This window comes from Lonchura striata, chromosome 19 (genome assembly GCF_046129695.1).
Source record: "Lonchura striata isolate bLonStr1 chromosome 19, bLonStr1.mat, whole genome shotgun sequence".
Taxonomy (NCBI): Eukaryota; Metazoa; Chordata; class Aves; order Passeriformes; family Estrildidae; genus Lonchura; species Lonchura striata.
In genome coordinates, this window is record NC_134621.1 from 5,966,705 (window position 1) to 6,024,972 (window position 58,268).

The 58,268-nt window shown below is 43.1% G+C and overlaps 1 protein-coding gene across 1 annotated transcript; it reads left to right on the forward strand.

Annotated features, from left to right (window-relative positions):
* Positions 1-9,585: 9,585 nt before the first annotated feature.
* ABCC3 (ATP binding cassette subfamily C member 3) lies at positions 9,586-56,969 on the forward strand (the record flags this gene model as incomplete). The annotated part of the gene is made up of 31 exons (XM_021555012.2): positions 9,586-9,663; positions 22,618-22,794; positions 23,662-23,787; positions 24,559-24,696; positions 26,342-26,467; positions 27,285-27,346; positions 28,493-28,624; positions 32,638-32,856; positions 35,150-35,327; positions 36,077-36,238; positions 37,225-37,317; positions 38,631-38,834; positions 40,054-40,200; positions 40,600-40,687; positions 41,488-41,554; positions 42,691-42,817; positions 43,134-43,310; positions 44,162-44,329; positions 45,051-45,234; positions 46,117-46,222; positions 46,897-47,050; positions 48,474-48,681; positions 49,455-49,765; positions 50,498-50,697; positions 50,797-50,923; positions 51,872-51,973; positions 52,918-53,064; positions 53,994-54,152; positions 54,521-54,687; positions 55,714-55,908; positions 56,548-56,969. Coding segments are annotated over 31 exons (4,638 nt in total), but the record flags the coding sequence as incomplete, so codon positions are not given.
* Positions 56,970-58,268: the final 1,299 nt, after the last annotated feature.

Consider the following 58,268-nt stretch of genomic DNA (forward strand, 5'->3'; position numbering starts at 1 on the left):
CTAGGTGTGTTCAAGGAGAAAATAAAAAAACAAAAGCATTACCACTGTAAATTAGGCTATGCCCCAGTCTCCCCTTTTCTGCCCCTTTGGCTATAATAACCCATGTACACTATTATGCAAGGTGAGTAGAGTAGGTGCAGTACCATAGCAATGTCCATAACAACCTAGTATATATGACAGAACTTTGTATTTAATAGTTAATATATTGTTATACTGTATCAGGTATATAGGCCAAAATGAGGTCTTTTAGTCGGGGCAACAAAAGGTGGTACTCATGGGGAAAATTGGATTTGGATTTGAAAGTTGGAAAAAGGATTGGATCCTTTTTTTTAAAGAAAAAAAAAGAAAAAAAAACAAGTGTAAATCTTTACAACTGACAAAAAAAAAAATGTGTCCTATTAAAAGCTTTTGAAAAGAAAAACAATGGTGCATTTCCCTTTTTTTTTTTGTCGTTGCTGATGATAATCTGTATCACTCCAGGCAGTCAAGTCTTTGGTCATGTTTTAATTGTGAACAGTTTGGAGAAGGTATCAGATAGCAGCGGCAGCCAGGAGGCTGGAAGGGAGATTGGGAAATGATGGCCCTTTTTGGAGCAGTTTAATCTGGCTGCAAGCAAATCTGGCCCTGGGTGTGCAGAGTGACCAGCAAGAGGATGGGCTGTGCCCTTGTGGATCCCTCTGCCCTGGCAGGAGCAGCTCTGTGCAAGGCTTGAGGAGGTCAGGACTGCAGCAGAGAGAGCTGCAGTCAGTGGGGAGAAAGGACTGAGGAGAAGGGGCAGATCTGATTTGTCTGGACTTTTTCACTCATTCACATCTTTGGGATTACCAGCCTGCAATCCAGCAGTGTCTCCTGCTGTCATTTCACTCCTTGCAAAGCAGGAGTTGGCAGGCATGGCACTGCCTGGGGCTGAAGGGCAGCTGGGGCTCAGAGCTCAGGGACTGCTTAGGTACTACCAGAAACATTTCATAGAATGGTTTGAGTTGGGAGGAACTGTGGGGAACACTGGGCTCCAGGACAGCTTTGATGAATGGAGACGAGAGATCTCTGAAGGCTGCTCTCAGAATATTATTAATTAATTAATTAATTAATTAATAATAATAATAATAATAATAATAATAATAATAATAATAATAATAATAATAATAATTATTATTATTATTATTATTATTATTATTATTATTATTATTATTATTATATTGAGATGGAGCAGTCCATTTGACTTTTGGACTTACCTGTACATAAGGGTATTATCCAGCCAGTAGGGGAGATTGTTTTCATCCTGGCTGTACTATTGTGAATAATTATATTTATCCATCCTTCCCAACAAGGAACCTTAAAGCTCATCCAGCCCCACTCCCTGCCATGGGCAATGACACCTTCCACTGTCCTGGGCTGCTGCAAGCCCTGTCCAGCCTGGCTTTGGACACTTCTAGGGATGGGGCACCACAGCTTCTCTGGGCAACCTTTGCCAGGGCTTCCCCACCCTCACAAGGAAGAATTTCTCCCTACTGTCTAACCTAAACCTGCCATCCTTCTGTTTGGAGCCATTCCCCCTTTTGTCCTGTCATTACAGGACCTTGTTAAAAGGCTCTTCAGGTGTTTGTAGTGAATGACAGGTGTAGCTCCTAACATGAGCTCTCCTCTCTCCTGGGGAGCAGCCACTGGAGGGAGGAACCAGACACTGGGCACTGCTCCTCACTGTCTGGAATTATCTGATTGCCCTGCAGCAGGAGAGACCCTAAACTGACATCCAGACCAGTTTTGCTGTCTAGAGGATGTTTTGATAAAGTAATCTCTCCGTAGAAAAGAGCAGGAAGAATACTAGACCTCAAACAGAGGGGAAATGTGGATCTGTTCAAAATCCCGTGCAAATCCACTCCAGGTGAGCTCTGTGATATGTCTGTGTTGTCCAGGCTGTGGAGCCAACCTCATCAGGCTGGAACCTCTTAAATGTCTTCCCAGCCCTCTGATCCTGGAGGATCCACAGGGCATGAAGGTAAGCTGGGCTGAGCCAAGGAAGCAGAGCCTCAAGCTCCTCACACCTCTCTGCTCTCAGGTCAATTCAGTTCCTTATGGGCAACAACAAATCACTCCCTGTCCAACATCAGGGTTCAGAGGAGCTTGTGAGAGGGCTTGTTTCTCTTCTCTGGTTTGTGAGTGTTCCTGTATGAAGCTCTCCTGCTGAGTTTTGCTGTGGTTTTTCAAAGGCTCCAATCCAGGCTAGCTGCTTATGGGCGTGCTCTCAATTTCCTGAGCTTGGGCATGGCACTTTTCATTCCATTTCTTGAGTAATTGGGATGCCACATGGAACCAGGTTGCTTTCTATGTAATGGTAACCATGCCTAGGGAAGCAGCACTTTGAACTTAATTTATTTCTTGGTTCAGACAGGTGACCATGTCCTGCTTCAGCAGAGCAGTGTCCCACTGTGTGCACACCCATCCCTCAGCCAGAGCCCTGCTAAGCCCTTCAAGACGAAAAATAGGAAAGGCTTGTTTGTACCTTCTGTATTTCAGGTGTTCCAGCGATACAAACTGAGACACAGAAACACGTCTAAAATGTGACCTGCACTAGAATCCCCCCAAAATAAAGCAGGAAACACCAATTTAAAGAAATGGCTCCCTTTATCACCACCAACACGCTGTAAGGGACCCGCTGTGACCAGCGGACAGAAGCGAGGATCCTGCAGATCAGAGGGTTAAGGCCAGGGGAGTTTTTTGGGTACCAAGCCGCCGTGCCCGGAGCGGTGTCCGGTGATGCCGGCGATGCGGCGCCGGGCGCGGCGTTCTGCTCCCATCTAGCGGGCAGCGGGCGAGGGTCGGGCGAGCTGCCCCTCACCACGGGGGGGTAGCACCGCCTGCGACCCCGGAGGAGGCTCAGCAGGACCTCCTGCCTCCCGTCAGCTGCTGCGTGCCGGCTCGATGCTGCAGAACAGCGCAGGATGGGTATGTCTGTGCTCGGCATCGCAGAGCCCTGCAGCTTGGAAAAGCCCTCTAGCATCACCGACTTAACCCGACACTGTCAATGCCACCACTAAAGGATGTCCCCAAGTGCCACATCTACTTGTCCTTCAGGTGCCTCCATGGATGGTGACTCCACCACTTCTCCTGTTCCAGTGCCTTAGCACCCTTTTAGTGATGATACCTTACCTAAATCTAATAAAACCTCCCTGGCACAAGTTGAGGCCATTTTCTCTCATTCTTTTGCTTGTTACCAGGAGGAGGCATTGACCCCCACCTGGCTGCGCCCTCCTGTCAGGGAGTTGTAGAGAGTGAAAATGTTCCTCCTGAACCTCCTTTCCTCCAGGCTGAGCCCCCCCAACTCTCTTAGTTGCTCATCAGACTCGTACTTTCCCAGCTCTGTTCCCTTCTCTGGACACCCTCCAGCCCCAGAGTGCCTTTCATGTAGTGAGAGCCCAAAACTGACCCCCAGAATTTGAGGTGTGGCTTCACCAGCACTCAGTATAGGGGTATGGTCACTGCCGTGATTCTGCTGGCCACTCTAATGCTCACACAATAGATAGGCTCAGATTTGACCCTCTTGGCCAAAGAGTTTCTAATTCTGAGGAGATTTTCAGTCACTGGATTTATAAAAATCCCAACTGTGGGAGGAGAGGAAGGATTTGTCTCACTGTGGCAGAGCCCTGTGTGCTTGGCACTGTGCAAGCTGCTCAAAGCCACCATGCCCCTCACATCCACCAGCACTGCTGCTCCCTGGCTGCCTGTGCAAGACCCAGGGAGACCAGGACCCATCAGAGGCTGTGGCAGCACCTGAGAGCCGTGCCTGTCCCTTCACATCCTTTTGAACCCATGCACAACACAGTGCAGGCTCCCCTGCGGGTCCCTCCACAGCCTGTGAGCTCTGGAGAGATGTTTGACCTCTGCTCCTTTAACCTCTGCTCTGCCCAGGGTGGAGGAGCGGGAGGATCAATCTAGCCCGGTGCCATGGCACAGGGTTGGGGTTTGGCCGGGCTCGGGCTCAGTGCCTGTCACTAGATGGCAACGCCACGAAGTTTGGGAGCAGAGCTCAAGCTGAGCATGAGATCGCTGAAACCTGCAGCTCCTGTTTGCTTTGGTGTGGTCAGCAGCGAAAGCCTCGCTGGCGTTTTCACGTTGAGGGTGATTGGACTTTAAGTTGGTTTTTACATGTTGTACTCAATGCTTTATTTACATTTAAAACACGCTGTTCTGATCCTGCGGCATCCTCTGGCGTTTTCCATTATTGCCATAATTGGCAAGTTTTCAGAGGTCATGAATAGATTATCTTTCCATATCTATTAAATACTTTAAATAGTGCAGCCAGAGACCCTGACAGCTCCAGGTGGGAACTGGAAAGGATGGTTAAACCACTTCATTGCTTAGCGTGCTAACAGTTATTTTGTAGAAACAGAAAGCAGAATACAGCTGTTTTGGGGAAAACCAGGAAGAAGTGAGCATAGGAGTCATTCTACAAAGAATATACGCTGAAGTGGACAGCCTGTGCCAAAGGTAGCAAGAATTGCACTCTCACATGCCACCAGCTCAGTGTGGCTAATGGCTGGTGACAACTCCATGTTTGTTCAAACATTTATTGCAACCACCGTGTGCCCATTTTTTGGTGAAGTCCTGAACAACTTCAGCCATTAAAAGTAGGAGTTTTGGGGGTGGCCAAGTTGGAAGGGGAAAGGATAAGCTGTGACAATTCTGTCAAGGGCTAAAGTAGGATAGTTTGGGCCTTAGCTCCAGAAGGCCCAAGAGCCATGTGCTGTTTGTCTGTGGCTGTTTGTCTGTCACGCTGAGCTGCACCTGCAGCCAAGCCACTCACAAGCCAGGGTGTGTTACACCTGCCATGGCTTCTGCCAACCTCTACAGGCACCTAAAGTCATGTCTGTGGGATTATCTAGCAGGATTATCTAGAGAGAGATGCCCAGTGCATTTAGAGTTCAGCTACTCACAGCTGGAGCAGCTCCAGGATCACTTTGGGGTGATCTCAGCAGTACTCAGCATGTCTAAATTCTTCTCCTGCTCACTGCTCTCAGTATGAAGTGTAGGAGCACTCATGGAATGGGGCAGGTTGGTATTACACACAGTGTCCTGGAGGAGTCATACAAACACCATTTTCTCCTTTCACAAAGACTTGATGAGTTATGTGGACCCCCACCTCACCCTGCAGTATGAGTGGCCTTACAGTGCAGCTCCAGGCCAAATGGAGTGTGGATCTAGAGTTCCCTGTGCTGGCTTCCCAGGGAACTGCCACCTCTGTACTTCCAGTCAGGGAACTTTGCCTTCCTCTCCTACAAAGCCATGCAGCTGATATGTGCCCAAAAGCAGTGGAGTGAGTAAAAACTGGGGCTGCAAATTCCCAGCCCACTCCCTCATCTGTTTTATCATGGGACTTCTAAACTATTCACTGCATGTTCCAGAAAAGAGGAAATTAAATCCTTTCGTGCAAGAAGGGAGATGCACACATTTGCAACAGCATTGAGAAGAAGAAAGCCCAAATCTGCTGCTATTCATTCAATGTTAACTTTTAAGCATAGTTTGTTACAAGTTCCCACTTTATGTGTGTTAAAACAAGGTGTGTCCCCCCTTTTTAGTAATTAAATGTATAGGGCCTTGCTGTAAATGCACCCTCTTTGGCAGGCATTTTTTTCTTACCATCTGTAAAATGTCACACCTCTGTGGGTCTTGGAAAGGAAGCTGAGCCTTTGCTGTTCCAAGCAAAGAAAGAAGGTGATATTTATAATCAACTAACCCTAAAACTGTGATTTTCAGAGCTGCACATGCTCAAGACATCCCCAGCCCTCAGCTCTGAATGTACTTCTTTATACAAATCTCTTCAGGAGTTGACCACACTTCGTCCTGTTAATGCTGTTAATGCTTTGAGAATTGGCAGGAGGTGTGACCTGGAAAGCAGCCTGCCTCATAGCTGGCACTGTGCTTGCACAAACAGCTTCTCCCTCACGTTACCTCCTGTCCTGCCCCACTCAATCACTCTGGTTGATATCCAGGCACTCCTGCATGGCCTGGGTGTGCCTGGAGGCACTTCCTGATTGCTCTGGCTTGACCTGCTCACGGTGTTAGCAGGTGAAAAGTCCCTTACTGTACAGCTGGCACGAAAAAAAACGATTCAAATGCATTATTACTGAATGGATGCAGATCAGATCTTGCCACTCCCTGGAACAGAGATTAAATGTCCGGTGAGAGGAGGTGAGTTCATGACACCCTGACATTTGTGCCAAAGGTGCCATTTCATTTTCCTGCAGAGCCAGCCTGCATTTGAGGGACCATCACAGGAGTAATGACATGTTCTAGGTACCTCCATCTCCGTTCCCATCATTAAAAGGAAGCAGGACCAAAGTGAGCTGCCCATGATAGTGCTTCAGGCTCTGCTTTGTACCATCAGCAGAATCCTTTACCATGGCCCTTCCCAGGAGCTTTTAAGCTTCCCCCTCTATCTTGTCTGTCTGAGAAGTTAATACTTCCTTAATTCCTGCCTTTAACTTTCCCTCTCTGCTTGTCTGCCTTGCCAGACAGCCATGGGAGTCAGTGCAAAGCCAGTGCAAGTCACAGTGTCTGCTGTGAGGTCCAGGCTGCCCAGTGGCTCCCCTCGAGCTCAGGAGGGATGCTGGGGGAGCCAGCACCCCAGCTGGCACCCACTCATCATTTTCATCCCTCTTTAATGGCATTAACTGCTACTGACAGCAGAAGCTGCCCACCATTAATTAGGAACATGAATCAAGTGGCAGAATTACTTAAGGCTCCTTATTTAGAGTCTTGTGAGACCAAGGGAAATACCCTAATTCACGACCCTCTTCTATGGATACAGTAGAAAGTATGAGGTTCTACAGGACCACCAAAGTCAATAATTTAATCAGGAATTAATTCACATGTCAATTGGATTGTGCAGCTCACTGATAGAGTAAACCTCTCCCTTTCTGTACACACAGCCTACAGCAGCTGTTTGTGAGGTGCCTCTGTACCTGTGACATCTCATAAAATCAGAGATGGCCTTAATTTTGAGCACATTCTCAAACTGCACCCAATCCTGCTCCTTAGTGCAAGAAACCCAGTGGAGCATGTCCATGTGTCAGGAGATATTAAATTCTCAGCACTTCTCTCAGAGCAGCTTCTCTCAGAGATTGTTGCAGGAGAGGAGATTTAAAGAACCATAAAGGAGTAACTCCCAGCTATTTCTGAATTTTCTTACAACTTTTATTGCAGTGCAATTCCACTGAACAAAAGTTTTGCAGTAAGACTTGCAAGGCCAACCCACTGTGTTCTCAGATGTCATTCACCCAGCTGGCAAGGGCTTCTCTAGAGTTACCTCCAGAGGGGTGCAGTGTGACTGTGTTGATTAGCCTGGCTCAGTCTGACATTTCAGATCTTGTAGGCAATCACCTGAGAACCTTATCTTGGGCAAGAGCTTATCTGCCCCCACTAATGAGAACAGCACACCTTTAGCCAGGCTATAGTAGATGTCTAAAGCAAATTCTTAGCAGTGCTCATGGCTTTCTCTGATAGTACTTTGGGTGGGAAACAGTCCCAGTATCTCCACAAAAGATTAGCAGAATATTTTTTTCTTCAGGGATGATAGGTTTTTGGGACACAGCAGCACTGTCCTTCTTTGAGGTACTGGAACAGGTTGCCCAGAGAAGCAGAAGATGGATGTCCCATCCCTGGAAGTGTTCAGGACCAGGGGCCCTGAGCAGCCTGATCAAGTGGGTGGTATCCCTGCCCATGGCAGGATGTTGGAACTAGGTGAGCTTTAAACTCCCTTCCAACTCACACCATTCTCTGGTTCTCCAATTCTCTGATTTATGATTCTCTGATTTATGATTCTATTCTACTCCTTTTTGTTCTGGTGAACATTTTTGACCACATCCTTCTACCTGAGAGCTCCACATGTTACAGAAATGAAAGAAACTCAGACTCTTAAAATATTGAAGTAGATTTGTGGCAGCAGGGTTACTTTGTGGGAGATGATGTTAATTGAACCAGAAGCTGCAGCAAGCGGGTTAACAAACAGCAAGTGTTGGAAGGTAAATAATACTGTAGAAGCCCCAATAAAGAGGAAAGCAAACAGTGCTTCTGCATCACAGGGAGGTGAAATCCAGATTGTGTCCAAGGTGCTACACTACAAAACCTATTAGTTACATATAATCATGAAAATATATTGACTGAAGGCTTTTGAAAATGGATCCATGCCACGGGTTTAATCACATGTCCACAGCAGAAGCAATCAGCATCAAGAAAGAGGCTGTAGATGGATGGAGAAGTGATGTGATGCTCACTTAAGTCCTGCTGGGGAAATCACACTCCACAGCACTCTGAAAGGTAGACAAGAAGCCTCTCCATGATGTTAACATTAGCCTGAGTGGTCTGGATGGATGTACATAGTCAGCCCAAAGCCAGCAAGTGGCCCAGCTTTGTGCACTCCTCAGCACACACTTCATTTGAATCATAGAATGATGTGGGTTGGAAAGGACCTTAGAATCATATTGTTCCAACCCTCTGCCACGAGTGGAGATGCCACCCACTAGACCACATTGCTCAGGGCCCTGTCCAGCATACTTCCAGGCACAGGAGTTTCCACTGCTTCTCCTTGACACGTGGGTACCACCAAAGTCCCCCTCCATCATCAGGGACGTGGCTGTCTCAGTAGATTACACTGAGATGGGGCGCTGGGACAGCACCTGTTATATGTGATGATTGTAATTTGTGTCAATATAAGATTGTTATATTTATTCAGGAAAGTATGGTATGATATGTGTAATATTTTATATTGTTGCAAGCACACACGTCAGCACTGAGAGCTGCCCCCACATATCCGAAACCGGTTTCTAACAAAAGGTAATTTGCAATCATGGGTTGTTCCTCAAGGTGATACTGGAATGCCTGGGCGTTGATCATCCCAGCAATGACCCGAGATTGGGATCGCTGGAATCCTCCGGGCTGATACATCTTAAAGCCACGGTTCCCATAACTCCATCAAGGAAAATCGTTCACACCTGGACCCGGATTGTTCAACCACCGCACAGAGAAAAGAAACTTTATGAATATGTGGGACTTTGAATGGGAAGCAAAGGCGGATTGCCGAAATCCCGGCCTCTGGCAGAAAATTTCCTATAAGAACTGCTTGGTCCAAGAGGGTGGTGTGTGCATAGGGGGAACCTCTGTCGAGGGGCATCCACTCTGGGACACACCCAGCGCCGATCCCGGGCTCGGCACTGTCCTTTTCCTTGCGGCTGTCTCAGAGATAATTCGATACACAACAAAAATTTTTTTTTTCATTTTTAATTTGGCCGGACCAGTTTTTCTCTATAACACACCCACGGTGCGAGGCGCCCGGGCTCAGGAGCAGAGGAACAGCAGCCCTTCATTGGAGCAGCCCTTGTCCCGTGCGGCGGGCTCCTCCCGCCGCCCGCGGGGCCGGGACCGGGGCGGGGCGGGACCGGGGCGGGGCGGGACCGGGGCGGGCCGGGACCGGGGCGGGCCGGGACCGGGGCGGGCCGGGACCGGGGCGGGGCGGGACCGGGGCGGGGCGGGCCGGGACCGGGGCGGGCCGGGACCGGGGCGGGGCGGGACCGGGGCGGGCCGGGACCGGCTCCTGCCTCCGCCCGGGGCCGGCCGTGCGCCGGCAGCATCTCCGCGGCTATGGAGGCTTTCTGCGGGTCCCGCTTCTGGGTAAGCTTCGTAAGCTTCTCCCTCTCCTCCCTGCCCGGCGGAGGGGCCGGGACGGAGCCGGGACAGCGTCGGGACAGAGCCGGGACAGAGCCGGGACAGAGCCGGGACAGAGCCGCGCCCGCTCCGCCCGGGGCTCCGCGGTCTCCCGGGCCGGGCACGGGCAGTCCGCTCCCGCGGCTGCTGCGGGGAGGGAGGCACCGTCCCGGGGTCCCGGCACCGTCCCTCGGTCCTGGCACCTCCCTCGGTCCTGGCACCTCCCTCGGTCCTGGCACCATCCCGGGGTCCCGGCACCTCCCTCGGTCCCGGCACCATCCCGGGGTCCCGGCACCGTCCCGCGGTCCCGGCACCGTCCCGCGGTCCCGGCACCGTCCCGCGGTCCCGGCACCGTCCCTCGGTCCCGGCACCGTCCCTCGGTCCGGTGCCTCCCGCGGTCCCGGCACCGTCCGTCGGTCCCGGCACCGTCCCGCGGTCCGGTGCCTCCCTCGGTCCCGGGGCCGTCCCTCGGTCCCGGCACCGTCCCTCGGTCCGGTGCCTCCGCTCGGGCAGGAGCAGCACAGAGCCGCTCCGTTCTGTCCGTGCTGCAGCATCTCCACACCAGAGTCAAGCGCCCCTCACAAAGCAGCCGATGCGGCTTTCCCAGCACAGTTCGCAGCCTCCGGACCTCACGGCGATTAACGCAGGGCTCTTCCTTTCCGTTCTAGCGCGTGTTCTGCTCTTCGGAGTCACTGCCATGAAGTGCTCCGTTCAGTGCTTTGGTGCTGCTAGGAGAGGGATGGGTTGGTAGCAGAGCCCCGGCGGCCTGTGGTGACTTCTGTCAGCACTCGGAGCCCTCAGCCCTTTGGAAAGGCTGGCTGCAGCGGGCGCTGGGTTTGTAAGCACAAAAGTTTTGGGAATTGCTGCCATGGTCTGCTCTGATGGTGAGAGTGTGTAAGTCCTGTTGCTGGGTTTCCGGAGGTACAGCGTGGTGTTTGCCTCTCTCCTCTGTAGGCAGACACTCAGACCATGAGAAGCCACGGGGATTGGAGCACATATGCTGAATCTGGAACTGCCCCCCCGGTCAATCAGTTTTTGTGTGTTCCCTTTTTCTTACACCACTTCAGCTCAAGGGAGAGTTCTTTTTCCTAATGAGGAACTGAAATGAAAAGAAATGTCCGAAGTTGCATCACTGCTGGAAAGCTACTACAGGACAGCACACAGTTGTCTCTGAGCCCTTTATGCTGAGTAATCCTCAGACAACTAATTATCTTTCAATATCTGTCTTAATATTATTATTTAAAAGAGGAATTTGGCTCCTAAGCCCCTTGGTTGCATTTCTTTGTTTGTATTTCATTTCCAAGTGCTCTGCACTCTCTCTGCCACAACAGCTGGCAGATAAGCTTGCTCAAACAAGTATTTTCGTGTATTATATTTCTACCATCAACACTTCTAGAACAGGAACAAGCACAAACAGATTGACCCTGCTCCCTGATCCATTGGCTGCCTCCAGAAGCAGGTCTTAGCTTCTCAAGGGAGGCTGGTAGAGAACAGCTCTTGTAGCAGTTTATTGATGTGTTAATGTAAATAGCCAGACAGATTTCCTGGTTTGAAGTATGAAGTATGTGTATCATTCTGTATTCTATGCTGTAGTGTTCCACTCCAGCACCAGCATGGTGCCCCCTGTGCTGCTCTCTGGGGTCTGTGCTCTCTGTGGACTTATTTTCTTTTTTCTTCCACAGGTGCTTGGGGTAGGAATAACTTTCCATCTGTTTAATTGATTTAAAAAGTGGAACTCAACAACTCTGAGAAATTTAACACTGTGACTCCATGACCAGCAGGTTGAACTCAGTGGTTGCCCTATTTTTGGCTGTGTTTTCTGTTAGCAGGAGTGTACACGGTGCACTGATTTTATAGGATATTTTAAGTGATGACCAGGTAGATTACAGTCACCTTGAAGTTTTTTGTTGTACAAATATGTAGAGGCTTCTATCAGAAATCTGCCCACAAAAGTTGGTGTTTCTGTGCACCAAACTAATGAATGGTGTCCAGCTTTGCAGTTCAAAACAAGAACTTGATCAAATGTGAGCCAGTATTAATGTTCATTTTTTCATTAGCTGATGAACTTAGTTAGACTCTCCATTTTTTGTCAAAGAAAATCTAGACATTTTTGGAAGCTGGATGTTGTATTGGTGTCAGTTTTAAAACTATTTAGAGTGAAAGGAAGTATGCTGCTCCAGTTTAAGCAGTTATTTGGAGTTTAAATCAACTACAATACTTTTCTTTTAAAAGGGCATGAGAATAAAACCCAAATAGTTCACAATTAGCTCATGAAAATATTTATCTTGAAATATATCAACTTAAACAGATTATTGATTTATGTTGGATTTTTTGACTTGTTTTTAGGTTTGTTTTTGTTTTTAGTTTTAAGGTTTCAACGAGTTGAGGACATTTTCTCTCATTCTTTTGCTTGTTACCAGGAGAAGGGACTGACCCCCACCTGGCTGTGCCCTCCTGTCAGGGAGTTGTAGAGAGTGAAAATGTTCCTCCTGAACCTCCTTTTCTCCAGGCTGAGCTCTGATTCAGGGTGGGGAATTTTGCTGGAAATTTTGCTGATTGCATTTTTTGTGGTTATTTCTTTGCAGAGGCAAAATAATTTCCTGTTCAACCCATTTCAGAAATAAGAAATGAAAGGGAGCACTGTAGATCACATTAGAAATCTATAAAGGCTTTTTTGGCTTCCAGCTACTGCTTTACCTGTTGAACATGGAATCAGCAAATTGCTAATACAAATGTAGGTTTATTTATATAGAAAAGAGGAACAACTGGAATATTATGTTTTCATAATGCATTATGGAGAATCTCTTCATCTGAAAACTTGGAATCATACTGTCTACTTCAGTTAATATCTACTAGGAGAGTTCCCATGCTAAATGCCTTTGGGGAGGAGATGAATGTGATAGCACATACCCACACAAGGCAGGCTTTAGGTGTGTTCTTCATCAGTGACCATAATTACCTTCAATTTATTGTGTCACATATTTGCTGTGTGATAGTAAGAGTGCTAAACTGGTGTGCCAATTAACATGACCCACAATCGCAGTTTGAGAAGCAGATACTGATGAATTACCACTTTTTTATTGCTTTTTTATTCCACTGTAGTAAAACGTGAGTGGCTTGTTTGAGTGGAGAGCAAAGTGATCTCCTGGGGAGTGTTTGCTACACAAGTGTTTTGGCCTAGTGATTAAAGAGCAGAAACTTGGAAAAAAGCACATTCTGTTGTAGTGGAGAGAAATCTTGTCTTTCTGCAGCTCAGCCTCTCTGAGTACACAATGGCACAGTGGCTGCTGTGAGATCAAAATATTGAGTGCTCAGCACTGACGTTGAGTAATGTTGGGATGAGGGGCACTTGGTCTGCAGACAGGTAAAGTGCCCGGGCTTTAACCAGCAGCTTGTATTTTGGGTGGTGTGTTCTTTTTAACAGCATAAATGGGAAACAAGGGAACAACTGATAGAACATTTCAAAGGGGAGACCACAATTTCTCAGTTCCTTTTGAACCTGCTCAGCTGACATCTCAGTTTCCTCGTTCTCCCTGTGTCTTGGTATCCTGACAGATGTCTTGTTTTTCCCCAGCCCATGTGCAGTGCTGGCTCCTTCTTCATCCAGAGGCTCTTGAGTAATCCAGCAGGAAATTGCAGCAACTCTCAAGAGTAAGCGAGACCTCAGTCTTGGCTTTGTGATAATCCCATACAAAGCACCCTTTTAACCTTTAGGTTTGTGGGTTTTCCTTCACTTGAGTCATTCTGTCAAGTTTTGGTAGACTTGGGCTAAAAGTCATGCTGCTCTTTGAACCAGCAGAGCAGGAAAATGCATTTCCAAAGTGCCACAAGTTTCCCTTCTGCATAACTTCCTCTTTTGCTGCATCATGTTTAATTTATTTGAAGTTGAGGATGACTCAGGATAGCTGTAGTAAGGCAGAAGTATTTATTTCAAGGAATATGACAAATGGTGTATACTCGTAGCATGTGTACAAGTCTATTTAAACCCCTACCACAACTTATGTGGTTTGGCCTTAAATTAATCATAAAACATTTAATTTTAACAATTCCATTATATTTTCAGCTAAATCAATTCCAACAGATGAGTGAAGCAGAAGGTGATGGGAGATCACTGCCAAGGAAGGATCCTGCAGTTGGGTGGTATGATCCAGACTAGCTATTGTTTGTATTTTAGCTTCTAATTCTGCCACCTTGTGCTAAACACAGAGTGTTCCTTGTTTATAGATACTTAAATGTGATATAGATCTCTATATAATCTTTGTTAACTGCATCCAACTTCAGCTGAATCCCACTCCTATAAATCTCTTCACAAATAACTGCATGAGATACCTGTGTTCTTTCTCATGTTAGGTGGGAGATCAAACTAGGTGACTTTAATAGTCCCTTCAGACATCAAATCTGTGAAGTTATGCTCTCTCAAAAGGGTAGCTAGGTTGGCAACATCTTGAACTTAAAATCAATTAAGTACTCAAGCTCCAATGCTCTGAGATTTTCAGATTTTTGACATGAGTTGAATGGAAGCTGCTGCTAATTGACTGGGGCCAGAGAATCAAAATGTCAGAAGCAGGATAAATATAAATATTTAACTTTGGATTTAGAGTATTAACCAGGACCTGATACCTTTCATCTGTGTGTAAATGGCAAGACTGTGTAGTCAAATAGCCTGGATTTGACACTCTTTAGGAAAGACAAAGTATGGATCTGAGTTATGAGCAAAATTTGATACCACTGAAAGCTGCCAGTATCAAGCGAGTCCTTTGGTGACATTGTCAATTAATGAAACTCATCAGCTTTCAACACAACTGTTCTTCCCTGGCCCATTTTAGCTTATGTGACAGAGCTGGTAGCTGTGATGTCTGGGACTTTGGAATACTATAAAGTTTGCCTCCTGAAAAGAAATTATACTGGAACTCAATCCGAGTTGCATGAGGAGCCCCTTAAAATGTAGCTAAAATTTAATCACTGTACTTAGGAATATAAAGCATTTTGAGATGTGCCTCACCTACCTGGTAGGCAAATTGCTGTTTCATGGGAGAGATAATAATTTCCTTTCAACATGTGCAAATTTGTAATGTATTAAAATAAGGAGACTATTAGTGTTTGAATTCTTTTTTTTTTAATTTTAAGAAAATTATTTTGAAAAGCATGTTAAGTGAGGTCTTTGATTTTTCCCAGTAAGCTCCTATTTGATTTGTCTTCTGATCCCTCGTTGATTGTGATGGGCCATTATCCACTTGCAAATTCCTTGGCTGAGCTTGTGGAGAGCAGAGTGGCCATGAGACAGAGATCTTCCTGGGAGTGTGCCCAGGCTTTTGAACAGCCAACAGCCCTGATCCATGCTGGGCCTATGTGAGCTGGCATTTTGTCCCTGGGCTAATCTCGTGGTAGCGTGACAGGTGAAGTCAGTGCAATAAAATTTAGATAATTTACAGTAATGTCACATGCCAGTGTCACAAAGCCCTGAATTAGAACAATAATGAAGGAGATGGAGAAGATAAACTGTTTCATAGGAGTTGTTTCAAAAGTCAAAAGTCAGTTTCAGAAATAATAATTTCTTTTTTCTCTCTGAAACTGAGAATGCATTTCACATTTGTGCAATTAAAGATTCTCTCCTCTTCCCCCAGTTGAACAATTTTTATTCTAGAATATCTTCCAACTGGTCTCAGAGCAGCACTGGTGGCAATTTTTCTGTGACAATCCTTTTTATTAGTAGTATACATTAGCCCAACTGGACGGGCTAGCTTAAAATGGCATTACAGTGGAACTGCAGCTGTTTGTGCTTTTCCTGTGTCTTCAATTGGGCTACATTTATGGTGATCCTTAAATTAACTGAATTCCTTTAACTGAAAGGAGATGGGATGGCTTAAATCAAGTATATCCCCCCCCCCCCAGTCATTATCACACTGGTCTGCAACAGGGTACCCCACTCCTTTAGTGGTGCTTGCACAAGGCTGTAGGAAAAGCCATCAATGATGCCAATAACAGGAAGTTTTCTCTCCAACAGTATGTAGCTGTGGTCAATTTTAAAAGACAGTGGGAAACTTTCTTGTGTAGGAACAATTTTGTTTCATTTTCTTCTCAATCCTGCTTTTGATTCTCGAGCATTTTTGCCTGTATGATTGCAGCGTGCCCTCCCCTCCACAAGTAAAAAATGTCCCTCTGCCCAAGCAAGAGGGACTGAGTGTTACTGAAACAGCTGAAATAGATGGATTTTACTTTTACTTTAGGTGTATGTTGTCTTAGATCCATGTATATCGTGTGGTCTCCTTCACTATCTCCCTGAGGCTACAGGTGCTTTTCTGAAAAAAAAAAAACATTACCTGGGCTCCCATGGCTGTGGGGAATATGAACCTGCCTTTTTTCATCCTGTCTTGTTTTTGTACCTGACAGCAAAGAAGCTCTGAACTTCTAATCCTAAAACTCAAAAACTGAAAAGAGAATAAAAAAGGAAATTACTGCCTAGCACTGCTGTCTAGTTCTCAAGTACATGGTGTGGTTAGTGGCATTTGTATCATAAAACTTCAGCTTGAGCAAAACCTGTGACAAGTTGCTCCACAATTGTAAACTAATTCCTATAGGCTCTGGCCGTGTGCCAGGCCTATTTGATTCTTTAATATAACCCTCTAATGATCCTTTTATTGCTGGAAAAGAAAGTTCAGCTTCCTGCCCAGTGTCCTTCACTTATGCAGAGAATTGGTGCAGTGTGCTTTGTAGAACAGAAGGATCCCATTTCTGGTTATTAACTGTGTGGTTCATGTAGGAGTTTTATGTCCCTCAACCCCGCCTTCTTTCTGAGCAGTGTTGCTGCGGTGGAGGATGTTGTTACCTCTTACCAGGTGGGGGAAAGGTTGTTCTGTAATCCTGAGAAAGATTCGAGTTGTGCAGCAGCCACTCTGGGTTAATGAAGCATCCAGCTCCTTATGGAATGGTGACGCTGTTGCTTTGGTGCTCTGAAAAGCCCATTTGAAACTGGCACTTCTGCAGGTGTGGAGCTGTACTTGCTGGCATTTCTGCTCTAAAATTACTATTAGAGTTGGTCCCAAAGAGTTTATTAACAAGGACCTAGCAGAGGAGATGGACAGCAGGTAGAAATGGGAGGTGAGACATGAAGAGGCTGAGCTGAAGCTTGTACTGTAGCCAGGACTGAGCCCTGGTAGTTCTTAGTGTTGCAGTTCAGATCCACTCTCATTCCTGGGAGGAGGCAATGTGGTAGAGACAAGAGAAAGACATCCTATTTATTTCTTTCCTTTCCTTTCGCTTTTTTTCCTTTTATTTATTTTCTTTTCCCCAGGCTGTGCAAGTGAAAGTCTGTGGCTGGGTATTGACCAGACCTAAGGGCAAAAGAAGGGCAGGAAGAGTCTGCTTTGCATTTTAATTCCCATTAACAGTTTGTTCTATGTTAGAAACCATTCCTGTGTTAATGTAACACTGGGAAGCATTGTTACTTCCAGTTACTCACTCCCCTATCTTCCACACTGGATGTGTACCTTCCTGGCCAGCTTTCCAGTTTGGTTGTTAATCTTCCATAACATGCAAACTAGAGATGACTGACACGGAATCACTGATAGGGTTTGTGTTGGCCTTGGGTAAGGTGTGAATGACTTCAGCCTAATGGCCTTCACCTTCCAGCAGATAAACGTTGGGTTTGTGTTTCCTGTGCTTCTCACCATTCTTTTGGAGCTGTAGAAATTTAAAGAGAAATATGTATTAATGTGTCCATTTAAAGGAGAGAACTGCTTAACACTGCAGAGATGCTGTAAGTCTTCCCTAGGGTTTGGATGCTCTCTATTACTGTTTGAGGAACATTACTGCAGCATCAATGATGCCTCAAGATTTTAGCTTTTATATTTTTCAGATCCTGTACTGCATTAGTATATAACTCTGAACTCTCTTCACAGTTTGGTCAGACAAAACAATCCTTCCAGGCCTGAGATCCAAGGACACCCTCTGCTTCAGCCCCAGAAAAGAATAAACAAAAGTGAATGTGGGGGGGAAAGGGGGGGAACAAACTGGGGGACTGTGACTTCATTACCCAAAGCAGTAATTGGAGGATTAACCCCTGATACGCAGATAGACCAAATTTATTACTGTCTGAAGAACTCATAATCCTCATCCATCTTGGGTGTGGCCTCTGCAAGGCTCCTGCACTGCCAGGATGTACCTGTTGAAGACCTTTAACAAATACCTACATTATTCTCTTAACTCTGTCTAGCCTCTGTTCTAGGTAGCCACTCCACGGCATCATTTTCAACAATTATTTTTACTGCTGGGTAAAGCCAGTGTGAGGCAGCTTTGTTTTAAGCTTCTGTAATGGAGTAGGAGTTGATTTAGACTTAAACTCAGGACCAAAACTCCAGCTGGTCTTTTTCAGCAGGCTTCTTCAGCATCATCTGGGGATTTTGGGAAAGGAACAGACAGGAATTTCCCTGTCTCTGTTTTGCAGCTGAGTTCTAGGCTTTCTGTTTGTTCTTTAAATGCTCTATTGGATTATGTGCAGGAAGCCCAAGATACGTGGCACTGAACTTTTATTTCTTTTAAAGAAACCAGTTTCAAGGATGGCTTTTTCAATAGCAAATAGTTCTTTTCCAGAGGGGAGAACGTAATAGAAAGTATGAAGTATTAGAGCAGATTTAATGCTGCTCAGAGCCTCCCCTGTTGAATACCTTCCTGTAATTGAAGATCATGTATTTAAAACCAGTCATTTAAATGTAAGTCCTACTGCCAAGATTGCCCTTAATACAAGAACTGTGTTTATCTAAAGACAGATGGGAGTGAAGTGTGTGAGTGAAAGCTGTGGCAAGGGCCCCTGTCAATGATATCCTTAAGTGATCAGGAGAAAGTCCCACTAATTTGTAAGTTTTAAACTCCAAGAGACACCTTTTCTGCTGTGAAGCTGTAACAAGCATCTCTAATCTTTCCTCATGAGTGTTCCCATTGTATTTTAGTACTAGAGGATTAAGTAAATTGTGTGCCCAGGGAGTTCAGTGTAGTGGGCTGGTGATTTCTGCAGTATTGTATCTCACCAGCAGAGCCTCCAGCATCCTGCATCCAAGGGAATGCTGCTGCATTTGGGAGTCAGGAGAAGGCACAGAGCATGGTGAGTGTGGATTAGTAATAGGTAATGGTTGTTATCCTCAGCACTTGCTTGTGGGTAAGTGGGACAACAGCAGCACATGGGATAATGGCAGTGCTGACTGGCATGGATGTGCTGGCTCTCGCGTTTTCCCTGGGAATGAGTTTTGTGACATTTGCTGCTGAGTACTTCCCCTTGTGAGGGGGGAATGCCTGTTGCTGGGTCACCACAGCCCTGGTTCACAGAGCTGCCTGCAGAGTCTTCTCAGTGGGCTGTCACTGAAGGGCAGAACTGTGATGTCCAGGGCAAGGTGAGCAGCTCTCAGGAGAGCACAGAGCCACGAGCCAAGGAGCAGGGGTGCTCCCCAACATCGGTGTGTTAGACCTCTTTCAGCAGCAAATCCAGAGAAAACCCTCACACCCAGACAGTCCAAGGTGGGTATTTTCACCCCCAGCCAGAACAGGACACAAGAAGCATTGCAACTCGTTCTCTTTCCCAGGACAGAGTTCAGAAAGACAAAGGCAGATGAAAGCAGGAGCCTTGAGGACAGGAGGCCAGGAGCTGGTGTCTCCCTTCAGCCGTTGCTCCTTGTGTTTGTTCTCCAGGGTGGAGTTCAGTAACTTTACTGCTGTACTGAATATCTAACAAAAGTTGGCTCACTCAGGAGAGATTGTATTGAGCCTTTGTGTCATATTCTTACTCAAAATGAGTTGTTTAGGATTGGAGTGGATGCTGGAACACACACTGTCAGTGTGGTGATTTATAAAGGCGTTAAGTGGAACTTCCAGCTCCATGAAGACAGATCCTGCCTGATGAAAAACACAACTTGAAGATTCCCTGATTTAAAAGTAATACTAATAATTCATTGTAGAGTCCTTGTTACATTTAACATATCATCATATATAGTTTAACCCCAGCCAGCAGCTGCTCACTAATCCCTTCCACCTCCCTGATGGGATGGGAGAAGACTTGGGGAAAAAAGTAAATCCCATGGGTTGAGAAAAGAACAGTTTAATAATTGAAATAAAATATAATAATAATAATAACATAATTGTAATACAAAGAGAGACAACCAAAAAAGAGACAAACAGAGCAATGTATCCGCTACTAGGGAGAAAATAAATAAAAGTATATTTTAAAAAATAAATACTTAAGAACTCTATCCCAGGACACATAGCAACATTAGTCCAGTCCAGTCTGGTCTCAGGGAGAGCAAGTTACTTGTATAGAATTCAATTACTTATGTGCTTTAGGCACTATGTCTTCTGATAGGGACCCCTCTCCTATTCAGGATGGGAGGAGTCTGTTCTCAGAGCAGAAGCAGATCCTTACAGAAACAGATCTTTTCCAGGAAAAGATTTTTCTGATCTAGGATAGAATTGGGCCTGGAAAACCAAGAAGCCAGTAGTCAGTCCTGTTTCCTTGACCACAGGTCTCTCCTTCAGCCCACATCCCTGTTCCCATGTGCTGTGAAGTAGTAGATTCTTGTTGGCCATCACATGGATACTGCTTCCTGTAGTTCCACATAATTTTGGAAAGGTTCCACTTTTATTCTCAGGGATAATTCTACCAAATCTCAAAATTCCACCTTTTTTTTTTTTTTTTCTTTTTTTTTTTTTTTTAGGGACAGAATTTTTGTTTTCTGGCCAGCTACATTTTTACATTCAGAAGTGCAAACCTTTGCTTTGTTTAAATAAGAGTAAATGAAAACCTTCCAATGGCTTGGCAGCCCTGCAGTCTGTGTCTTGGATACAATAGGCAGCTTGTGTTCAGTTCAGAAGTTAATGGACGTCTGGGGCAGTTTCTGCTTTGCTGTCAGGCAGAAAGCTGTTCATGGACATTTTGGTCTTATAGGAAAGGTTTAAATTAAAAAGGGAGGGGAGGGCCCTCTCAATATCTTCTCCCTTAAACAGTGTCTTTGTTTTATTCTGAGCTTCAGTTATTGCTATTCTTCCTCTGCTTTCCTTTTCTAGGACTTTTTCCAATAAGCGAAAGCAACACAATTGCAAACTTGCTCAAGACATTGCTAAACCACATGTAATGTAAAGAGGAAATTAGTATTTTGTTGAATAAATGAGCGTAGATAAGGTCCTACTTGGGAACTAAAGAGCTCCAAGCTTCTACAGGGCATCTCCTGCCCCAGGCAGGGTAGGTGTTAGAGGAGCTTATTATGTTAGAGATGCTGAAATGTTTTGATGATGATCCAAAAAATAGGTGCTCTTTAAATGCTATCATCCATTCTGGTGCCAGAGACCTGCTTGCTGGAGGTAAACACAAAAATAGTTTGAATGTGGGGCTGGAGTTTTGTTTTGTTTTGATCTTGTGTTTAAATTGCTGTGTAATTGCCCCTGTGTTGTTGATTTGTGGCTGAAGGTTGCCTGAAGTCTGGACAAACCTGTTGAGGAAATTTGGGCTGTTTTTATTCTGCTGACCCATGATGGATGCCTGAGTGCCTCCAAAAAAAAAGTGATTTCTTGGCTGGAGAGGCACCAGCTGCGCAAAGGACGCAGCTCAAATGTGGAGCTGGTGGATTTGTGCCAACCTTCACAGTGCCAAAGCTGGAGCACTGAATGACAAATGTGTCACAGCTCAGCCAAACTGTCCTGCACCCAGCCAAGGCTTTGTAGTCTCATTGCACTTAAACAAGCTCATTTTGTGGACAGGTTCGGAGGTGCACATGCCTTCTGACAGATCATCAGTGAAATAGATTCTCTGCAGATTGTGGCTCTTCAGTTCTCCTAAAATCAACCACCGCTTTCAGTATTCAATCTCTTTCGTGTTGGTAAACAAAAGCAGGACTGGAAATACTTTGAGAAATTGATTTTCAGAGCAGTCTGTCGCATGGGTTGAGAAGTGGCTCCGTGTAACTGAAACACTTCTGCAGAGAGCTCACACCCAAAAATAATTAAGTAAATTGTTGTAGTGCAGAGATAAGGCATATTTGAACCAAGGATATCTTAGTTTTATCATCATCTTGTTAATGACAGTACAACAAAGTCATTTTACGTTCCCTGCAAGTAGGTATTTATCTACCACATGTAAGATGTCACATCAGGTGTCAAAATCCAAGTTGTGAATTTTCCAGGAGGTCTGATTAAAACCAAGTTTCCTTTCACCATACTGAAAATTCTATTTTGGTCTGAACTTGTGTAACTTGTTTGCATGCTGTGCATTCAGATCTTTAGGTACAAGTGCATATGTGGCTTGTGGTGTCCAGGATCACAGATAAAAAACATTACTTGAAATGTTTCCAAGAAAGCCTGATTCCTACCTGCATGTTCAGTACATTCCTTTTGCCTTTGTTCAGAACAGGGAAGTAATTCAAGTTGGAAGCATATGAGTAAGAAGGACAAAGTGTTAGTCATAAATGGAGGGGATTTTCCTAGGTCAGCTTAAGATTGGTCTAAATCTGATCATTTTGTCCAGTCCTGGACATTCTTGCTGGATGAGTTCTCAGATGGAGGGTTTTTCCTCAAGAGCTTTATTTAGCAGAGGCACTCCAGGCTGGGAATGCCAGAGGTACATGTTGTTATCAGCACCTGTAACTAAGCCTTGGCAAAGACTGAAGCAAAAGGGGATTGTCCGCTACAAAATGTATGTCCAGCTCTGAAATACAGTAGGGCAAAAATCTTTCTCTTTTATGTTTGGCCTATTTATAGCTGTAAATACTTAGTCCTTTCTCTAGAGCAGATTAACCAGAAGTGCTTGGGGTAAGTATTTTGGGAAAGCTCTTACTCAGGCCATGTGCTAACTCCATCAAGATCTGAATACAACTTCATTCAAGTGGATATTCCAATTGGCAGCACTTCTGCCTCTCTGTTAAGAGATGTGTCTCGTCCTTCTTCCAGGATTCCAACCTTACTATACACACGGATAACCCAGACCTTACACCATGTTTCCAGAACACCATCCTGGCTTGGATCCCCAGCATTTACCTGTGGAGTGCTTTACCTTTTTACCTTCTCTACCTGAAGCGCAACAAACGAGGGTACATCGTGCTGTCCGTGCTGAGCAGGTTCAAGACGGTGAGAGCTCTTTGCAGTGCCCCACGGGCCACATAAACTTCATTTTTATTAGTTCAGCATCTAAGGAAGTGCTGCACTAGGGTTTAAACTGATTTCCCTCTGATTTATCATATTGAAGAGCTTGCTCATAGGAACAGTTTGCATACAGATCTCTGAGGAAGGAAATCCATCCTAGGATCCATCCTACCTTTGTGGGTAGAGGGAAGAACTGATTGCTCTGCCTTGAGCAGCCCCCCTTTGTGAACCAAAATTGTGTTGCTTCATCCTTAAGTAATGTTTAAACCACTGAAAGCTGCAGAGCAAAAATATTAAGGTAGGTCTGGTGGGAATTGTATCTCTTTGTGAAAGTAAGCACAAGAGTTTTTTCAAGCCACTCTCCCCACAAAATAGCAGCTTGATTTCATCTGCACCTTGTGCTTAAAAGATTTTTGGTGTCAGTAGCCCCTCAAGTCTGTGAGTGGTTGGGTCTAAGAAAACCAAGAAAGTCGCTTTCCACAGGCCATTAAATAACTTGGGTTATTTCTGGAGATAAAACCAGGCTTCTGCTTCAGGACATGTCTGCCTTTACTCTGGATGCTGCCTGTGTTTCCAGTCAAAATTAAGTAGGGGGAGAAATCCAGGCAAATACAATAATCTTTCTACTGGTTGTGATTGGAAATCCCTCAGAAAACAGTTGAGATGAGATCCTGGGATTGAGTGCAGTGGGACAGTTCATCAGACTGCAGCTGATCAGTGATATGATTGTGTTTGCGTAGGTTTGTTTGTTTTGCTGGGAATCTGTGAATCAGAATGGGGTTTTTTTTTTAGCTCTCTGACCACCTCTGGAGAGTCGTTTACAAAATGTCATTTCTGTTTGCCTTCTCTCAGCTGTTTGGTGTCCTGCTGTGGTGTGTGAGCTGGGCAGATCTCTTCTACTCCTTCCACGAGCTCCTGCAAAGCAGAACGCCTTCACCAGTCTATTTTGTAACTCCACTAGTCATTGGCATCACTGTGGTTCGTAGCTGTTTCTGTTCACTATGGCCAGTATGAATAACTTTTTCTTAGACAGATGAAGGATGAAGAGTCCCTTTGCCTTCATTGCCTTATCTGGACCTCTTTTAGCTGCATTGTTAGTATTTGTATCACTGAAGCAAATCTTGCTACCAAAAAGGCTGGAGTCACAAATCTCTCTCTCTCTCAAGTAGATTCAGCTTTGTAAATTAAAATATTTGTCATGGAGAGATTGTTCTGCCTTCAAGCCTGCTTTCACCCATTTACCCAGGCTTGTGATCCAGGTCTGGAGAGAATTTGAGTAGGACTTTGCCTAAATAGAGAGATACAATAGAGCCTGGTTTGTGCATTGTTTAGTATAGTATTGGACTTTGTAAAGCTGTGTCTGTTATCTGGTGACTGTTCCTCCATTAAGGAAAACAAGTTGGCTTTGGCTAGGATGACAACAGGCTAGTGACTGTTGTATAAAAAATAAAGCAGTAAAATTTGCTAATATTTGTTCCCAGCCCTATGTGCAAAGGTTTAAAAACTGAATTTTGAAGTTGAGGCTCTGAAAACACCAAATCAAATTATTTCACTGTTATTTGCTCCTCTCCTTAGATGATGGAGATTTTCCCATTGATTTCTGTGAAGTCATGATGGGGCTCATTTCAGAGAGGTCCTGCTGTCCTTCCAGGCAATGAAGTTGGCTCTGTGAGCTGCCCACTGAGAGTGCAAAGAAGGGAAGCACTGGGATGGGGTTGTGTTCACGTGTTCCTGTATTTACTTTTACAGCTCTTAGCCACTCTGCTTATCCAGTATGAAAGACTGAGAGGAATTCAGTCCTCTGGAGTGCTCATTATCTTCTGGTTTTTGTCTGTGCTTTGTGCCGTGGGGCCCTTCCGGTCGAAGATCATGACTACAGCAGCCCAGGTAACAAGCTATCCTTGTTAGCACTTGGAGAATAGGAGATGTAGCATCCACGTCTGTGTGAAAAGAATGAATCTGAGTTTGGAGTCAGATGTGAGCCCAGGTTTTGCCAAAGAGAGAGAGAGAGGAGTTTGATTCCATGGTTTTGACTCAGACCTGTGTAACTAGAAGGGAGCTGGATGTCTCACATAATGTCAAAAAGCAGATTTTGCTCAGCCCCAGGCTATACTGGCAACCTGTTAGACATAAGAGAGCAATACAAACACTGTGTATATATTAACAGACTCCTGTCTTTTTGTCTCTTCCCCTTTTGCAGCCTTTTGCTTAAATAGGGATGGGTAGTAATCAGATTGTTAAATTCCTTTTTTACTTAGGCAGCTTGGCCACATTAGTCAGCTCCTTGGGCTTCCTTGTGTCAGTGCCTGATGTAATGAGGACAGCATTTTGTCTCCACTGGAGATGGAAACAAGAGAGAAAGATGGAGGGAGAGGAAAGAAATCTGGGCTGTTAAGATTCCTGTTTGAAAACATAGCAGGTTCTCCCAAAGTAAGAAACTTGTTGATTTTTTTACAGAAACAAATTTCACTAAGTAGGGCAAGGCAGATTTCTCCAGTGGTTGGATCATCAAAGCCTGGGAGAGAAAAAGAGTGCTTGGAAAACGTTAAGATGATTGCTTCTCCTCAGTGAAATCAGTGTTGATTCTGTTTGGCAATTTCTTGTTTTCATTCTTGCTTCTTTGTCATATTAGCAGCATTATCCTATTAGCAAGGATTTTCCTGTAGCAGGCTGTTGTAAATATTCCAGCAGAAATGGAATTAAAGCTTAACTGAGAGCCTGGGTAGAACTTTGTCAGATAATAGCTGCAATCTGGTGAGGCCGTTTCAAACACCACTTAGAGATAGATTTAATAAGTGAAAATATTGGACTATTAATGTTGAATCTGTAATCATCTTGAAATTGTGGGTGCAGAGCCTTAGAACAAGTCTGGGTAACATTTCTCCTCCACTGACTGCCCAGAACCAAATATTCCTTCTCTTGCACTTAAGGTTTAAACATTTTAAGTGAACAATGAGAGTGTTCAGAATGGCATTAGGGCATGAAAGAGCTGTATAAAGGACATACCCTCACAGCAAGAATTTTAGGTAAACTGCAAACTCATGATTAGGAAAGGAAATCTCTCTAGAGCAGATGGAACTCTTATTATGCAACACGGTGGTTTTCAGTTTCTTCTGAAAGTATTTAGCACTCACTGCTTGTCAGCGACAAGGTATTAAAGTAGAAGGATGTTCTCTGATCTGGGTTAACAATTCCTATGCTTAAGACACGATCGTGCAAGAACCCCCAGGGGTAATTTAAAAGGATATTATGTAGACCCGATTCCAGAGGGTGTCTGCATGCAGTGAAGATGTATAAGCACTTTGAACTTGACATGATTTAATGAAAAGCTTGGAGATAAGCGTGTTCTTAGGTGCTTGTCAGAGTACAAGCATACTTTTGTGAGATAATTCCTGCTAGGAACTGCTCTGCAGTATTCAACTGTAAAGGAAGAAAGGAAATGCCAAAAGAAGCAGTGAGAAAGGAGAGAGAGAGCATGGAGAACTTGGAAGTACAATGAAACAATAATTTACAGTGTTTCTTTTTCCTCTAGGGCCATGTAAATGAAAGGTTCAGGTTTACCACGTTTTACATCTACTTTGCTTTGATAATCATTGAGTTGATACTTTCATGTTTTAAAGAGAAGCCTCCATTTTTTTCCCCCGTTAATACAGATGCTGTAAGTATTTTTCACTTTGCTTTATTTGGATTTTACAGGCTATATGGTGTTTTGAGAGTTCCACTGAGAGTACTTGTCATTGAAAGCAGCTTGGGATTGTGATAGAGATGACAGTACTTAGTGGCCCTCTTACAAAACACTGGGCATGGAGAGTAGTATTGGGGTTTGGAGTCTTTTTCCATTATCTGTGTCATCAGAAATAACTTGAAGCTGTGTAGTGAAAGCAGCTGTCCTGCTTGCCACTTCACAGCAGTGTAAATTATATTTATGAGCACTGAAGTGTAATAATAATTATTTCAAGAGGGTTTTTTGAGGATATGATGCTTTACTTGCTTGACATTCATCTCGAGTTTGTGAAAGTCTATGAGGTTTGTCTTAATAAATGAGTTCTATATGTTTTGAGAACAGATATGGAAGAACATTGATAACAGAAGATATTAGTGGTGTCACAGGTTAAATTTCTTCTCCAATTCAAAAATAGTCCCTATAATTGGATTTATGTTTGAACCAAGATGAGAGACAAGTTGAGCTCGTGTCCTAAAATGAATATCTCAGAAACTGTAGAATGGCATTTCACTTTATAAGTGTGATCTAAAGGTGTTACATGAAGTAATTTTTAGGTATAAATGGAGTTCAGTGTGGGAAATGGGAAATGAAAAAATCAATGTTATGTCTCATTAGGACATAGGTATGTACATGTAGTATACCGTATAATATGCCAAAAATTATCAAAACAGACTGTTGTCATGTTAAAGTAATAGTAAATGTCTTGCTTTATTTATTTTCTTTTTTTTTCCCCCCCATAAATTCATTATAGAATCCATGTCCAGAGTTAAATTCAGGCTTCCTGTCAAGATTGACATTTTGGTGGTTTACCAGGTGAGTTTTTTCTTCAAGCTGTTGGACAGCTGACAAACCCAAAACCTGCTGGTGATCTGTGTTGCACAGAGTGAGCAGTACAGAGGTTTTCCTTCTGTGAGTATTGATGTTGGATGCTCTTTCATCCACAATAGTGTCAGCACTTTGAGCTTTTGCCTTTTTAGAAACACAAACTTTTTCCCTGCAAAGTATGGCAGCAAGAGTGTCATGACAAATAGGATGTGGAGCCTGGCTGTGCTCAACACATGCAGGAATATGACCTAAAGCAAGAGGTAGCTCTGTACTCCACAAGATAAATTGTGGCAGCCTTTCACCCAGCTGAGAGTGCATTTTTTTGCTGTTGAGGTTCATGGGTGAATGCTTTTTTATAAGGACATTTTCTGTGCAAAAGGAAAGGTAAACTGGGTTATGTATATAAATTACTGCCGCCAACTGAGGTTGCAGACAAAAGGTATGTGTATCAAAGACACAAATTTGAGACTGGGCCTGCTACTCCATGATAAAGAAGTGGAACAGATGTCAAAGGTCATGTTAAGACCCAGTTTTTCCACAGTGGTTGAGATCTTCATTCTACCAGAACTTTATTGTTCTGGTAACAGCCCTGTAAAGTTCTTTTTAGTGAGAGGATGAGAACTTCCTAAACTTCCAGAATGTTCAGCTTCCCCAGTGAGATTCTTGGCAACTGGGACATTTGTATCCCTTGACAAAATTCCCTTTGCAGTTGAGGAACTGCAATTTTCAGAAAAATCTGATTTTCCTTTTACTCCAGTGAGCTCCACTTTTGCATTTTGTTCACCCCTGACAGTTACTCCAGATCAACTTTATTATTTTCACTTCCAAAGCTCCACTGTTTCCATTTAACAGCACAGTTTCATCCAAATGCTTCTGTTAGTTGGTTTTTGTCCTTTTATTTCTGAAGTAGTGTTTTCAATAAAATTACATGTAATTAGAAATACATCATGTCCTTTCCTTAATTGCAAACATCAATAAAAGAAACAAAGGGTGATAATTATTCTCCAATCTCCCTTTCTGTGGAGTATCTTCTTGCTTTTGTTACCTTGATAGTCCTAGAATTACTGGCAATGCTTTAAAACTGAAATTTCAGTTTTCCAAACTGAATTGGACTCTTTTTTTCCCTATGTGCAGCATGGCAATTCATGGGTACAAAAGGCCTCTGGAAGACAAAGATTTGTGGTCGCTGAACGAAGATGACACTTCAAAAACTATCGTGCAACAACTGAGTAAAGAGTGGGACAGAGAAAAAGTAGAGTGCAAACAGTAAGTAAACAAACAAGTCTGAAAAGTTGAGAGATTGATCTGAGTCCTCTCAACACTCATTAAGTTGCTCATCCATGAAAATGAGGCAACTAAAAATGCATTTGCCACTTCAGCCTTTCTCTTCTTCACTTATTAATAGTCAAACATTCTTTTTTTAATACGTCTAGGCGAGGCAAGCAGGAGCCCTGTGGGGCTTGTGTGCCACCAACACACACTTTTTAGGTGCTTAAAATCTCCAGGGGCAGGTGGTGCCACTTCCCACGTGGAGAAGGTCTGAAGATGGGTGAGAAGCTGTTAGTTGGTTGGATTTTAGAAAATGAACAACTTTTCACCACTGAGCTGGTAGCTGGCTAACTGCATAATTGCATCCCTCCCAGGTGTGCTGGAGCACAGCTTCTGGGCACATAAACCAAAAGGAATTTCTCATCATCTCCATCATGATTTTTTTGGCCTGGCAGTATTTTTAGCCTTAAGGCTCTTATAGTGAGCAAGTCTCCACTTCTCAGTAGTAAAGATAAGAAACTCAAAACGTGAAAGGCAGGAGGTGAAGAGACATCCCACTTTATTGCTGAGACTCTACTGCTGTTGCCTAGAAAACTAGCAGCAAAACTGTCCTAGTCTCTGATGGAAATGGCATAAGGGTCAGAACTTGCATACCATTATACCCCTGCTTGAGAGGATTTCCTTCTTATTGCATGTTCTGTCCTATCTAATCTTAAAAAATTATCTATTGTGCAACTCTATTTCCCTCTCCCACTGTTTGGTGTCCAAAATATTTCCAAGCAAATAGATGTAATAATAGCATGTTTCAAATGAAAAATGTCAATAAGGAGGAAGCTTGTGCTTCCATTTCCTTTCATTGTGGAGATTTCTTTTCCATGTGGAAGCTCTCCTCTGTTCTCTTTTTTGTATATCCTTGCCAAATTGTAATGACCCTATTATTTGATAATATTAGGAGAGAATTGTAATTTTCTTGGCAAGACTAAATATGATGTGGAGAGTTCCACTTTGCAGCTAAAATTTGAAATATTTCCAGCACTACACCAGCAGCTGTCCACTAATGCTCTGCGTGGATGTGTTACAGTTCTACTTTGAGGTTTATTTTCAGGGTTTTTTTTCATTGTCTTAATGTCTCTATTTTTATGGTGTTGAATAATGTGCATAGTCTGGGTTCTGGTCTTTTTGCAGACATAAATCTTACTCCCTCAGGCTATTTTACTGTAAGAGCCCAGCCATTGTGCAGGAGTGCAGGGGTCCAGGAAAACTTTTACTAGGAAACCAGAAACGCTGGCTGGAGTTTTGTCAGGGGATTCATTGCGTTTTGGAAACTATTCATATAAACTGAGGCCAGCTGGCAGTGAATTTAGCCATAAATTATGAGTCATGTTTAGCTCAGGTAAAATTTTGTGGCAACTATATTAATGATTCTAAGATGGGGAAAAGAGCAAAAACAAAGCAAATCACTGTACTCCAAATCGCTGAGTTTCATGGAACTCTAAAAGCTCTTCTTGTTCTTCAGTTATCAGTAGATATTCTCTATTAATTCCTGTCAAATAACATTAGTGTTAGTTGCTTGAGAGACATTGTAAATACATTTTTTTCCTTTTAACTTTCATTAAATCTGCTCTGAGCAAGTTTTTATGACATTAAAAATGCTGTGTCAATTCATACACACATTGAAAGTTAGATGAAAAGTATTTGTGGTGTCCATGGTAGTAATTTATTTTTAAAAGCTTAATCAGTTGCAGCTCTGTCTTTGCTAAAGCTTTAAACTTGTTTTCTGGTAATGATTATCACATTTCTGTTGTTCCCAAACCATTTTTGCTTCACTGCTGTCTTGTGAGTTACTGTTAAATAATTGCTAAAAATTAATTTGTTTCTTGTGAGTTACAGGAGAGACCAGCATGGATTTAAAATGTTACTATAGATAATAAAGGACACGAACAATATTTTTCCTTTCTTTTGCTCTCTTTGCTTATATGGCTGAAGTTTCTACTCGCTTGCTTTACTGATAAGTGCAGTTTCTTCTGAAGAAGTTAGAGCTATGCTGGATGGAGAAGAGAGCTGGAATGTCCCTTATTTTTAGTTAGCTTCTGATTTTAGAGACCGTCCTTATGAAGACATATTGAAGATGCAGGGCCTTGTCAGCACCAGTAAGAAACTGTGTTTTCCCATGAGATAAATCAGTACCTATTATCTGCCCTGCTGTAAATAATGGCAACCAGGCACACGCTCTTTGCTTTGATAAAAAGCTGGGTGTGAGCAGTCCCACACACTGCTGAAAACCTGACCTCACCTAGCTACAGGTAGTAAACACTAAAAGTGCATTTTATCCCTTTGGGACTCTTAGCTGCAAGAGAACCATTGCTTTGCTATTAGCTCAGTATAATAAACATTTTTAATAGCACAAAGTCATGGGCAAGTAGTCTTGTTTCTTCAAATCCTTCAAGGGGTTTAACAGTCTGGTTGCCAGGAAAACAAGGCTTTTCTCATAAACTCTCCAGTTTTGATCTGGGAGACAAAGACAACACTGTTTGTTCTTGTCTGAGGGGAAAAAATAAATTGACTGGTTTAGGTTCTCCCCCAGCCCTCTAGCTTTATTGCAGAGATGTTGGGATTTCCAAATGGCTTTTTCTGAAAGGATGTGGACAAGTTTATACATGTGGACTGTTAGCATCAGTGATCACAGTGAATGTTCACAGGCTGTTGGAATTATTGGACTCTGCAGCTCAAAAAAATCTGCACAGGCTTTATGAAAAATCATAAATTCAACCTCACTTGGTAGTACTTACAAGTTGTTTTTCAAATGCCTTCTGGTAAATATTCACTGTTTCTAGGGTGTCTTTTCCATCTGTTTTTTTCTTGTAAAGCTTATGTGCCCCAGATTAATTTCCTTCTCCCTGTTCCACCTGGACTTAACTTTCCTGTCTGACATTCAGGGAATTTTCCTCTAGTCCCATAGCCCCCAGGAAACAACAGCAATTTGATATTTTCTGGTAGAAGGGTTGCCAGGCTGATGTTCGAGAGCAATTCTTGAAGGAAATAATTTCCCAGAGTGTACCTTTTCTTGATGGGCAACAGAAGTCAGGCACCTAAACCCCAAAGGGGCTTCTACAAAACCTGCCTGGGGCCCTGAAGAGCAGTTTGGGCATGTTGGGCCCATTTTTCTTCAGTCACTCTAAAAGAATACGTGGAAAAGTCACTTTTGTTAGCTTATTTGGCAGAGAGAGAGAGGCAAAAAGTACAAAAAGAATCCTAGAATCCTGGAATCATTAAGGTTGGAAAAAAAACCCTACGATTACCAAGTCCAATGGTTAACAAAATGGTTGCAGATAAACAGGGTTTAAATGCCTTAATTGTCAACTGAGTAAATTTAGTTGCCTAAACCCAAGGTTTCTCTCCTGGAAGAATCTGCACAGCTGTGGTCCACATCTTGGGGATGGCCCAGCTTTGAAGGTGCTGTGGTTTCTACTCAATTTCAAGTCTCCAGAAATGCAGAACTTGGTATTTTCAGAGTGCTGTGCCTGCTGCAATGCCTGTCTCCCCAGGGGGATTAATTTTGCTTCTCTGGAAGCAGCTGTGTGATGGATAAGGGTACAGGTTTAGCACAGCCACTGATTGAACAGCAAACACAGGCTCAGAAGAGCAGGTGAGGGTGCCTTGTGTGGGATGCCCATAGCACTTCTTTGAGGATTCCCATAGAAGAAATTGAGATCCAAAGTCAAGTCTGTGCTTTGAGGAAGTCCAGCCCTCCTCTCCTCCTCCTTTGGGCCACATTCTCATCTCTGATTTTCTGGCCTGTGGGTTGCACCCCATAAATACTGCAGAAAAAATTAAAAAAAAAAAAAACAAGACTCAATTGCATGCACCTTGATGGTGTTGGAAGTCTTCCTGCTGGTCAGTAGCAGAGCAGAGAAGGGTACAGAGTTTGGGGTGTTCCCACAGTGCTGTTCACACAGGACAGTGCCATTCTCATTGTCACTTGTCTCCTGTCACTTGTTTTGTTTCCCTAGGAAAGAGGATGTGTCATACATGAAGAAATCAAACCATGTGCAGAATCATGTTGGTGGCAGCCCAGAGGAAGCAGAAGTCCTGATCAGAGACAAGAAGCACAATAGGAAACCTTCCTTTCTCAGGGCTTTGTTGAGGACCTTTGGGCCATACTTCTTAATTGGCTCCTTCTTCAAGTTGATACAAGACCTGCTCTCTTTCGTCAACCCTCAGCTATTAAGGTCAGTTTACTCTGTGAGTAGTTTCTGTGTGTGATGCCTGTGGACACTTGGCTTTGGAACAGGACATTTGTTTTTGAAATGAAGAGTTAGTTTCCCTCATAGTGCCACATGTGTATGCTCCCTCACCTTACCCCTGCAACGCCGTGAGACTTGAGTTCTTTGTTGTGGGCCCAGCTGTAAATTGGACAAACTTCACTGAAATGCTCCATTTATAAATCTCCCATCATGGGCAGCTTTGACTTACAAATTACCTGTTATTCTGTGATTCAGTCCAAAGCAATTTCTCCCCATTTCTAAAGGATTAGCTGTGAAATCAAAGTGAAGCACTGCTGGCTGGCTCCAGTGGTCTCTGGACACCTGATATCCTCATGTGTGGATGGTGGTTGCAGCTGTGGCGTGACTCGATGTGCAGATGTTGTGTGATGCTCCAGTGTATGGGGCTCTGGCCATGCTGCTGTCATCTGAGGAAGGTTTTGGGCTCTTTAGATGAGTTCATGTGCTCTTAGTTGTGTTCAGCAATGAGGATGTGAGAGGCACAGTTGAGTGAATTCCCATGTGAAAGAAAATTACAGTTCTATTTAAAACAACAAAACAAAACAGATAAAGAGGTTGTGAGAGAAGTGATCTGTCCTCAAATTCTCTTTGTGTGAGGAACACCTTTACCTCCCATCTCCAGGGGGGCCAGTTGCTCAGCCTGATACACAAAGGAATTTGCACAATCCCTACATTTTTTTTCTTTTATTAGTATTTTTCTTAAACTGAGGAATTTGTCAGATAATCATTAGCTAGGAAGAAAGCAACAGTGAATTTCTACCTAACAATTATTAATGGAAAACCACATAGTCCTATTAATGCATGAGAGAGGAATGGAGCTTGGGTGGAGGTCACAGGTGGATGCAGGGAAAGGGAGAAGAGACAGCTCTGCTCCTGTTTGAGTATCTCTTAAAAATAACCCATGTTCTGAGATCATGTTGTTCTGTGGGTGGTTTGTGATATACCCAGAAATTTGCTAAAAAGAGGGTCTGACCAAGTGTGGTGACATTTAATAGATGACAGTCTGTCTTCTCCCAGAGCCCCTGCTGAAGAGGAGGCTGCTGGCTGCCTCCTGAGAACACATTAAGTGTAACCTATTCTGGGAATTTCTCACATTTGCATGAATTCCTGAATATGTTGCAGTGATATCTCAAGGCATATTATGGTGAATTTCTTCTCAAGTCTAAATTCCTGCCGTCTGGGAAAATGGTAAGGGAAGATGAAAAGCCATGGCTGTCTGGCAGACTGCATGTAAGATAGTTTTGTGTTTCTAAAAGGATTGGTGAATCCCTGGGACTACCCAGAGGAGGTTTTCCTGAAGCTGTTCCTTTTTGCAGCATGAATGAATGGAGCAGTGCAGAAATAAGATTTCTCTGGACTGGAAGAAGAAATATGTGGCAACTTCATGCTTCTACTACAAAGCTTGGGTTGCTTGATTTGTAGTTTCCAGATCTAGTTTCCAGATCTATTTTTCTCCTGCTGATTGTTTGAACCATGGAGGCAAACCTCTTTTTCTCCTATATTTTGGCAGTTCAGTATTCTGGTCAGTAGGCTGAAATTATAAATGTGATTTTTGAGAGCACTGGATATTGCCATGTGTCACTCTGCTTGCTTGCTGTGTGTCAATGTGCACCTTTGGCAATGAGAGCAGCTGGGAGGAGTAAAAAAAGGACTTATCAATAAAAGATGCTATAACCAGCTTAATGGTACCATTAAAAAAAAAAAAAAAGTAGGAGTGAAGGACTCTTTATGCATCCATCCAGGAGGATGTCTTTTAATTTAGTTTTGTTTTTTTTTTTTTTGTGGGAAAACACCCCAGGCAGAAGCACTCAGGCTGCTTGAAGAGGATTTGGGTAAGAAGCTGGTTTTGCCTGCCCTGCTGCACTGCCTTACTCTGTCCCATCATTCACCTTTTGCCCTTGGGGCCTGCCTAACAGAGCTCAGACAGTGCACTGTGTCTTTAAACCCTGAATCTCAGGGGAAACCAAGAGTTTCTCTTCCTATTTCATTTTCAGGCTCATTTACAAATGGACTTTGTCACTGGCAGAGCTGCAGGTTTTGCTGTTGGATCTTTGCAATGTTGTTCAACTGAAATCATAACTCAGCCTATGTCCTGGAGAGGTGTTTGCTTTTTGTGGTTAGGGAGAGGATGTGGCAGGATGCTGTAGTTGGGAGAAGCTGTGTTATGTCCCATTAAATTTGATGCATGGTTTTAAATTTTTTGTTTCTTTTTCCTTTTCCTTCCCTACTCTGCTAACAGTGTATTAATCGGCTTCATTAAGAACAAAGATGCCCCAGCCTGGTGGGGATTTTTGATTGCAGCTCTGATGTTTATCTGTGCTGTGCTGCAGACACTCATCCTTCACCAGCACTTCCAGTACTGCTTTGTTACTGGGATGAGGCTAAGGACTGGGATCACAGGGGTGATATACCGAAAGGTAAGGCTGGAAGCATTTTGTGGGCTGGAACACCAGCCAGGCAAGTGTGCTCAGTTCTCACATATTTGGGGAAGGCTAGGCAGGTTGGAGAGGAGTAGCCTCCTGGAAGATAAAAGATTGGAGGTTTGGTGAGTTTTTAGGAGTACCTCTTTCATACTTTACACAATCTTTCAGTGAGCACTACTGTAGTATGGATGTTCTGGTAGGTTACTAGACATACCAATACTTGGTTCACTTTAAATGCAGGAAGAGGAGAGGCTTAGATTAGATGTAAGGAAGAAATTCTTCCATGTGAGGGTGGGGACAGGGCAGCCATAGCCCAGAGCAGCTGTGACTGCCCCATTCCTGGAAGTGTCTAAGGCCAGGTTGGATGGGGCTTGGAGCAACCTGGGATAGTGGAAGTTGTCCCTGCCCATTGCAGAGGGGTTGGAACTTTAAATTCCCTTTCCACCCAAACCATTCCATGGTTTGGAAGAGGGACCTAGGAGAAGAGCATGTTTATGCTATGAGTGGATCAGATCCAACGAGGTTTTCTTCAAGTTGCTATGCACTGCTTGAGCTGGAGATGCTCATGAGCAAAACCATTTCATGAGCTCTTGTTCCTTGGAGATCAGGAATGGATGTAGGCAAATTATTTTATTCTTTTTGGAGAAGCACGTTCTTGGACAGTGTCATTTTGCTAAAAACTGAGGATTTGTTCTCCATGTGTATCAAGATGGTGAATGCATTGAAGCTCTCTCCCTTGTCAGTCCTTAGCAATCACAAACTCAGCAAAGCGCTCATCCACTGTTGGAGAAATTGTCAACCTGATGTCAGTGGATGCCCAACGTTTCATGGACCTGATGACTTTCCTGAACATGTTGTGGTCTGCACCACTCCAGATATTCCTAGCCTTGTATTTCCTCTGGCAGGTACAGACATTGTCACAATTTTATTCACAATTCATCTAAATGATGTGCAGGCTTTTTCTTTTTCCTTGTTTTTTTTTCTTTTTGTCACTTAGACCCTTCACTGCATTTTTTACCAACTTTAAGTGTTCTGTCCTGTAGTAAAATAGCTTTTACTGCTATACACCCTCACATAGTGTCTTAATTATTTTGTTGAGCTGATAGGCCAGATGGGCATTTGAAACAGAACATTTCCTTTGTCTTTGCATTGTCATTACTCCACTTTGATAGGCTCAGTCTTGGACTCTTGTTCCCAGTACAAATGAGAGTTTGAGGGAAGTGGTTTAGAGACCAAACCAAACAAAAACCTGGATGTAGGAAATGTCATGTGTAGAGATTATATCCTGCTACATAAAGACGTTTTGTGCAAGTCAATGGGAGGCAAATCTCACCTGGAATAACCATAATTTTTCATTTGCTACATTGTGATGTTGTTTCAGGTTTATTCCAGGTTCAGTTTGAGCACTGGCTTTCAGATCTGTTTCTGTGCACTTAATGTCTTTTTCTGCATAAAACAGTAGCACCAACTTAATCGTATTGATTTCAACTCAAAAGCCATTAAATTGCAGCAGCTCTGAGCTGCTGCTCTGCTGGAAGCTGAGCTCTGGTAGCCAGCAGTTTGTATACTTGTGCTCACACTGAGGGTAGTCGGTTAATTCCATAAATACAGCTCCCTTGGTGAGAGAAAAATCAAAAGAAAAATTCCTATCTCCAATACAACAGCAACAACAATAATAGTTATTATTAATGTTGTTATTATCATTGTTATTCAAAGTGGTTCCTGTTCTATTTTTCTGTCTCCTCTTCACAGTTGCTCTGTGGAATCACAACACTTCACTGGGATAAGTTTAACTTGTCAACATTGATTTCTGTTCCTATCACTTACTGTTTTAGTATTGACTGTAGGGAACACTTAGGTACAACAACTTACTTTTTCTTTTTAAATCAAGACTTTAGGGGCTTCTGTGCTGGCTGGAGTTGCTGTGATGGTCTTACTTATCCCATTTAACTCTGCAATAGCAATAAAGACCAGAGCATTCCAGGTAAGGTAGCAGCAGAGAAGGTAATGTTAGATGAACTGGCAGCTGTGCTAGGAGAAATTAAGACATCTGGGGTTGTTAATAAGATGCCATTTGCAACAATTTACTTATGAGTAAGAATGTACTGATCTATTTAATAACTGTATCATCTTAGATACTTTTTCCATAGTGAATTGAATGCAATTTAAGGGGAAAAAAAAGTCTTCTGTCATTGTGTCAGTGGCTTTTTCATACCTCTGGAGCAAGCAGCTTTTGGGATTAGCAAGAGGCTTCTTTGTCTCCCTTCACCTGGTATCTTCCTCTAGGAGTATCTAGAGAAAGCAAATAAATGCCATTCTTCAAGCTGCAAATGAATGTTTTCAGAGGTGGCAGCTAAAACCTGACAGTTGGAGTTTTATGCTAAAAGCCAGTGTTGATGTTCCCTGCTACTTAGCTGGGCCATATTTCATGTATTATCCTAAGGGAAAATGATCCTTTATTCCTTTCTTTGTAGTCTTAGCTCTCTCTAGTCAGGGAAAGCTGAAAAAATACCAATATAACAGTGCCCTCTGGCTTTGTGCTAGAAAAAAATCTAATAATTGGCTTGTGCTATGCAGCCTATCAGACTGTTTGGAAGATTAAAAAATAAATGAAAAGCCAATCTCTTGGTGTAAAAAAAAAGTAAGAGTTGGATATAAATTAGGACTTTTAAGCACAGCCTTAGTAACAGAGTGATATTATTATATGCCTTGAAGAGACAGGCTTTTTAAATCTCTTGGATGCTGACATGTTAGTAGTAACATGCCTTTTCTCCCTTGCCAATTATGAGATGCTTTGAGCTGTATAACTTGCTGTGCTTATGTGTGTGAATTTTGTCTATATATTTTGGCAGGGATGTTTTTATTTTAATAACTGAATGAAACACTGTATTTTAATACATAGGGGAAAAAAACCCTAGACGTAGCCACAATTTTCAAGGGATAAGAAATAAAACGTGCAAACAAGGAAGAAAAAAATCTGAAGAAATCAAGGGAAATGATAGGGTAGTATTTCTGTGAAGTGGCTGAATCTTTCTTTAAGATGAGTTTAAAATGTAGCTCTTAAGAGTTAAAATGAGTGGGAAACTTTTGTACTCTGCTTTCCAGGCATTTCCTTTGATTTGTCTTGTCCTTGGAGGTAGACTTGCACAATAAGCTGATAACAGTCTGGCTTTCTGTAATTGCCTTTTGCATCCTCTTCAGAAATAGCCTGGGGGGCACCACAGATGTGAGACATATGTTGAAAACTTTCCTGTAGTCCTGGCTGTGACTCTGTCTCTGTGTTTACCAATAACCCAGGTGGAACAAATGCGCTACAAAGACTCCCGCATCAAATTAATGAACGAGATCCTGGGTGGCATCAAGGTGCTGAAGCTCTATGCTTGGGAACCATCCTTTTCAGAAAAGGTCCTGGAGATACGGAAGAATGAGCTGAGGGTTTTGAAAAAATCTGCCTATCTCAACTCTTTGTCCACCTTTGCCTGGATCAGCGCACCCTTCCTGGTAAATAAAATTTGCATGGCTCTCTGAGTTGTACAAGGTGAACCCTTGAAGGATAAGCCTGAGGCTTTCTGCTTGCTAATGTACATAGAAATAAAATGTAAAGTTTTTAAAGAAATTATTAACATGCTTTGATACAGAGTTCCCTGTTCTCAAGAGCCCTTTTGTTAATCAGTATTAAAGTATTTTGTGATAAAGTCTGCCAGTGAAAGCTGGGAATAGCTGTCACAGGAGAATTTCCAACCACTTCAAAGTACTTCCCGTAGCAAATTAAAACTAGAATTTGAAACCTCAGAGATCTGTGAATAGCAAAATAGCAAAAGAAACTTTAATTGAGTCAGTCAGGACAACGTCTGTCTTTAGCTCTCATTTCTACCTTCATGATGCAGTGCTCTGCTTGTTTTAGTGAGAGAGGGAGTTGTTAAATTATTCTACAACTCAAAAAAGAGATTGATTTAATGTGAAAACTAAAGACCAAATGATAATGTTAGCAACTCTGAAATGCATTTTCCTCAATTTTGTCTTTTCCTCTATATTCTACTTCACTGGACTGTGATCCTTTGTGCAGAAAGGGTCTTGGTGAATAAAACCATTCAAATAAGTCAGTGGTCAAAACTGTTCCCAGCCAACTTTTCTCAAGATCTGAGGCCCAGCCCTGCAGGAATTATCTGAACAGCCTGGAGGTTCTGCCCCTTTCATAGTTCCTTCAAGTCATTGCAGTTCCTTCAGTGCACATTCCTGTTCCTGCTCATTGTGAGTTTGCTGCACAGGATGATCCTTCCACAGTGGATGGCCCCTGTCATACAGCAAGCCAGCAAATAACTTGGATTTCACTTCCTTCTCTCTTGATTAGTAAATCTCATTTGCTTAGCCTGCAGGTTACAATGGGAAAATTTGCTTGGGTGGAGCTGGAAGAAACCACAATCCGATAACAGCTTTCTGTTTTTATTTGCCCAGGTCCTGTAGTTCACCTCTTGAAACTCTTAGTTCAGCTGAATGTAGCCACTAGAACCCTGACAGGTCTCTCATTCTGCCCTTTTTCTCTACCTGCTTGTCCATAGGACCTGACATTTCTAAAGCATGTTGAAAAGGTCAAAACCAAGGAATTTTCCCCATTTTGTGGTTGGTACTTTTATTTCCAAGATGCCTATCAGGACTGAGGGCTTTTAAAATGCCAGAATATACCAGACATCTGGCAGTAAACTCCCTTTCTGGCTTTCAGGTAGCACTGACAACATTTGCTGTGTATGTCTCTGTGGATGAGAAGAATATCCTGGATGCAGAAAAGGCTTTTGTCTCCCTGTCCTTGTTCAATATCTTGAAGTTTCCCCTCAATATGCTTCCACAGGTCATTAGCAACATTGCACAGGTAAGGAGGACCTGGAGCACTGGTTATTCTGAAAAACTTGAACTGAAAGAACATATCCTTGATTTCTGGAATGCAGAGATCTCTTGCATCTGCCTGTTAGCTGCTTTTCCTTTTAATAGCCTTTCTTTCCTCATGTCCTGCATTGGAAAGCCTGACATCTTCTGAATGAGCCTGTGTGAATTTTGCTTTGCTCAGATAAACTCAGCTTGGTGTGATAAATTTCACAGCTAAAAAGCTTGAATCTCAGCATAAGACTCATTGCAGGGGAAGAATGACTCGCTCTTCAGGAAGCCCATGGGGGAAAGCTCAAGGCATTGTGCATACTTTCTTTTTCAGTAGTAAAATCGTTAAGTCCTCATTAAAAGAATGATGAAATAATGCCACCTTTTTTTTTATTAGACAAGCGTATCCCTAAAGAGAATTCAGCAGTTCCTGAGTCATGATGAACTTAATCCAAATTGTGTGGAGACAAAAGTGATTGCACCAGGTAAAGATGTTGATATTTTTCTAAACTGTGCAATTACAGCAGACATATCTCTCTTGGACTGGTTGAGCTATGAAAAAAGCCAAAAAGAAAATAGCAGTGGTAATCTTGGGTTAAAAAAAGGGAAGAAGCTGCTGCTCTGAAATGGGTTTAGTGTTCAGGCTGTGTGGAAATCATAAAAATTTCTGGCCATATTTCTGAGCTGGTTGGGCCTGAGTTTGCATCTGCAATGTACTGGATGCTAACAGCACTGAGTATGGAGTGCATCTGCTGACTGTGGACAGCAAGCCTTATTCAAACCTTTCACACTGCACAAATGCTCCATAACTTTGTGAACAATTTGGATTACTTCTGTTCAAAACAGAAGTAGCCTCAAACAGTTGGGCAAGCCAGGTGTGGCAAGCAAAAAGCTGCAGAGTGTCAAAGTTAATCTGATAAATCAAAGTAAACAGCATGTAGTGATCTCCTACTGATTTGAAATGAGTTTTTTTTTGTAGTAAAGTGTGGTGATGCTCAACAGCACATGTTGAGAGCAGCCCCCCAGGGCAGGGTGAAGCAGGGCATCTTTTCAGCTGCCTAGATCTGAGAAGATGTCACAGTCTATAGCTGAAGTGACAGTCAGTTATTGTCACTGTGAAGAAACCTGCCATGTGACCCACAGGCATAAGCCTGTGCTTCCCATGCCAGCAGAAATGGGGAGTGCAGTGTGTGTAAATAAAGATGCCTCTGTCAGCCTGCTCTCAGTTGTGCTGTTGTGAGTAACACATTTCCTGCTCCTCTGTTGTTGTGTTTTTGCTACGCAGGCAATGCCATCAGTGTAAGAAATGCAACGTTCAGCTGGGGAAAGGAGCTCAAGCCAACGCTGAAAGAGTAAGATTTCTTTGTGCAGTTGCAATGCAATATCCACCTGGTCTCTGGCTCTTGGGAGGCCTGTTTGAAAGGTGTCTGGTGAAAACCATGCATCACATGTCAGCATCTCTTCCACTTTTAAAACATGGAGCTCGTGCCTTATGGTCTTTAAGCTTTATGGAACAGGGCTGTAAGGCTTTAACCCCACAGCAGCCAGCATAAAATAGTTACCTATTGAAAGACAGGCTCCATGAATTCCTTAAATAGGCATTTTTTAATGGAAGCATTGTATGAATCAAATTGTTCTGATGGATTCTGAGGACAGTTGAGATGTCTGTGTTTGGACCTAGGTGTGCCAGCAGTGCTCTGTTCCTTGAAGAGGCTTGTGGCAGGTTCATCTCTGTGGCAGTGGAAAGACCATCTTCAGACTGTGGGGGTGGATGTTTTGCACATTTGCCTCTTTGAATGAACAGAAACAAAATTTGCCTGGAAGCATATATCCCTTCTGTTATGCATCAGAATTTATGTAAATAGATGTTTGGCTTGATTTCACTAGTGAAAAGCCCTTTGACAGCAAAGAGACTGTGTCCATCAGTCATTTCTGTATCAGTTCACCTTCAGGGCCTTAAGGAGTACCTTTAAGAACACAGTGGGGAAAACACTAAAGGATTTTAATTGGGGAAGTCCTGTTTTTCTTGTGTCATTATGAATCCTATTTACCAGCACAGGAAATACAGTTCTCAAGTGGTGTGAACATTTTTAGATAGGATGTATTCACTCACTACTTTCGTACATTTGCTTTTGGCTTTAAAATCAAACCCCAAAATACCTTTGGAAGAGTGTCTGTTTTCAAAATGCTTATTAACTCAATTTGACTTGCTGATGGATTGAAACAACACAGCAAAGAGTCTTAGAAGGCTTGTTAACAATCCTACTGCTTTAGCAACCAGCAAGATACATTATGCTGTGTTTTCATTTGCTCCTCAAGTTCTGGTTACAGTTGATTGTATGCAAGACAGGGAGGAGAAAACCAGTGACCAAGCTTTGCTTATTATATCCAGTCAGGCTGTGTCTGTGTATTTCAGCCCTGGTTTAAAGACCCCTGATACCTTTAGTAAAAAAATGTTCAATTAATTTCCAGCCTATTTCCTCCACAGTATAAATATGTTGATCCCCAGTGGTTCTTTGGTTGCCATTGTTGGCCACGTTGGCTGTGGGAAGTCTTCTCTGGTGTCTGCTCTCCTGGGTGAGATGGAAAAGCTGGAAGGAGAAGTGGCTGTGAAGGTTGGTGGTTTTTTATGAAACCATTTAATGATGGTAGGGAAATGTGCTGCTTATGCCTGCCCTTGCTTAGAATGCACCTTAGGCTCCAGAGGGAATTCTAGTTGCTCCTCTGACAGCTTGAATGCGTGTTTGAGTTTTGCCCACTTTTGTATGAAGTTACTTTCCTGATCTGATCAATGGCACACGAACAGTTAGCACACATATCCATATAATGTGGATGTGTAGGAACCAGGAGCTGTATACATGCTGATGATCTTACTCAGAGCATGAATTCCTGCTTGTTATGAGTCAGAGATTTTCCCTCTCCTTTCTCTAGGGTTCTGTTGCTTATGTGCCTCAACAAGCCTGGATCCAGAATGCCACGCTGAAAGATAACATTTTGTTTGGCCAAGCTCCTAATGAGGAAAAATACCAAGATGCCTTGGAGGCCTGTGCTTTAAAAACTGATCTGGAAGTGCTGCCAGGGGGAGATCAAACTGAGATAGGAGAAAAGGTAATTTTATAAGGTGCATTTTTTGTTTTCAAGTCAGACCTGCCTGGTGATTCCTGCTCTTGCTAAGGAGAGAATACTGTAAAGTCAGCCCTTCATTTGATTTTATCTTCACAATGGCACCCTGCTACAAACAACACCAAAACATGCAGGGCAGTTGTCCAGAAAGCACTTTATTTGAATGTTTTCTTAACTTCAGGCTTGTGTGTGTATTGTGGTGCAGAATTACACGCCCAGCCCTGGAAGATCAGAGTGCCCTCTTATTTGTCATGAATTGTAAAGGTGCATCTGTCCAGAATCACTGAAGGCCTTCCTTTTCCTGTGGGGATAAAAAGGGAGGGAACACATGGTTGTGCTTCAAGTGGGAAAAAAAATTATCATCCCTTAACAAATTTTAATGAGAAACATTTACATCTATGTTTACCAACAAAGATGTTCTTTTTTCATAGGTCTATGAAAAAGGCTAAGTTTGAGCTAGATTTCATGAAATGGTGTGGAGATGGGGATTTGTGTGCAAAAGGAAATATGTGGAAGATGTTCCAGGTGCCACAGCCCTGCTTTGAAATTTGCATTTTACATCCTGGTTGACAGTTTTGCTTTTTATAGTTTTGTGTTTTAACACTTCCGTTAGGAGCTTATTAAAAAGAGACTTACTGCATCTCCAGTTTGCTGGGTGAGTGGAAAGTTTGGCAGTGAACAGGCAGATCTAGAGGCATTCTGTGCCTGTCTATGGGTGGGTTATTCTCTTCAGTGTCTCATGCTTCAATTTAGCACCCCAGTGCTGGGCTGGGTGAGAACCATGAGAAGTCAGAGCTTTTGTGTGACATGTTTTGCTCTCTCCTGTCTCCCTGCAGGGCATCAACCTGTCGGGGGGGCAGCGGCAGCGCGTGAGCCTGGCCCGTGCCGTGTACAGCAGCTCGGATATTTTCCTGCTGGACGATCCCCTGTCCGCCGTGGACTCGCACGTGGCCAAGCACATCTTCGACAAAGTCATTGGCCCAGATGGGGTCCTGAAGGGAAAAGTAAGCTGGGGTTTAGATCCTCTTAAAAATGCACAGGAACTCAGGAACGCAGAAGCTGTTTCACCACCCAGACCTGAGTGACGGCTCATTCCTGAATTTCCGTGTCTACCTGGCACCGTGGGCATCTTTCCTCACAGCCCAGGCTGTGGTGAAACGCTGCTCACACATGCCCAGGAATGCTGTGGTCTGGTCAGAACGTGTAGAGGCAGAAACCTGCCCTGTCTTTTAAAATCCCTCCTCTATGAGATCTCCAAAAAACAAGGCATGTGCTGGAACATGCACAGGTTGGTGGTGTTAATTGTTGCTTCTTGGAGGCAGCACAGCCAGGAAGCTGCACCAAATACGGATGTTACAGAGGACTTTGGCAACCACAACCCCAACTGCAGTGGCTTTGCTGCTTCCACTCCTGCTGCCATCTTCTGAGATCATCTTGAAGCTTAAAAGGGAAGGGCTGCAAAGAAAATTATCATAAGGGAAGGAGGGAATGATAATTCAGTGTGTTTACTTTCCTCTCTGTTTTTGTCAGCAGTAGGAGCAAAGCCAGTTTATGTACATCATGTCAAGCTGATTTGCCTAATGTGGACAGTGTTATTTCACTGGACATTTCACCTTGACACAATAATTCATTCCCTGTCCCAAAAATGTATTTGGCTTGCTGAATGCTGTCAGTCAGCAAATGACTGACACACAAACATGCATTTTTTTCCTTTTCCTTATCCAGACCCGAATCCTGGTAACCCATGGCATTAGCTTCCTACCTCAAGTAGACCACATAATTGTCCTGGTAGATGGCAAAATCTCTGAAATGGGATCTTACCAAGAGCTTCTGAAACAAAACAAGGCCTTTGCAGAATTCCTCCGGAATTATGCACTGGATGAAGACATTGAAGAGGATGAACCAACAAGTACAGTATTATTTTTTTCTTAAAACATGTCTTCTTCTGTCAACAAGATTACAGATATTTTCTCTGTAAAGTGTCCCCTGGTTCTTCATGGCATTTGCCTTTCTGTACTACCATGAAAATTATTGTCTGTGGCCAGGTCTGTATTACTGAGAAATCTTTTCACAAATTTCTTTCAAAATTTCATGTGGTTTGTCCTAGAAAAAAGCAATTCTTGTCTTAGAAATTATTTTAAACTTGGGAATTTATTTTAGATATAGAAAGGTCAAGCTCAGCAAGAAGACACAAGAATAAACTGGGCTTGCTATCAAAGGGGCTACCCAGAGTCTGGTGTGTTTTCTCTTTATGTGTGATCGGGGTATTTTTCATGTAGCAAAGTACAAATGACATTTTAATTTTGGGTTGCTTTTCAGCTTGGTTTGATTCTGACAAAATGATGCAAGATAAAAGCATTCATGTGGATGTTTCCCATTCATGTGTGATAGTTCCCATGATCTATTAATACAGCACTGCTGCTGTAGAGGAGCATGACCTTCCAGCCACAGCAGAGGCTTGCAGGACTCCTGAAGTGACTCCCCCAGCCCAGGATTATGCCTAGAATGTGCCCAATAAGTGCTAGAACCAACTTTTAACACAGACAATAGCCTGGCATTCCGATGGGTTAAAGAGACGTGATACAAATGCATTTGACAGCTAACCTGCCTCACAAGATCTTTGCAATTTCCTTAGAAGTGATGCACAGGAAGGATATACACAAAGCTGGGGGGGAGCTTTTGCACTGTGATTTTCCTGCAGGGGATTTGTTCTCATGGCTCTTATTTTGTATAGCCACCTTTCTCTGTGCTTTCCTGTGGCAGAAAATTGAGGTGTGAGCTTGTCTTGCAGTGCTGGAGGAGGAGGAAGTGCTGCTGGCTGAAGACACCCTGAGCATCCACACAGACCTGGCCGATAACGAGCCCGTGACAAACGAGGTCCGCAAACAGTTTCTTAGGTAAGCACGAGGTCCTTGCTTTTCTAGGCTGTGTCTGGGGTAAAAAACATCTTTCAGATGTCAATAACATTCTGCTTCTCCATCTGGGCTTCAGTTTCCTCAATTTCCTCTTGTAAATAAATTGGTTTAGTATCCTTCTAAAAATAAATGTAAACACACAAGATCAAACATCTATTTCTTCAGTCTTCAATCTGGACTGAACTAATTTCTAAAAGCAGCTCTGTGGTTCTCAGGTAACACCGTGTGTATTTACCCACACAATGGTGAACTGCTGCCAGATGTGTGAAAAATAAATTCCTTGCATTGCACCTTTTCATTGGGAGCCTTGGAAATCTTTGAAGGTTTTTATAATCATACCCATAGGTGCTGTCCAGTTACTGCTGATATGAAAACAGAGAAGCTCAGGGTTTAGTTTGAAATATCTGCCTTGCCATGAAGCCTCTAAATGCCTTTCCTAAAGAGCTCAGGCTCTGCCACAGCCTTTCTTAGATCCTGTATTTCTGGCATCCCTGAACATACAGAGAAGTGGTAGAAGCTCCCACAGCTGTGAGTGAGGCTGGCAGGGGAACTTAGTGGAAGAGCTGGGAATAAATCAAATCCACTACATCTCAGCCTTGCCTTAGCACTGCCACAATATGCCCTTTTTCTCCTAATGACTCTTTTGTTTTAACTAGGCAACTTAGTGTCGTGTCTTCTGAGGGAGGAGAATGTCCCAACAAAATGTCAACAAAACGAAGAGTCTGTGAGAAGAAGCCAGCAGAGCCTCCTCTTCCAAGAAAAATTGCTAATGAGAAACTTATTCAGGCTGAAACCACTGAAACAGGCACGGTATGGTTTGATTCCCCTCTCCCCTTTTCTACCTTTTTTTTTTTCCTATTAAAAAAAAAAAAAATCCCCTTTATTTTAACATTAGATCCAGTTCTGTTAAACTTGTGTATAAATCACAACTGCAGGCCTTAGGCATTAATCTGATGGCCAGTGATCATTCAGATTAGGGATTTTGGCAGAGATTTTGGCACCTAGCTATCCCTATATCCTTTGGAGAACAGAAAAAAGGGGAAAAAAAAATCTCTTCCAGTTCCCTCCACGGTCACCCAATACTGCAGAGCCCTGCATTCCATCAGCTCTGCCTTTGCCTCGCAGAGCTTTCAGCACTGCTGGTTTTTAAACTGTTTGGCTGCTGCTGAGTCCAGCTGCAGCACTGGGTTACACGAACCAGCTGCCTCTGGGTGCCAGGGAGGCTGCTCTGCCTAAATACCTCCCAACCCAAGCACAGAGCACATTGTGCTTGTAGGTACAAAGGGGCTGTATTCCTCCTGAGCAGGACCAGGGAGAGAAATGGGAGCAAGAAAAAATAGAAGATGGGAACACAACAGTAATCAGTAAAAGAAAGGAACAGAGAGGAGCAGGAGATGGAAGAGAAGCAGGGAGGTTTGATTAAAAAAAAAGCCCCTTCCCTCCACTTCAGAAGTCTCAGTGTGTCCTGTTTAGTCTGATGTACATGGTCCATGGCACAGACATGCTTTTTCTGTGGGTTATTTAAAAAGCCTTCGAAGTCACTAATCAATAACACTTGTTCTTTTAATTATTCCTCCTTACGCTTTTTTCTAAGGACTGAGTTTTGTCCCGAGTCTCTGTCTCTTTTTGCTTCTGCCTTTTTGCACTGCCTTAGAGACAGCATCTTTACTTATTGCCATAAACATCATCTGTTTATGTTCTTGTTGGAGTGCATTTGCATTTGGTACCTCATTTAAGTTGTTGTGAAGACAGAGTGGAGGCATGTTCAACACTTCTCCTTAAATAGGCCATTTAAAGTTGTCTTGAGTACGATACTGCTGCCAAGTTGCTTCTACTTCCTGAAAATCTTGGCTCCTATTCTTATTACCTGTCTTTTGCTGCTATTAGTTCTGGCTTCTTTCTTTCATTTTTTTTATCTCTGCCCTCTGGCATAGTCTTAAAAACTAAAACCCCACAAAAGTAATGAAATACCAATCCTCAACATGGAGGAGAAGAGTTTTTCAGAGATATTTCAGACTTTTTTGAAAGCCATCATCGTGACAGTTTCATCTGCCTGAGCTCCCTTTCTCTGTGGTGTTTAGTAGTTCATGTAGTTTTGAGTTAGGCTGGTGTCAGAGTGTGTTAAAGTTTTTGTCAGCAGTTCTTCTCACAAAGAATTTTTCTAACTCATAATTCTCTCTAAACTCCTTCTTGTGTGGGTTGTGCAAACCAGCTTTACTGTGTGATTTTGCAGGTAAAGCTGACAGTGTTCTGGCAGTACATGAAGGCTGTCAGCCCTGTCATTTCTTTGGTGATCTGTTTCCTGTATTGCTGTCAAAATGCTGCTGCCATCGGGGCCAACGTGTGGCTCAGTGACTGGACCAACGAGCCAGTGGTAAATGGGACTCAGCACAACACAGCCATGAGAATTGGGGTCTACGCTGCCCTGGGCCTCTTGCAAGGTGAGGGCAGCTAAAATCATCATGTCCCAATGTTTTGGAATGAAGTATTAGGTCAGAAAGCCATGGCAGATGGTAGGTTTAGATCATATATTAGGAAGAAATTATTTACTGTACTGGAGGTGAAGCCCTGGCACAGAGTGCCCAGAGATGCTGTGGATGCCCCATCCCTGGAAGTACCCAAGGCCAAGTTGGATGGAAATCTGAGCAGCCTGGGATAGTGGTGGTAGGGTTGGAACTGGGTGATCTTAAAAGCCCCTTCCAACCCAAACCATTCTGTGGTTCTATAATTCTATGAAAATTGCCCCCCAGCTCCTGTCCTAAGCAAGGGAACTCGTGTAACCTGGAGCTACACAGTCTGAGCTCAGCTCAACACTTCCAGTTTTGCTGTGAAGCCCTTGGGGGGGTTGAACAGGTGATGTGGAAGCTTGAGAGGCAAGTTGGGAAGAAAACATGAAAAATTCAGTGCAGAAGAGGATGAAGGGTTGGAATGAAGTTGTAGCATCAGGACATCATGGAGGATTGTGGAAAACAGTGGGGAGATGGTTGTGTGTCTGTTTTCCATAGAGAGGATGGTGAATCCTGTGGATGTTCCTGTGCCTTAGGCAGCAGTGGATGCAGTGCTGATGTGGGAGAGAGGGATGCTGTGTGAAGAGAGGGTGGGCAGGGAATAAAGTGAAGCAAAACAAGCTTGGAGCACAACAGGATCTGCCAAGGGTCGGGGAGCTGTGAATCGTGGACATCATGGGATAACACACCTGCTCCTCACCTGCCAGGGCTCATAGTGCTGATCTGCTCCTTCACCCTGGCCTTGGGGGGCATCAATGCTGCCCGGACCCTCCATGCTGCGCTGCTGGAGAACAAATTCCACACCCCACAGTCCTTCTACGACACCACCCCGACCGGGCGTGTCATCAACCGCTTCTCCAAGGACATCTACGTCATCGATGAGGTCATCCCACCCACCATCCTCATGTTCCTGGGGACATTCTTCACCTCCTTGTCCACCATGATCGTTATCATAGCCAGCACTCCGCTCTTCGCCGTGGTTATAATCCCACTGGCAATTCTCTATTTCTTTGTTCAGGTAACTGGAAAAATGTGTGACGGCTATTGCAATTGTTCCATTCCTTTTCTTTTTAGGGAAAACAGCATTGATTTGGGGGGAAAATGGAAATACCTGAAATAGCTATGTGTTTATATAAACAAAACATTATTTACTTTTCTCAGAAAAAGAAATGTCAGCAAGATGTGGCCATGAAATAGATAGACATAAATTTTCTTAGCTTTTAAGTAATAAAAAGTAAGCTTACTGCCAGAGCCAGCACTGCAATGCATGTCAATATATTAAAGTGTGGATATATTTGACATACTGATAAATTTTCAAGGTAGTGAGGAATTAAAACGTTGAAAATAGAAAGCATCAATTTTATTGATTTCTGAGCAATAATCAAGCTTATTTTACAAACTGTACATAGAGACCTGATAATGGAGGCACAAGTGCACAATTTGTTTTCTTGGAAAATGAGGCTCCTACAAATGGATTCATTCTGCTAGATTATATTAACTAAATTTGAAGGGACAATAATAAATTCAACTTTCAGTCTATAGAAATTGCAGTTACCCAATACTCTTTTGTGGAATGATATAACAGTAACTTTCTTGATATTCTTCTTAATTTTAGACAATATTTTAGAAGGTTGAAGTGTATTAGTAGCAATCTCCTTTAAATCCTTAACCTAAGAAATTCTTCACTGTTAATTTAAAAAAAAAGTGAAAGTATTTCATGAACCTTTCCATTTCCTGTGAATAATGGCAGCGATTCTATGTCGCGACCTCGCGGCAGCTGAAGCGCCTGGAGTCTGTGAGCAGATCCCCTATCTACTCCCACTTCTCAGAGACTGTGTCAGGGGCCAGTGTCATCAGAGCCTACAGGAGGGTGAAGGCCTTCGTGGACATCAGTGATTCCAAGGTAGATGAAAATCAGAAGAGTTACTATCCTGGCATAGTGTCAAACAGGTAAAACATAAATTTCTTGTTTCCATTTAGATAACCCTGTTTGCAAAATTGGTCCCAGACAACTTTTTCCTACACTGCTTACCCCTGCATTCTTCCCAGGTGGCTGGGCATCCGAGTTGAGTTTGTGGGGAACTGCATTGTCCTTTTTGCTGCCCTTTTTGCTGTGATTGGTAGGAACAGCCTGAATGCTGGCCTGGTGGGACTGTCAGTGTCCTACGCATTACAGGTACATGTTACAGCTTTATTGGAGGGGTTTACATTTTTGGAGATGATTTGGATATATTAGCAATAATCTAAGTGCTTGCTAAAGCTGGTGTTAATAAGGAAATAATTAAAATGAGTAGTGAGATGTTTGGAAAACAGAGATTCACACTGGGTGCTGACATGACCAGCAAGCTGACATGAAGGAGGATCTCAGGGCACTTTGGGAGCATCAAGGCTGTGCTGCACCTCAGTACCCTCAGGGGTGGCACATGGGAAACCCAGGAAGTGCCAGAACATCAAGAACAGACCATTGGAGCAGGTGGCTCAATGTGTTGTACATCAATCCTGCTATGCAGCACATTGGTGTGTCCAGGTAATTACAGGCAGATCAGTCGGATTTATAATTAGACAAGGCAAACTGTAGTGACCCAGGCTGTGGAGAATGTAGCAGATTTAATGGCCTCACTCTTGCCAGAAGCATTTTAGATAGCTTGAGTGTGCAAAGTTGCTGTTAGCAGTTTTCCAGTGAAACACATGATTTGGGGAATGACTTCCTTCCAACTTTTTTTGAGAGGGCCAAGTGTTAAATCAGCAAGAAGCACCATCATAATCTTCTTCATGTAAACACTTGATAATGTATATTTCTTGTCCCAGTAACTGTTTTAACATTAATGCAAAGGTAATTGTTTCATTTGTATAATTAATGTGAATCGATGTCTTAATAGCAGTGTCTGCTGTTGTTGGTTTTTTGGGCTTAGCTTTTTCTGTGGCTTTTTTGGGGGAGGGTTTAGTGTTCTGTTCATGCTGGGTTTTTGTTTTGAGGGGGGTTGTTGGTTTTGGGGGGTTGTTTTGATTTGGGGGGGTTGTTTGTTTTGAAGTTTTATTTTGTTTTGTTTGTTTTTGTTGTGTGTTTTTTTATTGTATGTATTAATCCTCTGTGGGTAATATTTTGTTCCTTGTCTTCCCCAAGGTGACCTTGTCTCTGAATTGGATGGTCCGAATGACTTCTGATCTTGAAACTAATATTGTGGCTGTGGAAAGAATAAAAGAGTATTCAGAAACTGAAACTGAGGTCAGCTACCACGAGTCCAGCATGCTCAGCAGCAGGATGAAAATTTTAATGCACACATTTGCGTGTTCTTTCTTGAGGCTCTTGAGAGATGGTTCCTGCTCTGAGAGTTATCATTTAACCTGAACAAATGTCATGCTCTGAACTGTAATTTTTTCTATCACAGCTCCAAATTATTATTGCTGTCATGCAGCCTGTGCTTAGCATCTCATTTTCTGCTGCTGTGAGTGGCTGTAGCACAGGAGATGAGTTCCACATCAGAATATTGGTCCCTTTGTGTTTGAAGTGTTTGATCACAGTCTCACCTGCACGGCTGGTGCCATGGTCAGAGCTGCAGTACAATCATCAAGTCTTACACATGTTTTCAATAGTACTTCTATTTAATCAACTTAATCAGTCCTCAGCTCCCATGAGAAAACATCCCTAGGAAGCTGTACTGCTAATCCAGGAAATCATCCAGTTGCCCGTCTTTGCTGCCAGAGGCTTCTGAAGCTGGCAGGTGGAGCTGTGCCAGGAAAGCTGCTCTCTGACACACTGGTTTGTTAGTCCTGTGTGCATACTAAGAATTAAGAAATGGAGGAGAGCTGCAGTAAACAGTTCTGGAGATCAAATATTTAATCTAGAACAAAAAAGGTAGATAGACAAGATGTGTGATATGTGTTACAAACCAGAGCTTGAGCTGGCAGAAAACTGTCAGTGTTCTGTTAAAGTTGATGGGAAAATATTCATATCCATTGAGGATTCAGCCCTCTGTGCTCAGAGTTTTTTCTTGTTAACTTCACAACAAAGATAAATGGATGGATACTTAGGACCCAGTGTTTTTTCCCCATTATTATAAATTTATTTGATCATGGAGATTTCATTTATCAGATAAAATGCTTTTATCTGAGCTTGAATTATTTTTTCTCAAACCTATGTGAGGCATTTCTGACTTCTGTTTTCCTCAGGCTCCCTGGATTATTGAGGGCAAGAGACCCCCAGAAAACTGGCCATCCAAGGGAGACCTGGAGTTTGTGAATTATTCAGTGAGGTACAGGAAGGGCCTAGATCTGGTGCTGAAGGATCTAAACCTCCAAGTGCACGGTGGGGAAAAGGTGAGTTCCCAGCTGTATGTCTGCTAGAACTTTGCTCTGGGTCTCCAGTGACAGCTGTGGAGTAGAGGAGAGGGTCTAGAGGAACACTGATGCCAGTGCAGGAGCCAGCAGTGACACCTGTGCTGTCCATGTGCCAGCATCCTCCTGGCTGGAAAGCAGTAGAGGGAATTGCGTGGGACTTTCTGGACTTTCCAGTTCATTTGGCAACAGGCTCCCATACACCACGTAGGAGGCGCCAACGCAAGTGACAAAAATTCAGTGACAAGAATTCTTTTCTGAAGCAGTGCAGATGGGAGAAGGAATTCCATTTTTTTTCTGCTCTTTGACTTCCCCTGTGAAATTTTTTGGCGTGGAAGGAAATTACATTCTTTGCTTCCTTAATCAGGAAATTGTCTTTATTCTGGGAGATTCATTTCTTCATGCTTTAATGAAAAGTTCTGAGGTTTGCCTGATGGAGACAGAATAATTAGCATGGGAAAGTCCTTTCCTGAACAGGCTGTTGCTAAAAACCAGAACTGCCCTTATTCTAAGCAGACAGGATGACAGCATCCTTCTGGCATGGAAATACACATGCTTACCATGAAGTAGGAATTGCCCTTAGAGAGCCTGTATTTCTTGTCCTTGAGTGACTGCACCTACCATGGGTGTTCCAAATCACCCAAAGTTATGTAGGATGGCTCTAGGCCTTTGTTATTCATTGTATTCATGACATGATATTTATATGGACTATCATTCCAATTACATGAATGGCAGTAAGTACATTACAGTGTACCCAGGGTTTGTAGGGAAGGATGGGACATTCTTTCTTAGATTCATATCTTCAGTGAAACCTCTTAGAATAATCTTGGAGGGTTGTTCGGGAGTTTTTTGTTGGGTGTTGTTTTCTTCTTAACTATGTGCTTTGTTGTTAAACCTGCAATTTGTTGTAGATTGGAATTGTTGGCAGAACTGGTGCAGGGAAGTCCTCCATGACCCTCTGCCTCTTTAGGATCCTGGAAGCTGTAAAAGGGGAAATTAAAATTGATGGCGTGAAAATTTCAGAAATTGGTCTCCATGACCTTCGATCGAGGCTAACAATTATTCCTCAGGTACTGTTTCTGTGTGTCACAACGAAGGACTGTTTTCTAGCAGCTTAACAAACCATAAATAATGGTTTATCCAAAGAGGAAAATGCTTTGTTACACTCAGAAAATTGTTTCAGAAAAACAAACTATTTATACTTTAACTGGTTCCATCCTGCCACCTTATAAACTGAGTGATAAAAAAAGATTTAGGATAAATCATCTTTAGAGCTGTAAGTTGAGTTTGGACTGCATAATGTAATGTATTTTCAGAGAGGATGGGTGTGGGAGGTAGCCTACCTGCAATGCAATGGACACCTCGAAGCAGCAGCCCATAGTATCTGTACTTAAAACAACAAGAGCACTTGTCTAATGAGAATTGGTTTTATATCCAGGATCCTGTTCTCTTTTCTGGAACACTGAGGATGAACCTGGATCCATTTAATAAGTATTCAGATGAAGAAATATGGAAAGCACTTGAACTGTCTCATTTGAAGAGGTTCGTCAGCAGTCAGCCATCCATGCTGGACTATGAGTGCTCAGAGGGTGGAGAGAATCTTAGGTAAGGAAGGCTTGGACTAGAAATACACTGAGCTGCCATCCAGCTGTGACAGTGGGTGACACCTGAGCACAGGCTGACACTGGTCTGTCATATCTGAAATGATTTGGTCATCTGTTTCTGTCCCAAGAAAGCCACCAGTGTTCAAAGATTTGCCTCCTCTTCTGCCTCTGCCTCAAATTATCTGATTCTTTTCCCAAACCAACTAATCCCATCTTGTCAGAAAGAAGTTTTAGGATGACAGGATATTAGGGACAGGCAGCCTCTTAAACACGTTTTGGTAGGAAGGGAAATGCCATGATAACATCACTGCTGTGCTGAGTAAGAGTTCTCTGCCTGACACTTTAGCAATATTTATTTTCCATTACTATTTGAAAGGCCCATGAAGACATGACTGGGGATGATAAAATGCCATGTTCTGATATGCTTCTTTGACTTCTGAGGCTGTGGTGTCACCAGATTGCCGTGAATGTGATGAATGTTCAGCTCCTTCCTCGTGCTGCAGACACTCAAAGACTGAGTCTGGGCTATGTTTGTGGCAGGAGAGGAAGTCTGGGTTGCTCATATATATGTATATATTTTATTTTTTATGGTAGAAAGGTTGCTCATATATATGTATATATTTTAATTTTTATGGTAGAAAGAACTATTTTATTTTTTAAGGTAGAAAGGACTCATAACACTTTATTTTCATTTTCTTTTTCCTAAGTTTGCATATGCTCAGTGTTATGAGAACTGTGTTTCTGAAAGCTTGGGCAGAAATGTTGTCATTAGCTGCCCTGGCTTTTGTCAGAGTGATAAAAGGCACATTTGGTGGCTCTGCCAGCACAGGGCCAGGCAGTGAGTGAGCCTATCATTGTTAGTGTAGGCAGGCTGCAGCCTGCATGGGTGAGCTGTGGGGCTGACAGAACAGACAGCTTGCGAAATACTTCAGGGTTTTTTGGGTGACACGGTGAGAGACCTGCTGAGCACAAGTGGCTGTGAGCAGCGGGGGACCTGGGGACAGTGAAAGGCTGTCTGTGCTTGCAGTGTTGGCCAGAGGCAGCTCGTGTGCCTGGCCAGAGCTCTCCTGCGCAAAACCAGGATCCTGATCCTGGATGAAGCCACGGCCGCCATCGACCTGGAGACAGACGACCTCATCCAGATGACCATCCGGACACAGTTCGTGGACTGCACGGTGCTGACCATTGCCCACAGGCTGAACACAATCATGGATTACACCAGGTAAAATCTCTCAGTAGCACGTGGAGGGCTCCTGGGTTTGCTGGGGATGTGAAGCAGCGCTCGGAGGGGTCTGGTTTTTCTCTAGACATGAACACTGCTTCTCTTGTTGGGCAGTGTGTAGGCAATGATGCGCTATATTATCCCAGAATTTCCAGCCCTGACTTTGCCTCTGTTGGCAGAGGAAACAGGTTCTATATTCAAAAACCAGATCTGTGCAGGGGACACTGCCCAGGGACACTCCTGGCACTGTCTGGAAGCTTATGAAGCCTTGTTAAACCAGCAGCTGCTGTAACTTCTTCACTAACAGCATGCCATTTTAATTACTTGAAAATATATTAGTATTCTTCATGAGCTTTTACCTCCTTGGTTTTCTGGAACTGTAGTTTCAGTTCCAGATGCTTTTTTTCCCCTCTTCTTGCCCCTGGAGACAGTGACTGTCCTGTAACTTTTCTAGTCAAGCAGGAGCTCAGGAAGAATGTTTATCATCTGTTGTGTTTTAACAGGCGAAAATAATTGTGGAAAACAAAAACAAGGAAAAGATTAGAGAAGTTTGCTTTGTGACACAAACAGGTACCACATTCCTTGTGAGGAATTTTCTGACACATCTTTCCCCCCCACACCATCTTTTGTTTTGTGCAGGGTTCTTGTTCTAGACAACGGGACCATAGCTGAATTTGACACACCTGCAAACCTTATAGCAGCAAAGGGTATTTTCTACAGTATGGCCAAAGATGCTGGACTGGCATGATGAGAAGATCCCTTGGGTTTTGGTTTGGTGATTTTTTTTAATATTCCTGACTTGCCACAAAAGTGACTTGTGAATGTACTGTAATTTACAAAACAGTTTTTGTAGTACACTCAACTTGTGAACAAAGTATTTTACAATTATAAGGACCAAGAAGTGAATTTTACATTTTTAAATATTTTCTATATACATAAAGTATTTTATTACATGTTTTTTCTCCCAAAGAACGACAAATATTCTGCCAAGAAAATATACACAGCACAATTATGTACTGCATTCAGGTTTGTAATTAGTAAATTATATTAATGGTACAAAATACACCTGAGTTGTGTGTTTTCTGCATAAGGATTAATAGGATTTGAAGTGAAAAGACAGGCCCAGTTAAGCTGACTCAGCTGAGTAACAGTGAAATACTGTGTAATCTCTGAGTGGTTCCAACCTGTTCCTTTCAATATTTCCCCCAGGACAAGGGAGTCCTGAGACCTTTAGGATCCCTGTCCAAGGCAACTTCAGCATTATAAAATTCCTCTTCAGCCTAAGGAGCAACATGTATTTAAAGCTAAACCTACAAATGGCTTCATATAAAACATTAACTACACAGATTTTTTCCAGTTCAGTAGACCCCACTCAAGCTTACAGGAACATGATTGGACCAGGGGTATCAGAAGTTTGCTGGATGTCTTTGGGTAGGAAGTCACTAAGAGTAAGTCTTCACTTAAGCTGAATGTGCATGCTGAGACAGGTATGTGTTTAGTTTATCTTGTTCAACACTTAATCATCTGAAATAATGGACAATTTGTTTTGCAGAAATAATTACCTATTTTATTATTGATAACCAGACCTCCTCAGATAAAAGGAGGCCTGTGTTCAAACAGCATTTGCTGCTAGAATCTGCTAGAACTTCTTTTGCTTTAGTTGTGTCTTACACTAAGCACTCTGGAAAACCATCCAGCAAGAAAAAGTTAGTATGTTTTACCAGAAGGAAAGCGCAGAAAAATTTTGAGAAGACAAAAATAATAATTTGTTAATTCTTACAAATTATACTTCTTAAGTAGAAACCCGAATATGCAGCCAAGCATTTATTAGACATTAACATTTCATATAGCAGAGCACAAAGTAATGAATTATTTATCACACACAGAATGTAATGGTTATACCCTGATGGGATTGGGGAGTTAATAGTATCTTCCTGGTATAAACTGCACAAGGTATAAAAATATTCCTGGGAATGCATAGCTAGGGATCAGCACCTGTGCAAGGTTGCTGCCCCAAAGCTGAGCTCTTTTTTAGGGGTGTCTTGCTGGTTATCCCTGAGTCCTCCTGGATTCAGCCAGTGCCTGAACCATCCTGTGCTGGGGAGAAGGCAGCAGCCAGGGTGATGTGAGGAACAACAATTTTATTATTCCATTACAGAGAACTTAATATTCCACCAGCAATCTGGTATAGAAACAGATCTTGTCACTGACTGGGACTATGTCTGACCTCTGGCGCTTTGCAGAAGAGGCTTTTTCAGTGTCACAAGACTTTCTATATTCACCTGGGCAGACGGAGCTTCAGCGTGGTGCCCGGGCACACAGAGACTTCGGGGGTTTGCAGGGGTGTGTGCTGGAGCCCT